At 30.7% G+C, this 72,089-nt stretch overlaps 5 protein-coding genes across 5 annotated transcripts in view; 2 read left to right on the forward strand and 3 right to left on the reverse strand.

Annotated features, from left to right (window-relative positions):
* Positions 1–15,392: 15,392 nt before the first annotated feature.
* On the reverse strand, positions 15,393–20,546 carry LOC100810722 (uncharacterized). The gene is made up of 9 exons (NM_001254546.3): positions 20,331–20,546; positions 20,178–20,240; positions 20,015–20,070; positions 18,899–18,992; positions 18,711–18,771; positions 17,943–18,024; positions 17,054–17,109; positions 15,918–15,981; positions 15,393–15,830 (listed from the first exon to the last, which is right to left on the reverse strand). Exons 1-9 carry the CDS (start codon positions 20,463–20,465, stop codon positions 15,767–15,769), a joined length of 675 nt encoding a protein of 224 aa, NP_001241475.1. The 5' UTR covers positions 20,466–20,546; the 3' UTR covers positions 15,393–15,766.
* Positions 20,547–25,586: 5,040 nt separating this feature from the next.
* Positions 25,587–30,966, forward strand: WNK11 (with no lysine kinase 11). Its single transcript, XM_041011733.1, has 7 exons — positions 25,587–26,441; positions 26,994–27,259; positions 27,377–27,600; positions 28,228–28,385; positions 28,494–28,815; positions 29,251–29,607; positions 30,296–30,966. Exons 1-7 carry the CDS (start codon positions 26,325–26,327, stop codon positions 30,709–30,711), a joined length of 1,860 nt encoding a protein of 619 aa, XP_040867667.1. The 5' UTR covers positions 25,587–26,324; the 3' UTR covers positions 30,712–30,966.
* A 1,906-nt stretch (positions 30,967–32,872) lies between these two features.
* LOC100811269 (uncharacterized) lies at positions 32,873–36,362 on the forward strand. Its single transcript, XM_003552272.5, has 3 exons — positions 32,873–33,755; positions 34,792–35,116; positions 35,817–36,362. Exons 1-3 carry the CDS (start codon positions 33,304–33,306, stop codon positions 36,051–36,053), a joined length of 1,014 nt encoding a protein of 337 aa, XP_003552320.2. The 5' UTR covers positions 32,873–33,303; the 3' UTR covers positions 36,054–36,362.
* A 23,440-nt stretch (positions 36,363–59,802) lies between these two features.
* LOC100794572 (transcription repressor OFP2) lies at positions 59,803–61,412 on the reverse strand. The gene has a single exon (XM_003551566.5). The coding sequence runs from the start codon at positions 61,284–61,286 to the stop codon at positions 60,153–60,155; it is 1,134 nt and encodes a 377-aa protein (XP_003551614.1). The 5' UTR covers positions 61,287–61,412; the 3' UTR covers positions 59,803–60,152.
* A 7,487-nt stretch (positions 61,413–68,899) lies between these two features.
* Positions 68,900–72,089, reverse strand: part of LOC100795092 (ataxin-10) — a 4,765-nt gene continuing 1,575 nt past the window's right edge. Inside the window, exons 3-4 of the mRNA XM_003551567.5 lie at positions 70,667–71,296; positions 68,900–70,246 (exon numbers count right to left, since the gene is read on the reverse strand). Coding sequence (XP_003551615.1) covers positions 69,378–70,246; positions 70,667–71,294 — 1,497 coding nt within the window. The 5' untranslated portion in view covers positions 71,295–71,296 and the 3' untranslated portion in view covers positions 68,900–69,377. The remainder of the gene's footprint in view (positions 70,247–70,666; positions 71,297–72,089) is intronic.

The following is a 72,089-nucleotide window of genomic DNA, read 5'->3' on the forward strand; positions in this document are numbered from 1 at the left end:
TTTAATATATATTAAATTTTTTAATAATAAAAAAATTTTAATACATAAATAAATAATTTAACATATTAATAAGTAAATTATTAAAGAAAAAAATTTTAAAAATGCAAAAATACTAAATAAACCAGCAATACTACTGGATGCACCTAGTAAAACCTTCCTTTTTTTCACCAAACCTCCTTTTAAAAAAAAATGTTGATATATATAAAACAGTGTACTATCATACTTTATTCAAACACATTAGTGCCATACTTCTCAATACAATATGTTTATGAACACAGGCTATGAGGGGACAATGTCACTGTCTAATTATTAAGTTGGTCGTGAGAAACTTTTAGCAAGAAGAGGGTGGCGCGCGTAATTATTAGTAAATCTAGTTGATGTAATATCCCATATGCTGTGTTAATTAAGATCATTCTTTCTGTTTAGAAATTCACGTCAAACTGATAAGACCACAAAACACTAAACTAATTTATCTGCGGGGATGCCTTGTGGATGCAACAAGTATGCAAATTTATTCAAATAATGGTACTTTCGTACAACATGCGTGGTGGGTATAGATAAGAATATTTATACCACCATCACCTTAGCATTTTGTTGGGGCCAGTTAATGGATACTACTAAGTAACACAAACCGGTGCTTCAGCATATATGCTAGCTCATTAAGTATATATGTGTGCATGACAATTGAACGATTCTAGTATTTAGATACATCCTCTTGGTTCAGTACGTATCATATTTAACGTGTTTCTATGCTTCTAATTAAACCACTGCTTTAATTTGGACAAAGATTGATTTTGGTTTTCGTGGTTCTTAAAACAAATACAAACAAGAAAAAGCCAGCTAGACTAAAGAAAGATTGAAGGCCTAAGTGACAGCTATAAAATTATTATATAAACCTAAACTGTAAGTAATTTTAATTAGTTGCAACTATACTCAACTAGTTTTTTGGTGTTACAAGATTTTTTTAGAAAAAATTACCTATCAAACAGCATGAGGATGAAAATTAACTCGCGATCCTTGATCATTTGTTTCAAACCTAAGTGACAGCTTTGGACAATTTATTTTTTCATAGTTTCTATGTCCAACTCGACGTACTTTTATCTAACTTTAATCTTGACCCTTTTGTGCCTCAACTCATAAAAAGCTAATTAAGTAAAGCTCAATGGCCTGTAGGTTCGTTCTTGCGAAAGGTGGCAAACACGTTCAAAAGTTGAAATTTATTACAAAAGAATAATTTGTTTAACTCTTTCATGCTAGTCTTACTCAATGCTGAGGAGGATATGATATAATATTAATAAGGACATATGATAATTTATTTTAATTATTGCACCATTTGGGGAACCCAAAAATAATATAAACTATGCCCTACCAGTTCTATGTCTCAAAATCCTCGCATGTCCACATGTATGAGCTTTATGACATGATTAGATTTTTCAAAAGTATTCTATAAACGAATGATCTTAAGAAATTAAATTGCCAAAAACTAAACAAAATTAATAAAAATAGTAAAATATATATATATATATATATATATATATATATATATATATATGCTAGAAACTTATAAATTCAAACAATTTTCTATTTTCTAAATTATTAACAAGTGTCTCAATAACACCCCTTAATTAATATTCGTACGTCTCTTTAAAAAAAAATACGAAAATTTCAAATAATTAATGTATGCGTGTGATTGATTCTTCCACAATATTTTTTACACAAACAAACATGTACATTTAATTGTACACTTTTAGTTCCTCTATGATAATTAATATATAATTTTACCCTCCAATATTTTTTTCTAAGTGAGTTTATCTTTCAATTTTTTTTGAAAAATTTATTACATTATCCCTCCAATCACTTTCAATGCACTTTAAACTATTCATTTTTCATTTTTTTTTCAATTTTTTTGCACATTTGAATATAGTAATTTTTCAAGCATTCTTTCACTCAAAACTCACCAACCAAAATATCAAATTCCACCCAAAATGAAAAAAAAAATCTCAAATTTTCATCCTCTTGAAACCTTAATATACCTCACATCCTACTAGATTTTTCAAATTTTTTAAAATTCTAACCAAATTTTTTTATTCTAACTAATTTTCAATTATTTGATTTTCATCATAAATCCTCAACTATTTTTAAAAAATTGATGTTTTTTGGTAAAAGAAAAATGACAATAGAATCATATTTGTTTAACCTTAAAAATAAAGGGATATTTTATTTGTTTGAAAATTTTAGGAAACCAAAAGGTCTAATTAATTCAAACTTTTAATAAGTGTGTATATTTTTTTGTGTTAACCCTTCACTTTATTAAAGAAAAAAGATGATGATTAATTCAGAATTTGACTGAAAAAAATAAAAAAAATTGACCTATAATTATTTTCATAAAAAATAATATATATATATATATATATATATATATATATATATATATTAGTGAAATAAAGGAGGTAACACAGGAGATAAAAGCTACGAAAAAGTAAGAAAAAGGATAAAGAGATTGATGTGATTAAATATCTTTATGATGTTTTACTCAAATAAACAAAAAAAAATCACTTCAACAATTTTTTTTTTGTTTTGAGAGAAATTTTTTGCTAATTATTAGTTTAGTAAAAATTTAAATATATATATAGATAAATAATTAATTTTATAATGATTTTAAAAAAATTATATGCAATAGAATTTATAATTAATGGATTATATAATGTTGAAATATATTGAATTAAAATTAATTAAAAATAAAATATTATATTGACTCAAGCAATACTTTAACAAGCATAATATTTTAAGTATAACTCAATTAAAGTATTCTAGAGCATAGGCAGAACATTTTTTTTTCTACAGAGTATAGGCAGAACATTAATAATTGAAGGATCCTGTAATAGTATTTAATTATAGGCTTAATAATTTTGTCTATAACTATTATTTTATATGAATATTTGATGCTATGTTTCTCTCCCATTCTTTCTTATAGCATGTGAAATGAATCTAAGAAAAAAGAGAAGGAAAAAAAAAAAAAAAATATATATATATATATATATATATATATATATATATATATAAACATGGTGTAAGCAAATTATTATTTTATTTAACTTTAAATTATTCTTAAAAATTCACTGTTGTTGTCAGAGGGCTTGAACTTTGATTGAAGCCGAGGGTCATGATCACGTTGAAACTCATCATAAGAAAAGAAAGAAAAAGAAAAATTTGTTGGAATATTTTATGTACAGGGATCAAGTGATGACAATATTGTTGGAAGGAGTGGTACCCAGTTTGCCTAAAGATCACGCAGCAACTTCTCCATGCTTAAATTTTTTGTGGCAACTGGCAAGTAACTGTCACTTGATTTTCTTCACCTTTCCTCTCTCTCTCTTCACAGGAAAAAGTCGAGCCCCTTGGTTTTGTGCACTGAGTGTTCACACAAATATATGGCTAATGTTTAGATGATCTAATGACACTTATTTCGTTATCTTACATTGTTATTTTGTTTTAGTATATTAAATTTACGTAAAATTGTATTTTTGTCGTGGTTTCCAATTTTAATTTTAGTATTTTTTAAATTTATTTACGAATTTGATCATTCAATTATATTCAATCCTTTAAATACGATTTCCAAATTTAGATTTAAACATTGACTGTTACGAACGTTGATTGTATCATGTTCTGTTTATTTTGAATTAATTATTTAAAATTACTTATCACAACATTAGCATTTCCATAAAAATATAGGGCCGGGTGTTTTAATTTTGATAATTAAATTCTATTTTATTTTTTATAGTTTTTATTTTTAAAATAGTTACTTATCTTACATTGCTAATAGAACATCAAATTATCGAGTTCAAGTGATTTAAAAACTACCAACTTAACAGCTAAATCATTTTACAGCATATACTTTTTCACAAAATAAAAAATTATAAAGTACAAAAAATAATAATAAAGATTAGATATCAAAATCAAAATACTCATCTTATCGGTGTAAAAAGTTATTTAAATCTATGAAAAATATCATCATCATTGCACACATGAAATCTTTGTTCCCTTCTCTCTCTTTTTTGGTCGTGATTGTTAATATATAAAAGTATTTTTAGTGGTGGATCTCATTTTGAAATTTTATACCACTTTTTGAGTAGTTCCATAATGTCACATATGTCAAGATCTCTTTTCTTTTTTGCTCCAATAGTACATCTCAACTTGAGATCTTGAGTCATTTATGTGGATCCTATATTGGATATCACTTAAATATATTTTATTAATTATTTTTAAATTTAAGTAATTAGTTATAAATATTTTAATTATTAAATAACTAATATTAAAAAATAAATATTTTGATAATTAAAATTTTTATTTATGACTTCAAGTTAAACCGATGAAAAATACATGCATAAGCAACAAAATACAAAACATTGACATTAAACAAGAAAAATTATATTTTATTATTGTTGTGACCGAAATGTGCTCAAATAAGTTCCACCAAGTCTGCTTGAAGTTGTTGATAAATTTCTCTTATATGCATATAAAGTCTTATTTGTAGGTACATAACAAAGTTATGGAGAAAACCATGAGATATGCCAATTTTTGAAATCTCAAAATGAGGATATTTTGTTGAAGCCTCTTCCTCCAAGCTAGAGATCCTAGGTCTCTCTTTCTAGTAGAAGGTCTCTGTCTAGTAGAAGATATATGGGCAAGAGCAGATCTTGAGCTCAAATATTAGCTCAAAATCTTCCCCTGAAAATACTCTAAGGATGGATCTAGAAATCTAGTGAAGAAGGAGTTGCTTTTTTTTGCAATTATTTAAATATATAATTTCTAAAAAATAATTCCTTAATAAATAATTAGTTCTTCTAGAAAGATGCTTTTTAGTTTTACACGTAAAATTAAATTAATTTATATTTCAAACAATAAAAAAAAAGGAACACAATAAAAAATTCTATTTCAAATGATAAAAAATTCTATAATGCACAAGATATCAATTGTTTAAACTAATGAAGAAATTGAATTAATTATTTCTTAACAATTATGTTTAGTAAAGTAATAACAGACCGCTCAATATAGATGCACTAGATTTTTTAGTTGCTTGTATGGATAATTGTATAAGCTGATGAGTTTAATTAGATGTTATAATGTTAATTTTAAATGAATCAACTCATAAAAAATTGAAAAATGATTAAGCTTTAGGGACTTAACAGCATTTATTTACAAGAGATAGGTAAATTTTAAAAAAAATATTTTAGAGATCAAAATGAGATTTGACTCTTATTACTTAGAGGTGCATCCCAATCTACGCAGTACAAGGTACTGGATTCTTTGCACAAGTAATTCTAGTTAAGTAACCATTTTTATTTTTATTTTATTTTTCAAATACCTACTACTAGACTTCTCAAATATTTTATTTTTCATTGCACGATTTGTAAGTAATTTCAAGTTGTCTTGTTGACAAGCTTATGCATCAGCAATTCAGCCTTGGCCCAAAACTCACTATGCTCATAGCCCATACGCAAAGCGCCAATTATCAACCCATAAACATATTAAATATACACCCTTCCATTATCACATGAGAATCATTTGTACTATAATATACTCACATTCTTTTATTTTAAGTATGAGCATATTAACCATTTGTACTATAATGTTTGGAGAAAAAGAAAAAAGCCCCTTTGTTTTAATGAGTTTAACGTGAGAATATTATATTAATAAACCAAGGAGAATTATTCGCTCCCTTCGTCTCCCAAGTATATATATCAATTTGATTTTTGATAGAATTGATTTGGTATATGGAACTTTTATCTTCATATTTTATGGGTTGTAGCGTTATGTGAAAGAGTATTTTTTTTTATCTGGATATTTATGCATGATTGAAAATAAATAAATAGTCGATTTGTCATTGGTAAAAGAAAAATAGTTGATTTGTCACGAGGCGTTACAACTTACAATGAGCATGATGATATAATTGAAAAAATCAATTAATGATATCTTAAAATTTTAACATAAAAAATAAATAGAATTTTTTTCTATTTAAGTAGACTAATAAAAAAGAAATGAAGGGAATAATATTATTAAGGCTTAAATGCAATCGTGATTTTCCTATTTGTTCAATCCGTAATTATGATTCCTTTATTTTATTTGATCCATAATTTTGATTTTTCCATTTTAAAATATTAGATCCTTTTATTTTAAAAAATTCACTATTTTTATTCTTTTATTTCAAAATACAGACATTTAATTTTTCTATATTAAAAAATTCTTAATTTTGGTCAAAATCTTAATTTTATCTATGTTTTTATTTTTTTTCTTCTAGCCCAGTTATACTCAAATCTAACATATTTATTTAAGGTACTATTTAGAAATGATTTAATTAATTGAAAAGTAAAAAATAAAAGAAGTAAAATGAAGACAAAATTAGAGATTAAACCAAAATTATAAATTTTCTAAAATGTGGGACCAAAATTGTAGATTTTTTAAAATATGGAGAGCAAATGTTTCTATTTTGAAATAGGAAAACTGAAATTATGAATTTTTAAAATATGGAGACCAAATGTTTTTTTTTTAATGTTTAAGTTATTTTTTTTCAAATTTATAATTTTTTATGGTATTTTTTTAAAAATTTATTTAAATATATGATAAATAATATTAATTTGACTTATTATTAGTATATTTTTTATGGTTTTATTTTATATGTTATTAATTTATTTTAATGTTTTATTATTTAAAATATGTTATATATTTTAAATATTGTTTTATTTAAATGTTTTTGTTTATTTAAAATTTAGATAATCTATTAAGAAAAACACATAATAAAATTAAAAACAACATAAGGAATACATTAATATAAAACGCACAATACAAATGAAAGAAAAACATAAAAAGTATAAGTTATATTAGTTATGTACTTGTTTGTATAGACAGTTAGTGCGATTATGTCCTTCACTTCTACATAATGAGCATTTTTTAGGCCTCTTTGGAATTAGTTCGTCCATCTCATTATGTATTCGAGTAGGGGCCGACCTGTCTAATATCTGTCTTCATTTCGAAGGATCAAACATAAAATGTGGACCTAAATATTGAGGTCATGTGTCTTCACTTTCAATGGAATAAAAACGATGTTGATAAACTTTGGAAATGTTTTCCAACTTGTATACAGGGTCAACAAAGTCATCATAATTTAAATTGCAAAAAGCACACACTGCAATTGCATGCGAGTAAAGTAGTCAAAGTGCTTGAAATTGTCCACAATCACACGACCATGCATTCAATTTGATAGTGCATGTCATTGCTCGTCGACCAAGTCGTGTATTTACAATTTCTTAACCTCAAACTCCCTTGTTTCTCGAACATACATGCAAATATAATGCGAGGTAGCAATGTGTTGATTTTCTTGCATCATGACATATACGTCTTCAGAGTACATATGTCATGCCTTTATCATATTCATGATTTTGATGCCATTAGTAACAAATGAATAATTTATTTGATTAAATGTTTCATTGACTAAGACAGTAATAGGTAATGCTCAGGCTCCTTTCAAAACAGAATTCATACATTCAGCAAGGTTGGTAGTCATATGGCCATACCATTTTCCTTCATTATAGGCCTGAGTCCATTTACTCTTAGAAATTTGATCCAACTAATCTGCTGCTTGTGGAAACTTTGCTCGCATTACGAGCAACTTTACTTCAAATCATGTTTTCCTCATCTCATATCCTATGTCAAAAGATAAAACAATGAGTAATAGATATAGTGAAGATGTAATAAAGCAAGGATACGATGCATGAAATAGGAAGAAACATGCCCATATTGATGACTTGTTTTTTTAAGTCAAGTTTTTTAAACTGTTTGTTGAAATTTGATGCAATGTGACGAATGCAATACATAGACGAAACATTAGATCCATTCCACCCAACGCGTTCCGATTGTAAAGCTGCTAGCAAACTGGTTCCTCTGTCTGATATAATACACAAATTTGGTTGCGGTGTAACATGTCTCCGCAAATAATGCAAGAACCACATCCAAGCTTCTCTAGTCTCGCTCTCAACAATTGCAAAAGCAAGTGGAAAATTGTTCCTACTACCATTTTGTCTGATGGCAGTCAACAAAGTACTACAATATTTGCTAGTTAAAAATGTCCCATCTACTTGCACAAGTGGCTTGCAATATTTGAAACCTTCAATGCATAAGTTAAACGCTCAAAATACACGATTAAAAATCACCCTAAGAGGGTCATTGTCACCTTCCTCCATTAAAGATGAAGTTTTGTATTTTACTATGGTACCTGGTACAAAATGTTGAGCAGTTGTCAACCATTCAGGCAGGTAACTTTATGATTGTTCCCAATTTCCAAATGTCATTTCAAGGGCTTTTTGTTTAGTTGTCCATGCTTTTTTGTATGAAACAGTGTAACCAAACCGTTGATGCATGCCTGCAATCAAGGTTTTGATTTCAATACCAGGATTTGTTTTCACTAAATGAACAATATTATGGGCAATTACAAAAGAGTCTAACCTAACATGACCTTGTGATATGAAATAATTTGTGCAGGTGTGAATACCATTTAATTTCTTCAACTCCTACCTCTTGCGTATTTTTCTGAATGATACTCTCGCCCTCCAATAACATCATTACCATATTGACTACACATGACAACGTACTTGTCACTCTTGTTCTCGACCACATCAAAATTAAATAAATGCATAAAATGAAATTGTTTAATGACACTCACAACTGCTTGTTTTGATTCAAATGTCAACTCTTCGTAAATGTCATTTGTACTAGCACTCCCTTTCCTTTGATAAGGATTTGAGTACTCTTGATTTTCTGAAAGTTGACTACTAATAGTTTCAAAATATGAAGATGACTTACTTTGATTGCTTGGTTCACCATGTTCATGAAAATCGCATTGTTGCTCGTCATCACTGAAGTCGCTAACATTATCTCTTATTATGGGTTCTTCGCTAACCATCTGTAAAAAAAAAAAGTAATTTATTAATGAAATGGAATCAATTTTGTGTATCTATCGTAAAAAAAAACCTTTTTAAAAATTGTTACATAAATACGAAAGTGCATAAAAAGTTTATAATTATGTGTATGTAACGCTAAAAAAATATACCAATAACACACTCTAAGTAACACGTCAAAATGAGAGGACCAACTAGTTGTTTAGATGCAACAGATGCAAGATTGTGTAAACATGAATTATAAGTGTCAATGACCCCTCCTTTTATAAGTTACACCAAAGTGAATAGTGTTTTTAAAAGTGAATACTAACTATTGCATCCACCATCAATAAAAATAATAATAGCTAACATAAAATAATTAATTCTTTAGCTAATTTAATATTTTAAAAATTAATTTATGTAACTAAACCCTAAATTAATAATAAGTAAACACTAATATATTAAAACATAAAATAGTAATTGTTCGCATCCTGGTACTACTTGTTTTTGTGGATGTGAAATCTAACTGGCAAGTGCACTGAGTCGTCAAGTAAATAATTAAAACGGTGTGAACTGAGTATCAAACTCAGGGAACTTGTTTTACTTGGCAAAGCATCATTCAACAAATAGGCATTTGCGTAAAGAACTGATTATCATGAAGTAAAAACAGAAGTAATTTTATTCTAAGTAAAAGCAGTAACTACGAGCAAGTGAGTGTGAAAACAGATATGTAAAAGCGTTGGGTCCTTCTACTGAGATACTTGATGTAATTAGGATTTTTCTCTTCTTGAAATTATTTTTGTGTTCTATGCTGAAGGCACAAATACCAAACACCGATGTCTCGCGAGTTTGGCCTAATTCAAATTAAACTTCGTTCCCAGATGTCTCTTGTTGAACTTAGCCTAACCGAACAACATTACAATTATAGCATGATAAAAACTAAATTACCGCACTCCGTATGCGGCAGTTCGATAACCTAGCCCTGCCCTATCCAGTTCTAAGGATGCAGTACATTTTCCAATGCTAAAGCTCCTAACCTTACACACAAATGGGTGATCAAGCCACAAGCATGCATAACATAAGCACAAATAGAAACATTCGACACATAAAAACAACTTCAAATACATAGTAATAATATTTACATCAAGTACTTAGCGGAATTTCTCAACAAAGGGTTCTAGCCTTCCATTACAAGCGAATACCTTTCACAAATAGGAGAAGGGTTTCAGCAAAAATACCAGATTACAAAGCAGTGGGGATGTCTCCTCCACCTCTAGGAACCTAGGAATAACTCTTAAACCTAAAATCTACCTAAAAGTTAGGGTCTTTTTCTTCCTTGCTCAGATTTTCCTCTATTTTTCGTTCAGCACTAGACTCACGTAGTCTATTCAGACCTCCTTCTTCTCATTCTCTGCAATTCAGGCTTAAAAAGGGCTTTTTGTCTGTGAAGGCACGCTTAGCGCCATCTTCGTGCTTAGCACGAGTAAGTGAAATTTGGCTTAGTGTCATTCTCGCGCTAAGCGCAGAAGAGACAATCTTCTCGTTGAACGAGCTGATGACGCGTTGAGCGCGTGATGACATGACAGATTCTCTTCAATATTCATCTCACTTGCTAAGCGGCTGATGTCTCGCTTAGCGGCTGAGTCTTGTTAAGCGCACGGTCCAGGCTTAGTGAGACAACAACTTTTGCACCTTCAAATTTTTCTCCTTTTTACCTGGAATTGAAGTGAAATTTACATTAAATTCATACGGAAAGCTTCTACTGAGCAAATATATAAACTAAATAAGAAATATTTACAATCCTACCAAAAAGAACCATAAATTGGGAGAAATATATACATTTTTGAAAAAATTTCTATATAAAAGTTAGTCGTAAAAGACGACTAACAGTAACTAAACAAAATCAATTTAACATGTATAATAATTTATCCAACTAAGCCCTAAATTAATAATAACTAAACACTAATATACTAAAACATAAAATAGTATACTAAAACATAAAATAGTAACTAAACAAAATTAATTTAAGATGTATAATAATTTATCTAACTAAACCCTAAATTAATAAGAATTAAACACTAATATACTAAAGCATAATTAATTCAACACGTATAAACCAAACTTACCATGCAATCAACGTAAAATATATGGATATATATAAAATAATAAAATGAATAGTGAAGTCGTGTGATCTTCCATGACTTCATCAATTCACATGCACCCTCCATTTTCGTTGATGCTTCAATCTTCACCATTCATCCGAATAGTGAAGTCGTAGGAAGGAGTATGACTTCAAAGTCATTTGTTTCTTCTCGACTTCTTTGCTCGTCAATCTATATCTGCTTGGTCTGCTGTTTTTGCGTGTTTTCATTGCAGAATGCAATGATCTTTTCGGGCATTTATTGCAGCAGCATTAGGTATTAGCATGCAATTAAAGTGCTGCAAAATGTTGAATAAAACTGCACCATTTTGGTTTTATATGAAGCTTGTTTAATGCAGTGTGTTGTTCAGTCAATGTGCGGCAATGAAAAAGCCGAAAACAACATTGTTAAGCACTCGTGAGCTACCACATGACTTTCATTTATGATTTTCGTGAAGCTAGTAATGAAAAAGCTAGGACTGAAAAAGCTAAAAACTACAGTGTTTTGATGTTTGCACATGGTAGCTTCAGAAGAGGATGCTGAAAACAAGCTTTGTACGCTTCAATAAATTGCACCCGTGAAGCTTGCACATGCATGAATAGTATAAAAGCAAAGTGGTGTGTAAGAAGCATGCACATGCTACTCAGAGTTGGTATATCGTGAAGCATGCTTATAGGTACATGAAATGATGTATGAGACCGTGGAAGTGTGCATCAATAACTTATGTTGCCAGCAATAAAGCTACTCAATAATAACTTGAATCACGGACCACTTAAACATGCTTTAAGTTATGTATATTGGACTCCAGTAAGTGTGCATCACTATTATATAAGTTAAGATATCAGAAGGTTATACTTTGGCAAAAAATCATTGTGTCAACCATTACCTTACACCACCCTCCTTTCATTCTTCTCCATTCTTATTTTCATCCTTATATCCATTTGTTTTGTTCTTCATTGTCAACCAATGGCACATGCACAACCCGAACCAGTTGATGGCTCCTTGTTGCGCTTACAAGACAACCATTTTTCAAATCAAGTGTGGGAAGACCAAGAGAGAATGATTTGTCCGAGGTATGATTCTGTTTGGGTTTTTACGTACTTGGATCGAATACATAATCAGGTAAAAAATCTAATCACTTTAGCTGGTTTCGGTCATATTATAAATGTCGGAAAAGTTGATATTAACTAGCATTTGGTTAGTGCGTTGGTTGAACGTTGGAGAACCAAGACGCACACATTTCATTTTCCACATGGAGATTTTCGGTAACTGGTATCATCACCGGTGATGTACATGTTGCTTGTCAAGCATTACTAGGGGAAACTCTACCTGATAAGTATGTAAAGGGTAAAATGATTTATCTAAGTTTGTTGCAGCAAAATTTCCAGCAACTTCCCGTTGATGCTGATGATGTTTTGTCATTGCACAACATGCTAGAGCTCATATCATGATACTCATAGGTGGCTATTTGATGCCAGATACATAAGGTGCAATAGTTCATTTGATGCGTCTCCTTTTATTATCAAATTTAATTGAGGCAAGTCATTACAGTTGAGGTGCAACATTATTAGCATCCCTTCTCTGAGCTCTAGATCGGGCTGTGAAGCCGGACCAAACAAAAATCGGTGGATGTTTATTGTTGCTACAGTCATGGACGTGGGACTACATTAAATGTATTACCCCAAAGATAGATCATCTATCTATGGAAGAAGTACAAGAATGACTAAGATTTCCTCTTTCACAAAGGTGGTCTCATCCAAGGACCAAAATAAATATTCCCACCAATTCAATGAGATTGATACACATCATATTTGATAAACTACATATTAATGAAGTTCATTTTTTAATTTTTATGACTTAACTATTTTTTCCGATTTCCTATTCGATTGTAAACATGTGACAACAATAATGTATGTGTTGCAGTTCTTGTGGATTCCTTATGACACACCAGAAATAAGGTCATTAATTAATGATGTTGAGTTATCAATGGTTGTTTGGACAAAAGTCTCTCTCATATGTTTTGCAATTGTGGAATGGCATCCAATAGACAGAGTCATGAGACAATTTTGACTGCGACAAATTATTCTAGATGCCCACCAAACCTAGATCAACTCTACAACATAGATATGAGAGGGAGAACAAATATTTTTTTGTCTCACCATCATCATTACTGGATTGCCAAATGGAATCATTGGTATGATTATATTGTTCATGGTGAAATGGACCAAGGTCTTTTGCATAAAAATTCAGAATACATGCAATGGTATATACGTTGAACTAGACGATATATATCACGTGAAGGAGCACTATCTATTGAGGTTGTAAATCTATTTTACAATTTTAAAAAATTATTGATATTATTATTCATTATTATTTCTAACTTTGTAAATTTGAATCACAATATTATCTTGGTCATCATCAACATCAATCATATGCATGCGCAGAACCCAATGTACCTCTAGTGCATGTTCCTGGATTTATTTTCCAACATCATCCATCACAAGCACAATATCAATATGCAAGCTTCTCAGGATACACGTCTCAAGGATGTCAACGAAGTTTTCAACTAGGGTTCTCATCATATATTCCTCAATACTCATCTCAAGTCTCTCCTACCTCAAATATTTTTTATGGCCCCTCACAAATGTTTGGCACCACTTTCAACACTCCATCATCTGCATATAATCTACCACCATCGACTTCTTGTTATTGTCCATCATTACCTACTCAAATGTGTGACATGGGTCATGAAGATGAGGATCATGATGATGATAACAACAATAAAGATGATGATGGTGTTGATGATGAAAATGGTGGTGATCATGTTACTCAACAACAACACACAATTACACGTGAACATTCTAGAATAAGAGGAGATAGAGGTCGTAAACCAAGAGAACAACAAACACAAGTAAATTCACCCAATAAAATGAGAGACCGAGACACATATCTAAAAGAACTTGTTGTGGGACATCATCTCATTATTAGTTTAACAAATGTGTAATTTTTATTTAAATATAATCAGTTTTTAAATTAAAATATTTCAAATTTTTAATCTCATTTTAATTTTATTATGTATTTTATTAATAGATTATCTAAATTTTAAATAAACAAAAACATTTAAATAAAACAATATTAAAAATATATAACATATTTTAAATAATAAAACATTAAAATAAATTAATAATATATAAAATAAAACCATAAAAAATATACTAATAATAAGTCAAATTAATATTATTTAACATTTAAATAATTTTTTTAAAATTAAAAAAAAAATAAGAAAAAGAATCATAAAAAACATAAATTAAAAAAATAACTTAAACATTAAAAAAAGTGATTAACGACATCAAAGTAATAAAAAAAAGTTTTAGGACTTTAAAGTTCTAAAACAAAAAAACAACAAAAAAATTTTCCTACTTCAAAGTTGTAAAAACAAAATTTAACTGAAGTCGTGACTTATCCCTTTTAAGTATTTTTTTAAAAACTAACCCCAATCGAAAAATAACGAAAAAATAAAAATACTCCACAAAAGGAAATTCACACCAAACGAATTAAATATTTATAATAGTTAATTGGTCTGGATACAAAAGAAGTGATAGAGGTTCGTACACTTGGTGTAAAGTACGCAACTAACAAATCATTTACAAACTAGTAATTTATACTAAAATATATAACTAGCAAAACATTTACCGTCTCAAAATTATTATCATCTTTACTTTACACAAACCAAAAAAAGATAATAAATTTAAAACAATAAATAAACAAAAATAATATAAAATTAATATTATATTATAATTAATTCATTTATAAATTTTATTGTCCACCATTAATATAAATAAAAAAATAACTAATGTTACCTTAAAAAATTAAAATGATAATTATTTTAAAACATTCTTTTTACGTGGCAATTATATAATAAGAGAATAGCAATTTATACTAGTGTACTTTTTTATATTGAAGTATTTTTTTTTTAAAACTTGAACAGGCCAAGCGGATTCCATAAACACATTAATAAAAAAAACCTTTAACCAAAGCAAAGACACATAATACATTTTCTAACACTTTCTTTTTAATACTCATTAAACAAAAATATTATTTAAACATTATTGAAAACTACAAAACTATTAATAAAAATCATTAATTACAAAATGAGAACCACAAAATTTTATAATTTCTAATAAATTTTAACTAACTACAGTGTTCGAAAAAATGTATTACTAGAATCTCTCAAGTTACAGAACAAATAAATGACGAGTCTTTAGGGGCAAAATCAGAAGTTATTAAATTTCATCTACTAGACAGGGAGGGATATTATCTTCGAGTGTTGATTCAAATTTATTAATAAGATTCAAATGATTGCGAAATTAATACCCTACATTTTGATTTATTCTTTTATAGCTTTTCAAGTATTTAACCTCATGTATTGTTACAAAGCCAGCCTTCCCTATGAATTAATACACCCAATCTCTCAACTTTTACTGCCTCTCACTCCACAGTTCGTCCTGATAAAATTAATCCAATCCAACTCACTCACCTGAGTCACCTCCTTCATCAAGAAAAGAAACAACTGGTTCATAGCTTTGTATATGCAAGAACAACATTCCCTTCTCCCCCTCCTCCAAAATTGATCTTGTCAATTCACGAATACAATATTACAATGTTATACATTGCATCATTGACACCAGGGATGCATCATTCAACCTTTGCTACCACCTCACCAGGCACGCTGCTTTCTACAACCGTTTCCCTTACAAATCTGGGAATTCAAAGAGCATGAAAATTACTGGAGTAAATAAACAAAACAAGAATTTTGTTTTACAAGTTTGAACCAAGAAATAAGTACCTTTCCAATTTGTCACGTGATGATTGCAATACGTAGATTGAAAGGATGAAAGACAACATGAGACCTGGATATTTTAAACAGTAACAACAAAAGTGCACTCTCTTAGTAAAATACAACGCTATCTACAAATTCATCATGCCCATGTTTTAAAAAGAATATTTCAAGTAATTTCAATCCTCAGCTAACGAACATACATTCTTGATATCTTACCAATCAAATCACTAATACTTCTATAAACAAAATTATGGTGCAGCCAGGTATTTTGTCTCCACCAAATTGACAGATAAGGGGTGCCAAAATATTTACTCTAGTCAATAGGTTGGTGTAACAGAATGAAAGTTAATATTGCAACTCGCAAGGAAAAAATACTGACATAAAAGCTGACAAGAGATCTTGTCTTATACATAGGTAAAAATTAAAGGACAGGATTACTTTTAATTTAAAAATAATAATCACATGAAAGATGACAGAAGACACTTCCCTCCTACGTTTCCCTCATCTTAGTTGCTCCATGTTTCAGAAAGATGACAACTCTTGCACATACAGGACCCACCGAAGGATGTGACTTTGACGGCATTAATGGGGAGAGTGGAAGAAAAGATTTTGTTCAAAGAGCAAGTAATAAGCTTATGGAACGATGTCATGTCAATGATCTACACGCAAGTGACAAATTACATTCTAAACGAGAAATGGCTTAGCAAAAAGTGTGGTCATGACAAATTCATTGAGGCAAGGAGTCACATTTTGCTTCCTTATAAAATGATTGAGTAACATGTGGACCAAAAGCATATAAAATTTATTGATGAAACAGGGCACCCCATAATTTATTAATAAGATTTAGGGGGGAACCAAAATGAGAACAAAAATTTTAGGCGATATGGGCAGAATGAATTTCAGACAGAAGCTGTTACAGGTGTTATAAACTAGAAGCAATTTCAGAAACCTCCTGAAACATGGAACCAGAACATGGGGGAGCGGAGACAGTCACGAGAGCATTTCTATTTAAAATTAATCCAATCCCCATCCCTTAATTTTTATCTAAAGGCGATTACAGAATGTTCTCATTTCTCACAATCCTGAAGTATTCTCACTTGATACCATTTATGTAAAGAATCAAGGGAAAGGTATTTATTTACCTGAACCAAACAGAACAAAAAATCCTGAAGTTACATCTATCTCTGAATGTTCCTTCCTGAAATATTTCAGAGAGCACACTGAGCCATTTTTCCCCCAATCTAAAATATTTATTATTATTTAAAATGATGAATATGACTAAAGCATATCTTTCAAAGTTCAAACAGTAATAAACACAGAAAGTTCATATATCTATCACCAACTGATCCAAAACATTGATGTGTTCATTCAAGTGTTTAATAAATACTGCAACTATAGGAATTAAGAACACAAATTATGTTTGAAGGGAAAAAGTTGTTGAAGATTTAGATGCATCGAATGCCCGCACTACAGGTATATAAATAGAAGATGTTTATTGTCAAGTTTGTGAACTGCAAATCAGAAAGAAATAACAAAATAAAGGATCATGTAGTGACAGCAACTGTCAGCATAAACACTACCATTTAAATTACAACTTTGCTATTTCATTAACAAAAAGAATGGGTGTTAAGACATATTGTTGAGAATCTCGAGGAACTGGAAAACCTCAAAAAATCAATATTGTTATACAATGTGTGCAGATGCTAATTAATACTCCTTTTCAGATTGATATTATAGGTCAAATACTACAGTAACTAGTAAATGTCCTCCCAAATAACACTACTAGCATAACAAGATTTCAAAAACAATGAATCCCAACATTATAGCCCACCCCCTCAAATGCCATAAAATTGGATCACTTCAATAACAATAAATTAGTTCAAACTTCAAAATTAATATTGATTAACTACACAGAAAATTGGATCAAGGGCTTCAATAGCAATAATTTAGTTCAAACTTCAAAATTAATATTGATTAACTACATAAATATGTATATATATAGCTACAACTAAAATAACACAAATGACAAACCATGTATATCGGACAAGTATATGCTTTGGCCAATGCTGAGAATCCCAGAATTGTTTACGAATCTCAGGATGAACTTCAACATCTGTAAAGAAAAAACAAAATCTGTAAGCACAATTATAGGCTCAAGGCCCTCAGAAATAAGTTACAAAGGCATCACTTAAGAAATCATATTGCCCATTGTTTCTCTTATACCAGAAATGGCACATGAGAATTCATCAATGTGTAAGGTATCAACATATTTATAATTCAATATGAAAATAAATGTCTACAGAATATACAGGCTCCACAGAATCAGTTTATTGTAAGTATATTCATCAACACTAAGTCACTAAATGCTTATTTCTCAACATTAATCAATTACAAAGAATGGAATGCCTTCAGACATCAGTACGAAAAAGAAAAGAAAAAAGTCTTCACTAATAAAATTTGAATACTATCATGTTGAATAAGAGAATCTACATTACAGAGACGGATACATTTGTACATGAATATGCCAAATAACAGCTGAAATTGTACAGGCTAGGTAAAATTTCTAAGTAGAATGGTCACCTCATAAAAAGAAAAAGAAAACTTTAGGAAAATCAAAATAAAAAACCTTTTGGATCGACAAACAGTTTACAAGCACAGTCCTTGACATTTCTGACATATTTCAGAAGAGTCTTGACAAAAGGTCACATGCATAAGCTAAGAATAATTCTTTCATTTTCAAAAGGTCACATGTATAGAACTTAATGTTTTTAAAAATATAATTAGAGAAGAACAACATACAGTGATGAGGCATATCCACAACTTTAGCTGTGACACCATGCAAATCACTTCCTGAATACCTCTGCATGACATTAAAATTCCAATCAATTCATGGACTAGCAACAACTTCGGAACTCGCATAATCCAGTACAATAATTGAATAAATTGAACAAGATCATGTCCATGACCTATCTTCAGCACAGTATTACCAGATCTACTTCAATCATTGGGACCTCCGTGCTTTTTCGATTCACCACAAGAAGCCACGGGATTAAAAACTTTTCCCTGCCAACTTGAAACGATCTGCAGATAAATAAAAAATAAAGAAAATTATAACCACATTTTCTCCTGCAGTTTAAGAGCCAGGGTCAACCAGATAGAATCAGATAACAACAATGCAATCACCCCATATGGTATAACCAGTACAGTAGTACAAAGTTTCATCTCATTGTGTTCAGAATACAATACATTATTCCTTTAATTTCCTGTACCAAGCATTCCAACTTCACTTCTCTCACCAATGCACTATAAGAAGATTACCATCTTTTGCCAGCACACTGCTCATTTTAATTATTTGGTAAAAATGCACAGCCCTATTCACTGTGTCTGTCAAGGGGATCTAATTCAATTGATTGAGCAAGTTTGCATGAGTTGTTGTAAATCCCCTGACACTGTTTTTAATTCCCACCAATTAAAAGAAAGAAGAAAGATTCACTGTGTCTTCAGATTTTCATTGAATCCATTTTTTCAGATTTTCATTTTATCTATTTTCCGGCCTTATTATTCCCAGAATAGACAAACCAATCAGTCAAGCACCATTCACAGATTCACTCTGCAGAGATTAACTATTATTATAGAATCAAGGTTTTAAAAACAGTCTGCAATCACAATTTCAGCCGTAACGTCAAGGTTTTTGGGCGCCGACTACAACCACATCAGTCACATTTTCCCACATTTCCCACAATGTCAAAAATCACGACAAAACCACAACCCCAAGTGCAATCTAAAACCTTCAAAAATCTTCAGTTCACAGAGTCACAGCAAGTACAAATACACCCCCCCCCCCCCCCCAGTATATATAATTAGCATCCGAAACTAATGGATTTGAATCAAATACCTTTCCCTCAAATTACTTCTTGCCAAGTAAGTGTTTGCATTAATTTAAGCTAAAGCTTAAACTGAAAATCATTCTGAAAGTTTTTCGGGAGTTAAAAACGAAAAAATAAAACAAATAGAGCTTTTTTTTCCTAATAAATTAAGCAAATTCAAAAGTGAATTAAGAATCATATCAACGCAAAAGGCAGGGGGGGGGGGGGGGAGCTCACATTTTATAAGCATCCGCACCAGTGTAACCCGTGGGCTTGGGTATGGGCATCAACACCTACAAAGTCAATTCCCAGAAAGAACCAATTAAAAATAGCAATAATAATAATAAAGAAAGAAAGAAATTAAGAAAACCCTAATTTAACAAATTCAAAAGATGCGTACCTCGCGATTCACTGCGAAGATGGGGCAGTGACGGCCAATGAGGTCCTGCCACACGGTTCGCGACTGCAATCACAAAAGGAAGAAAGTAACTTAGAGATGAAAACGGCGTCGTCTGGAAGGAAGAGAAAATTGCAGAGTGAAAAGGGAACGAACGGAGTGGTATTGACCCATGCGGCTCATGGGAACGATGTCGCCGGGTCTGTAAGCGACGGCGATCGGAAGAAAAGACGGTAGCAAAAGCAAAAACGACAGTGACAGAAGCGGTTTCGCCGTAGCTACTGCATCCATGGCTACCAACAACAACTGTGACTCCAACTCAGCTTCAGCGTTTCAGGTTTCAGGTTTCAGACTCTGACACACGATGTCGTATTGGCATAACGCTCCGTTTTGGAGCTCCAAGCACTTCGTTAAAGGAGCCCGTATTGTCGTTTTGCTTTGCGGGCTACTTGTTTGGACCGAGCCACCGTCACGGCCCAACTGGTTTAGTATGTAAAGCTGGACTTTGCTATTGGCACCGCAATTGTAAATGGCACCCTCAGACAACATAATGGAATGTGTATGACTGTGTCCACCACTTACACAACGGTAACACTTTCGTTGTGTATTTTTACTCAACTGCGCAACGGAAAATTATTTATGTTGTGAAAGTGATGGTCATACAGAACGGAAACTTGTTTTAAATTGTTTTAGTTTTATACATAAATGACAAGAGGAAAAGAAATAAAAGATCGATGTATTAAATATGATAGTAACTACATTAATAACAGATTTAAAAACTAGATGATTGTTGACATTACACTGGTCATTTAAGATGAAGTTATTTAACTTGAGATATATAAGATTGACAAAACCATTTTTAAACTTAGACGGTATTTCACATTGATCATTAGTTGAATTGTTTAACCCATTATCACGTTGAACTATTAATCCAGTAATCAAGCATCCGTTGCGTTGAGAGTTGAGATTTTTTTTATGAAAATAGGAAAAAAAATAAAAACTATTTACATGAAAATTGTAGTATGAAAACTATACACAAGAAATAGATGATTTTATTATTTTACATATAAAAGCAAAATTACCCATGTCATATAAAAAATTTTCATACTACATATTTTACGTAAATAATTTTTTATTTTTATCTATTTTTCTCAAAAAGTCTTGAGTTCATAACCAGAAAATGTTTCATAATACTGTTTTTAAATCTCTGAATGAATGGCTATGATTTTTCAACAGAAGCTGCGCTGTTTTGAGTTACTCTCTGTGTATGATTTTGCACTCGAATCTGCATGGTGCAGCAGCAGCTACCGTTGTCGCCGCTTTTGAAAGCAATGCAAAGGCAAAGAGCTATCCAACGTATACGTCTTTGTGACACCGATCGACAACTACAATGCAAAGGCTTGCATGGCCAATAATTGTTGTCGCTGTGATCACATTGGCATTATTAATGTTAGCTCTATTATTGCCATCGGTGATGAGCAAGTTAAGCAAAAAGCCTGAATCCAGTTGGGGACAAGTTGGTGATGATCACGGATATCAATCCATTTTATCTGGTCAAGAAAAAGTAAGCAAATCCTAATCAGTAAAATGCTTCATTCAATTATTGAAATTTACATTTTTATTGTGATTTTTAATGTGATTTTCACTGAAAATATTAATTCCCTATCCAATATCCAAGAGATATTAACAAGACTCAGGAAACAAACAAACAAAAAAACTTTTAAAAGCCAGATCATAGACCTATAACAAGAAAACATATCAAGCTAAACTTTTAGAAGTAGATCAATTACAAAAGTTCAGTTTGGTCTATTTAATTTTCTTATTATAAATTAATTTTTAAGGTCTAGTTTGTCATGTTTGAAGGTTTAGCATATTTTAAAAGATTTTACTATAACACATTTTATAGAATCATAATGTTGAGTCACAATTGCAGTAATTTATTATTTCTCCAAATTCTCATTGTGGAACTAATCCAGCGTGTAATCCTAACCACCATCACCTATGACTATCATACAAAAAATCATAGCATGAAGGCCATGTTGTCCTTCTCCGAGCCACACTTGGCTTAAATAAATTTGACTTGTTTAAAAAATTTAAGGTTGAAGACTATCTAGTATGTTTCATGGGCTACTTTTTAGGTTTGATATGATCATTTTCAAAACCTACCTTAATTTATCAGACACACTACCAAGGCTAAAACATGCAAATTAGACAAGCCATATAAGCAAGGTTTCAAGCTAGTTAGACCTTTAAACATGTTAAGCAAGTCTTATTGTAAGACTTAAATTCCTTTAATTGTCATTAAATTAAAGTTAAATTAGTAAGGGTTTATCTAACATTTAATATATTAGTGCTAGAATTTCAATTTTTAATTCCTTGCCTCTATTGCTTTATTTATTATAATAAAATTTAGTATTGTACTATATTTTATTTATTACTATTTATTTTAGTTTAATAAAACATTTAATTTTAAAAAATAATAGTTTAAAATTAAAATTTTAATTACCCAAAAGTATATTTTTGTCTACAAAAGAATATAGAAAATCATATTATTTTTATATTTCTCAATTAGGTCAATATATGATATTAGAAACACATTTTTTATTTAATAAATTAGTTTAATATCTTTTTATATTTTAACTAAGCATATCCTCAAGGGTAACGAAGCTTTAAAATAATTGTTAATGATCCTTATCCATATGATACTGAAACCAAATGCTTAATTAAATGCCTCCTAAGTATCACAATTATGTGATTTTAGTCACTTAGGTTCTAATTACACAAATTAGTGGGTATTCTAAGTAACACAATTAATATTATACAAGTTTGGTCCCTCCAACAATCTCTGATTAAATATTTAATAGATTTTTTTAATGTGATACTAGATGATGGCATGACATAATATTGTTTGATGTATATAATGTCTTGATTTAATTACACTTTTGGATCCCAACCTATATGATGACATCATTGAAGCATGTCAAACACGCCTTTAATGTCTCCTCAAGTAATTGTTTAATGTTGAATAGATTGACCAAGGTAGTTAGTTGACTTGCTCTTATTCACCACAAACTAGACTACAAAGGAAGTTTGATAAATCACATTAATGTATTATCTTTTAAACTGCAAACAAATATCTTATAACACACAATGTCACTTCCTTTGTTGATTAGCATCTGAGTCTAAATAGCCATTGAATGCTTGTGAGGATCCTTTATGCCATCATAGGGATTAATGGTGAGAACTAAAAAAATTTGCCAAAATGATTTCGTCTTGAACACTATCTAAGAACGTTTGGAAACTCCTTGACACGTCTTTGGAAACTTCATTGCCACTTATACTTTATCTCAACGCCACAACTTGGCTTTGCAACTTTGAGTTTTCTTCTTCGACTTCCTTACTCATTTGCTCTATCTCCACAATCTTCTTTTGCATTTCATTATTTTGATGCTTTAACTCCTTCACTACCTTCAACAATTGTTGTATCAATGGTTTCTAGTAAAATGATTCTTGGAACTTGTTACTCTATTCCAAGTGGTCACCATTTTATCATGATTTTGTTTGTTTGAGAAGAAAAAAAATCAGGACATTGAAAGTTTTTCATAAGTCCGACGATGGGTGTCAAAATGTTTTGGTCACAAAAGACCTCATATTAGTCTTTAATATCTATTATGGCAAGTTCATTTGAGTTATGTTATGTCTTCTCCATTCAAATAGGTGGGTTGATACCCAAATGCAAGACAATTGCCTCAATGTTGTGGGGTACCCTTATATGATGATGTGCATACCCTTTAGTTATGTGAAAGCCCGAAAGTTATGACTTTCTCAACTACATGGTTGTCCATAAACTAAACATGGTATCCAAGCACCATGTGGGATAAAAGTTGGTCCAAGCAAAAGAAGCATTTATTACTCATGTACATATGACTTTATTATTCTCATGATAGTTTGAAGTTATAAAATTATTTTGTGTACCAAAAATAGTTTATAAAATTGTGTTTCCTTTTTAAGTAAATAATATACATTTTAATATCAATACATGATTCAAAATATCAATGAAAGCATAAATCAATTGATATAAGATTGTTTTAGTTTAATAATTAATCTTGAGTTTAAGTTGTGGTATATAATTACATTAAATATTTGAATGAGTTTATCATCTATAATAATGTTACCTAACTTAATATCAGTAATCGACCTATGCATATGAGTGTGGGGGCAATTGCCCCACAAGATTTTATTTTTTATTTGTATAGGGATAATAAAAGAAAATTTTGTCCCCATAAAAAAATAGGTATTGTTCTCATAAGATATTTTTTTCTTAAAATGAATGCAAAATAAATATAAGAAATAAAAAAAGAATAATTGTTACTAATTTTACTATTCTGTATTTTTTTATTTAGTTCTTTTTTTAGTATTTGGATTTTTTTTCATGACATTATGTATTTTTTTAAAAGCATGTGATATTTTTATTTTGTGAAAATATCATATAAATGATTATTTTGATCTCTAAATGTGTAAACTAATAATAATTTAATCCTTGAAAGAAAGAAAATTTTGATTTAATCCATAAAGAAGTAAAATGAGTGACAATTACTTTTGATATCCACTTAATATCAAATTGATCATCGAAAATACAACTTAATATTAAAATAGTATTTGAATATTATATCTTAAATGACAAAATAATTTCATAAAACTTAACTACAAGACATAGTTATCACACTTTTTCATATTTAAAAATTAAATTAGAATTTTTATTCTTTTAAGACTAAATTATTACCGATTTATTTACATAAAAAAAATTATTATCAGTTTACAAATTTAAGGATCAAAATGATAATTTATAAAGAAAAATGTTACAAACTATGTCTTACTCCCACTAATTAAATTTTCTGGATCTGGTGCTATTGCTTAATATGATTGTGTCATACAAATGATATGTATAGTTTATACAACACAAATATAGTCTAAAATAATGTAGGGATATAGTTGAGTTACATTTGATAATTTAAAATCGATTTCATTAAATTAATGTTATTAAACTTTAAATAAATAAATAGTTTATTTGAGTAAAATTGAGTTAAATAAAATGTTAGGTTTCACATTTTACTTTAAAATGGATACTTTTTGTTTGGTTTTGCTACCTATCTTAGGCAACATCAATGAAGAGAAACAAAGCAGAAGTGTTATAAATTGTAACATGTGCTATGACACGTGTTCCAATTGCAAACCCTTTTTTGTAAAATAATCTAGATAACTACATTCCTTAACCAAATAGTCCTCTTCAATCAGGACCACGACAATGAACTAATTAAGGAAAACACCTTGAAAGAGACACGACCAAATTTTCCACCCGTGTAGTCTACACGGTCGAATATTTACACCAACCACCACCCTTCTCCTAAATCCTACACAGTTCACACATCCAAATTTGGGACTTTCTCTCCTGTTCCTTTCTCCAACAACATCACAAATCTTCAACACTCAACACTTGCACACTCACATTCTCTCTAATCCGATTTTTTTCACACCCCAACAACACTCATATCCACAAATGTTTATATCAAAATTCTCCAAATATAGCAGCCATGTTTCCTTCTCATATCTCTTATTTGGTCTTTTCATTTTCTCAGCGACTCTTCAAAACAGTCTTTGTCTTCCATTATCTTTAACACCAAGGCACCAGCTACGAATTAATCAAACACCCCTTTGGCTCAGAATCCACACTCTCTGGTGTGGTCTCATTCCGGGTTTCAAGTCACAGCATTATTAGCTTTATTATTCGTGTCTGGTTTACACACAATGGTTTCTTTGTCCTCTTATCTTCCAAAAAAAATCTTAAAGTGTGTTATCTCTCTTTGTCCCTCTGTCTCTGGTGTTTTCTCCCTCTTGGCACTGTTAAACCAGTGGTGAGCATGCCCTTATATGGGTTTTCACGTGAAGCTGTTGAAGTAATGACGTGTTTAATGCTTAGTGTTGACTACTCGAGGCTCTTGTGGCTATCATTTGGTGTCTTCTATGAGAGCCATGAGTGGAACTCAGCTTGAGGTTATATATAACTGTATTGTTTTGTTGCTATATTATTAGTAGCACTCGTGTCTATACACAACAAGAATAGCACGGGTTTGAGTTAGAAAAGTTGTGAAGATGGAATTGCCTGATACAATCAGTACAGCCATGTACAAAGGGAGATTCTGCACTAGTGGTGGAGTTAAGTCTCAGCTTGGTTATGTTGAAACAGATCCATCTGGTCGATATGGTCGTGTAAGTGTTTCTGATTGATTCTCATTTCTCATATCTTACAAATTGTTGTGTTATGTAGCATAAGTTTATAGAACGTTGTTAATTAAGAGATGAGTTGATGATGAATTAGTTTCTATTTACCATATAATGTCTGATGGATGTTTAATTTGAATTGAGAACTAAAACTGTCTTCTAAATTACATAGGAAACTCACATACTTAGTTGTTTATACCAGGGAGCAATTTAATGACAGAACAGTAATTTGAATTTGTTAGTTTTATTATTCTATTATTAGCCAATTTGAGCAATGAAGTAGAGTTTTTGTGACTTTCATTTATGAAATTGATAATTGATTGAAAGGCTTGACGATGAGAGAACTTGCCTTACATGTTAAAAAGTGGTTGGTTCTAGGCTCTGGTTGATTCTAGAGTGACTCTTTAAGGATGCAAACTGAATCGCTTGTGCTCAATTCATAGTTATGTTTAAGTATTAATGTAATCTGTTATATGTTAAATGTTGATTAATCTAGTTGACTAATTCACTTGCACTACTGTGATTTGTTGGTGCTTGCAGTTCAGGGATGTTCTGGGGAAAGGAGCAATGAAGACTGTGTATAGGGCATTTGATGAGTTACTAGGGATTGAAGTGGCTTGGAACCAAGTCAAGCTTGGTGATGTCTTTCACTCACCAGAGCAACTCCAGCGCCTTTATTCAGAGGTTCATCTCCTTAAGCACCTCAACCATGACTCTATGATGATCTTCTATGGTTCTTGGATCGATGTCAACAACAAAACCTTTAACTTTGTCACTGAATTGTTCACCTCCGGCACCCTTAGAGAGTAATCAATCAGTCCTTAAACCTTGTTTACTAATCCATGCATGTAGCTTAAATTAACCATCTATATTTGTAAATTATATTATATTTGTGTTAACATACTATGTATTTATGTCTATAGGTATAGGCAGAAGTACAAGAGAGTTGATATCACAGCAGTTAAGAATTGGGCTCGCCAGATTCTAAGTGGTTTGGAGTATTTACACAGCCATAATCCTCCTGTGATACATAGAGATCTCAAATGTGACAACATCTTTGTCAATGGCCATCAGGGGAGGGTCAAGATTGGTGATTTAGGCCTGGCAGCTATACTTAAAAGCTCCCAACATGCACACAGTGTCATAGGTAATGCCTCTTGCTCTATTTTAGCAGTTAAAATAAGTAAGAATCAATATATAATTCAATATATGAAAGTGTGGTAACTTGTATTGCTTTGGTTCTTGAAAGTGCACATTTTTTTTCAAAATTACTTCTCCAATTTGTCAACTTGGATAGAAGTTAGACATGTTTGAGTGAGTATTTTGTAAAATTGGTTTTGATTAAAACTGATTTTGAAGTGAAATTATTTATGTTTAAATGTTTTTATTCTAAAAGCAAGTTAGTAATAAAACTTAGTATAGTCATTATTTTTTTATCTTATGTTAAAGTTATTTAAAGTTGTTTCAATTTAAAATTGATTTTGTATCCAAAATCAAATTCTTCAGCGTTGGACCAAACGTCTCAATATTTACCTACAATAAAGTTAATTAGTATTTCATTGCAATTTTGGATGATTCAATATGAATCCAAACATGCACATCAACTTATAAACAATTTCATCTATCAAAGGATTTATTTGTACAAAATGAAAACTTTCGAGAACTATATGAACACAAGTTTTAACTGTCAAGGACCAAATTGTACATGATCAGAATCAGTAATCTAGACCTTGTTTCTATAAACTGAAATTTTGTGTTTGGTGTGAACCACCAGGCACACCAGAATTCATGGCACCAGAACTGTATGAAGAGAAATACAACGAGCTGGTAGATATATACTCCTTCGGTATGTGTATGATAGAGATGCTTACTTTTGAGTTCCCATACAGTGAGTGTGCCAACCCAGCTCAAATATACAAGAAAGTTACTTCGGTAAGCATAATTAAACATTGGACAGTGGGCACTTCCCTTATTCTAAATTTCCCTTCATTTAACATGAGTTCATTAATTTATCAAACTTTGGTTAATTTGATGTACCAGGGAAAGATACCTGAAGCTTTTTACAGAATCGAAAATTTGGAAGCCCAGAAGTTTGTGGGAAAATGTTTGGCAAATGTCTCAGAGAGACCATCAGCGAAGGAGCTCTTGTTGGACCCTTTCTTAGCCATGGAACAACTTGAAATTCAATTGCCACCAAGCATACCAGCATTATTTACAAATAAATCTTTCAAGCTTAGTTGCCCTGCACCATTTCCCAGTGAGCATCGCGATCAAACAAAGAGCGCGGATATGACAATCACCGGGTCAATAAACGAAGAGGACAACACTGTTTTCCTTAAAGTTCGGATATCTGACATAATGGGTATGCACAATTTCATCCCACATTTTGCAGTAATCTTACAATAAATTATTTCATGGTTTAAACCACGTAGTTATGTTCCGGTCAATCTCCACATGATGCATAATTAAGTTTTTTAGTTTACGGAGAAGAGTTGATAAAAATTGATTATGTATCACCTCAAAATTGACCGAAACCACGGTGATCCAAAACCATATAATAGTCGAGTTTAATGATTATGTATTATATTGTCATTCTGTCAATCAATAAAAAATCATTGTTAATATAATTTTTAAGATACTTATTTTGTTAAAATCAATAAATTTACTCTACATAAAGATGTGTAATTAGATGATACTGAAAACTGTCTTATGGAGTTAATGCATAAGCTATTTTCTTGTAATAATTTCTCCTTTCAACATTTCAAGTCTCTTACTAAAAATTTTATTTCCTATACAGGGCACACAAGACATGTGTTCTTCCCATTCGACACATTAAAGGACACGGCTATTCAGGTGGCAATGGAGATGGTGCAAGAACTTGAGATTAGCCACTTGGAACCATTTGAGATTGGTGCAATGATAGATCATGAGGTATCAGCTCTAGTTCCAACTTGGAGGGACAGGGTGAAGTGTCACCACCAACGACAGTACAGCTTTAATTACGAAGAAGATGAAGATGTCAATAACCATCACCCTTTCTTCTTATCATCTTCTCCATCATCCCCTCGTGGTTCTGGCCACATGTCTGCTTCCAACTCCTTCAAGACCCATTTTCGTGGAAACCATTGCCCTTTTACTCAAGAATGGCCTCAAGGTACCTACTCCTTTTACCTTACATCTTAAGACTATATTTTGTATGCATGAACTATCTTTATCTCTCTTTTCTTTTATAACTTTCATACATATATAAGAAAATATACCTAAAAATCATAAAAAAAAATAAAAAATTTAATGTCACACTATCATCCAATCACAAATTATCATTTGAATTATTTAAAATAATTATTTTAAAAATAAATAAACTTATCACATGAATTAAAATTGAATGATTATACAAAAAAAAATTATCCTGTAAATACATAACTTTTTTTCCCAAAAAAAAATGATTTACCATCTTAATTTGAATAATTGCATTAAATTCTAAGTCTAAACCCTGTTATTGTAAAAAAAAAAAATGTGTTCAATCATTCACAAAAAATATGTATATCCATGAATCTGGATGTAATAGTACCATTTAAGTATTTGTATATCTTTTTAGTTGTTTTTAAACTTATTTGTATTTTTTTACTTCAAACCTTTTTTTTTCACAAATTTTACTCAACAAATTAATCTGACCTAATTTGTCCTAACTTTTGAGAAAGTTACAAATTTTATCTTTTGTTAAGCTAACGTGACATGCTAGCATAATTGTTAATTCTACATCAACTTTTTAAAACTTTTGCTCTAAACTAGTAACTTCTCTTTGAGAATGATAACTCACTTCCAACACTCACTCTTGGCAGATGATCCATTCATGAACGACGACGCAAGCTCTCAAGCCTCAATGAACTCCTTCAAGTGTTCGAGTTTCCAGTTCTGCGACCCGGGCCACGAAGATGAGCACGCCACCCCAACAGACGGACCCGAACGCAAAAAGTGCACACCATTATTATCGTACCGTATCGAAGAACCAGAACCCAATTTCACGAAACCGTTTAACTACTACCCTCCTCGTATGAACTCTTCGTGCGGCTGCAGCAGGTTCGGGTCGAGCCACGCGTGTCCGAGGCTTACGAGGATCCGGTCGTGCCCGCACGAGCGGAGGAGCCAGCAGCAGCGGTCGATGATGTTGGAGGAGATGTACAAGTATAAGAGACGCTTTTTCAACACCGTTGGCGCTGTTGAGAACATCGGTTTTCAGCATCCAGATCGCGTGTAGATTAAGAAAGAAGCTCTTCTTCAGTGTCTCAAGGTTATTGTTGTTGTTGATGATACTTGTGTGCAATGCAAATATGCGTATACTTAATGAATCTAATTACGTGTGTTGTATAAGTTTAATAAGTTATTTGAATTGTGATTGTAATTGTGTTAAAAAATGAAAGATTTGTCTCCTATAGCCGTTCTGTCTAATTTCGAACAACATTATCTTCTACTGTTAAATTACGAAGAAAAAACAAATTAGTTATTAATCAGATATTAGTTATATGATTATTGTTTACTCAAACAAATTTTACACAAAATAAAATTACATTCATGATTCATTTTATAATATTTTAAGAGAAGGGCTCCGTTTTGTACATTATGTGATAAAAATATTTAATATTTCTGTCACAACATGACTCTTAATTCATTCCTTTTGGATATCTTACGGGTATTATAATTTATGATGTTTGTATTGATTTGAATAAAATATTTAATGTTACTCTTTTAACCCATATTTTTATAACTTACAGAATTTTAGCATAAAGATACTTCCTGAGTTTATTGAGAACAGTACTTACAAAATGAGAGTATTTTACTAACAATGTAAGATTTTTTAATACCCAATTTTTACACTCACATTACATTTTTATCTGCTTATATCTTTTTTATCTATTGTATCATTAAACATTTTTGTTATTTTCTCTCTTATTTTTTACCTTTTTCTCTCTAAGGTTGTATACATTCTGTAACGGTATCAACCAATCTTTATCCTATTAACAACCCGTCAATCACAGAAATATGTCAACAATGAGAAATTTCGTTACAATTCATACAGTCATATTACAAAAAATTAAATAAATAAATAAACATACACAAATCATTTTTAATTTTAAACATCCCATCGATATTTCTTTATCTTTTTTCTTCTTATAAAATCATAAATTTTATTATATATATAATTTTCTCTTTTTTCATTCTCTTTAGATGTTAGATAACACATTGGGTATCAAATATTTTCCAAAAATACTACAAAACACTTCACAATTCACACTAGTCATACAATTACATATCATCTCTAAAATACAACAGGGTGACGTTATTCCATAGCTATTTTCAATTGAAAAATAAAATCTGTCCTTTGCTTTATTGGTTTTCTATTTTTCTTTATGCTCCAAAGGAAAAGGTATATATACATTGTTTATAAGCTATCTTTTTCCTTTGGGTTCACATTATTATTCGTTTTTCTGACTGCATAAAGCTTGCTTTTTGGTGGCCCAAGCCAAACGGAACCTACACAAAAGCAGAAACAAGCTAAGCCCTTTAGCCAATAAATAGAATGGAGAAAAAGCATAACAGATCAACAGCACAAAACAGCATCTGCAGCCTTTCTTATTTTATGGGTGTAGCTAACCGGTCCTTTCTATCATTAATTAAGAAATTAAAAAAGAAAATATTTATTATAAAAAATATAATAGAGCTTAAAATAAAACTCAAATAAAGTATAATTTTATGTATTTTATTGAATACAAAATTCTTTTTATTTTTTAACTAATATTTCAAAGAGATTGGTTAACATTTAATTTAATTTAATTTATTTTATTTTATTTCATTTTAACTTTACGTTCCTCAAAGTCAGAGACCATGACAATCCGATAGCAGTTAAAGCTCACATACAGCAACCTCCACTTAAAACCCGCTACGAGGCCCCACACAACCAACCCAATTTTTGTGACAAAATTGTAAATTTGATTCTATAAATTGTCTTAGATTTTGATTCTTCTATACTTTAATTTATCAATTTAATCTCTAATTTTTTAATTTCTTTATGTCAGTTTTCAAAAATTAAATATTAATTATTAAATCCTTACCTAGATGATCACATACTCACATGTGACATTTTGAATGATACATGTCTTTAATTTTATTAGAGATTGATATTAATTAAATATACGAATCAATGTCTAATTAACATATAATGGTCAATATATAATAAAAGCTTAATGTGTAAACATCAACGTCAAATCTCAGACTAAAAAATTAAAATAACCAGATTATAAAAGATTAAAAAATTAAATTTATGAATTAAATTATAAAAAAATGATAAATAAGGAATGAAATTTGTAATTTTGTCAAATTTTTGTCCTCAAATACACACTTGGCGCTATAACAGGTGCACGTCGATGATACACACCATAGACCTCGATTGCAGGAAAGCACGTAACTCGAAAAGTCGTGCTCCCCACGCGAAATGGAGTGCACCCATCAAGGGTCCCTCGCGTTCCAATTTCAGCCTTCGAAAAAACCTCCTTTCTAACTCCAACCACCATTGCAATCTTCATCTTCATCTTTATCGTTTTTCCTCCAACGACGTCGTTTCCATCGCAACGCTCCATCATCCTCATCGAAGATTTTATGATTCATCCAACACACTCTCACGGCATAAATAAACGACGTCGTTATCGCAATAATTCTTCGTCATCGGCGATTTATTAAAATCAAACGCCTACTGAAACGACATCGTCACCATTGCGATTCTCATCGGTGATTCTGATTCATCTAATTCACGCGTGGAACGTAACTTTTTCGAAACGACGTCGTTGTCGTAGCAATGCCGTTCGCGCGATGCAACAGCCAGATTCCGGCGCCGCTGCCGTCGCCGATTCCGACCGGGAGAGGCACGCGGTCCGCCGCGAACGAGATCTTCAGCCAGTTTCTCGAGAAGACGCTGCAGATCCCGGAGCTGACGCTGCCGGGACCGCACCTCCCGCCCGCGCCGGCGGAGATCGACTTCCGGTCGCTGACTCTTGTCTCCACCGATCTGATGCTGCGCTCTGCCAGGGAGTTCGGCGCGTTCCGAATCCGGTGCCACGGGATCTCCGGCAGCGAACTCGGAACCATGGCGGACGAAGCCGAACGCGTCTTCCAGAAATCGCGAAACGTCGTCGTCGTGGAGCGCAACGGAACTGGCGGAGAGATGATTCCCTGTGTTCGCTCCAGCAAAGGTGCACTGGAATTCGCCGCTCAGACGATTACCGGCGACCAAACGCATCGGAACTTTTGGTATACATACACATACATACACACGCTCTTTGATTTCGAATGTTTTGTTTTGTGACTTTCGGATTCTAATGAACATTTTAACGTACGGTATATGTACGTATATTCTACTTGCTTTAACCGTATAAGTTTAGTGGCTTCCCTTGGTGACCACCACCATCTTTGCATGCATATTACTTTGTTTTTTGCATTGAAACTACTTAGGAAAAATCCTTGATCATTGTTACACTTACACTCTCCACTTTTACATGGATTCTATTCATTTTCTGTAGGTATATATTAAAACGAATAAACTATATTACTTATTTCTTAGTGATTTAGTTTAAAGAAAAATGCTGCAAGGACATCCATTGTGCTTTTTAACACCTAAAGAAGAAGAAAGATAAATATAGATATGATAGGATTTATAATGTGAGAAAAAAAAGAAATAAAAACAAATGAAAAGTGTTAGAAGAATGTCTAAAATGATAAGATATTTGTACATAATTAATGTTTTAGTTTAAAAACACTTTATTAGGTTTATGAATTATGAAACTTTGATACTTATGTTTTAGAATATTAAGATTTATTTGGATAAATTTTTCTAAAAACACTTGTAGGAAAAGAAAATAAAAAAAATAAAATGAATTTTTTTATAAGTTAAAATGAATTTTTTTATTAGTTAACTATTAGTTAATTTATAAGTGCTCTCATCTTTTAATTTAAATAAATTATATAAGAGAGTTTCTATAAATTAACTCATGAATAATTTATTTTAACTTATAAAAAAAACTCATTTCATTATTTTTTTTGTTTTAGAAGTGTTTTTAAAGAAACTTATCTAAATTAACAAACACTAATGCATCAAAATTCAACCCTGAAAAAAACAATTAATTTTGATAGAGCGGAATCGCCTTGTTCTTTTCCTACTTTTAATTCAAGTTTCATTGTTATTAACTGGTGTAGAGAAAGGCAACTTGTCAACGACATTGTCAATTGTCACTAATGGAGTTGTACAAGGTGCTAATTTATTTATTTTATATACCAATATATGATGCAGGGTTCACATGGGGAACGTTGCAAGTAGATTGGATACTATAGTTGAGCAAGTGACTATGGTTCTACAACACAAAACATCTAAAGAGTTTAAGGAGCGGATTCAAGATACAGAGTCTTGGATTTGCTTGTGCAGGTATCCGCATGATAATGTTCCCAAACAAAACGAAGACACCTCGGTTAAGAAAAAAGACAAATTATGTGATCATGCTTTGCGCTTCTACCTTCCTATGGAGCAATGTATATTTTACGTCCAAACTGAAAGAGGTCCCCTGTCATTTGACGCAGGTCCAGAGAACATAGTTGTCACCGTTGGCAAACAACTAGAGGTAATTAATTTCATCTTTTGTTTCATAGTTTACTCAAATGGGTGTTTTCATATTTCAAGATCAAGTTTAAATTTCACGTAACTGTGACGTTTTTTATGCTATTACTTGAACAATTATTAAAAATGTTAGACTGGTAGCAATTGTGATGGTCAATTTTTTTTTTTAATGATTTGATCATACATGATAGAATTGATAGTGTAAAACGCTTTGCAGTAACCAATGCATGGAAATTAAAGCCTTATATTTGATGAGATTAAGATAGAGATATTACCCCTTTCAAAAAAACTAGAGATATTACCCTATAGGAGCTATTTTCAACGAGTCACTCAACTTAAGAAGATATGGTAATTGGTAGGAATAAAACACAGAAAATAGGTAATTCAGTTACTATTAATTTTTATAATAATTTTTTTAAAAGTCATATCTATTATAATTTAAGATTGATTAATATTAAAACTATTTTATATTATGGGTGTAAAACTATTAAACTCATTGCAAAAATTGATTTCCTATTTCTAAGTAGCATGTAATAATTAATAGACGCAAAAAAATAGAGGCTAAACTGCGGGAGGAAGTAAGAATTAGACATTAACTTAAAAAATTCAACTATTTTATTTGATCATTAGTCAGCTGCATATATAGTATCAAATATGTTCTGCACTGAGCAGAAACTAACCAAAATTTCACTTTATGAATGTAGGAGTGGAGCCACGGTGTATTCAAATGTGTTCCTGGGGAAATGATCTTCATGCCGAGTTTCCAGAGTAGCCCTGCCTCTTTCTCCATAGAGCTTGTGTGCTTGGCCTCTTCAAATGATCTAAGTCACAGTTTAGACAATTCTGACAACTGTGACAAGATAATATCCTTGGCTGATCAAATCCTTATTGTATTTTGTCTGGTATTTTTATACAATTTTTTATACTTCGTTTTTTCCTGATTCTCAGGACATGATTGCACCGTTTTCATTTATTTGGATGCCTGTTGCGTGGTCATGATGTAGCTCTCACCCAGTTACACGATTTTTTTTCCCTGTATTTTATTTATAAAAGCCATTCTGGTGTACAGTTTGAGTGTAAAGATTATGGGTAAAACACCAGTTACGACATGTTGACATGATGTTGTGGGTTGAAAGTAGTGAAAATGCTGTCTTCTTACATATTGAATAGTGTAAAAACACAGGAAGCAAAGATTTGTAGATTGACAATTTAATTAATTTTATCAATCATGGTTTGTATTATTATTATTATTATTATTGTATGATAATTGTTGTATCAGTCATACTGTGAGTAGCTCTGGGTGTTCTGTTCAGGTTAAGAACAATTCTCATTTCTTCAATCTAACGGAAGTATACACCTTCAGTAAAGAGAAAGATGCGAAAGGAAGAAAGAAAAGGAGTATAAATGTACTAAGTGAAATAATGAGAATAAAAAGTATAAATGCCAAACAGGTCAACTTGAAAGTAGACATGCCAAACGGATCAACTTGGCTTGTTGGATCCGATTCATTTTGACTCATCTTATAAGCGGATTAATGTAATTTGACTCATCTCTTGGTGAGTCCTAAAAAGTTGGCCTAGATTGGTCCACCATGGGTTAGTTCACCTAAATTAAAAAAAAAAAAAATCAAATTTTTTTTCTAAAATTCAATTTTTTTTAAAAAAAAATCAATAAAAAATCATTTAAAAAAAAATCCACCAAAATAAAATATATTAATGGTTGCATTTTTCTCATAATTTGTTCTTAATTTGGAAATTCCAATTTCAAAGAAATCAATTTTTTTAAAGTTAAAAATGAACCATTACAAGTTTAACAATTCAAATAATTCTATCACACAATAATTTTACGGTAAATACCCATTTAGTCCTTGAATTTGTAATGCGTTGACGCTTGGATCCCTAAATTATGGGGAAAAATTATCTCTCAATTGGTAAAAAGTGCGACAAATTCATCTCATCATTTATTTTCTCTATTAAACGAAATGGTCATACCTACGTGGCATTGTTGGACGTATTTGATAGTGAAAACTTTGTTGTTTCTATTGCTGACTCGGAAGAACTAAATTGCTATTAAAAACTTTGATAACTAATTTGACAGGAAACTGTCTATTTTTTTTTTATAGAAATCTAACCATTGAACTCCAACGGTTACTTCCTCTCCCCTAACTAAGTTTTATACCTTCATTTTTTTTTTTGCACAACTCCTTCTCCCCCAAATCAAGCTTTATTTGTTCTTTTCTCCCAAAGAGTCGTTGTGTAACCCAAATCTCTCATTCTCAACGCCCACTAACTTATTTTCTTCTCTGGTTGTTACCTTCTTCTTTTGTTGTACAAATCAAGTGAGAGCAAATAGGTGGTGATGGTGAGTCGTCCAACAACGGTGTTGACAACCATGGTTGTGGAAGTCATGATTGTTATGTTGAATGTCATTGTTGGATGAAAGTTGAAATTAGAACTTCAAAACCCTTAAAAAATTCAAAGAGGTTGTTTTACACTTGCCATTGCCAAAGGTTGTTTCCAACTTCTCCTAATACTTTAACTATCCCATTTTTTTATTAATTGATAAACTGACTATTTTTTGTTGATTTGCAGGATGCTAGAAAATGTAATTTTTTTATTGAATGAACAGGAGCGGCTCAAGGATTTGAGAGGCCTAAAGCAAATTTAAGAATGAGACCTTTTATTTACTCATAAAATAGTTTATTAAAATTATCATTATTTTATTTAAAATTTATTTTCAAATATAATTTTACAATAAATATTTTATGTATATCAGTACTAAAAAAAGTTGGGGCCTTTTTTTTGGGGGGCCTAAAGCCCTTGCTTGGACTTTAAGCTGACCCTATGAATGAATACTATTGAAGAAAGGTGGATGAGAAGTTGAAGGAGAGGATTGATGACTTGCAGTTAAAGATTACAAAATACTCAATTTTTCTTTGTCATGTATTATGATGGTTTCTTTATGGTTAATTTAGGGGTGATGTCTAAGTTCTTAGAAAGCACAAAAATGGAAATGTAATACTAGATCCAAGGTGTATTTTTCATGGTGAACTAATTTGGCATTTAGTTGTTAAATTGAGGAATTTAAATGACATTAAGCAATATTATTTAAAGACTGGTTTGTTAGTTTTTTTAATAAAAAATGAGACATTAAAATTTTATTTCTTTTGCATCTTGCAACCTTGTTAAGTTTCTTTAATGGAAAATGAAAGATCATTGAACTTAAGGAGTTTAACATTAATATTAATCAAACATAACATGGATAATGTCATTCTTAAACTATTAAAGATAGTAAAAAATTTCCACTCTGACAATACCAAAAAACATCAAAATTCTAGACAATGACAACCATAACACCTCCCAAAATGACAATAACGGAGATGTCATGGTGAAAATTCTCCAAAAAACAAACATATTACTACTTGTTGTTCCAATCAACATATATATCCCAAAAAAAACGTGAACAATAAAATATTATCACTTCTTCATGTCTTCCCTTTGTAGCAGCCCAAGTGTAGGAATGAAGCTCATGAAGTTAGGTTGTATCATCCTTGGTGATGATTCAGTTGGGAATGGTATCATCATAGGTGTAGGAGGCCTAAATGCAGGGGTTAGTTGTACAGGCATGAAGTTTATTTCGTGCAACGGATGAATTTAATGAAAATGATTAGTGTAGGTCATACATGCTGCAATAACAATTTCAAGTGTAACTCATAGGTTGTGGTGGAAGACTTGGTGATTGTGGTATTTGCATCGTTAATGGCTGAGGTTAACCTTTAGTGTCAATCATTGTTGGTGATTGTTCTATAGTGGATGCATATTGAGAGTTTTCAATCTCATCCTACATGAGTTAAAAACTAATATAAGTAAAGCTCCAACATGTATAATACAACATAAACAAAAAAAAAAAAGAACACAAGCTATTTTTATAGCTTGTTGCGATTGGGTGCTATCAAATTCCTATGGTGGTAGTGGTTGCCAATTTTTGGGTCTTGGTGGAACACCACCATTTGTGCATCCACTATTGTTATGACCAAAAACACCACATCATGTGCAAGTGGTTTCCTTGTAAGTTTTTTTGGGTCTACTATTGTCAACTTAACCTTTATTTTGATTCCTTCTTCTAGTTTTCTTTGGACGCTTAGGTCTTCTTTTCAGTAGGGGTGGTGTTGGCTTCTCAAAAGGAGTTTCTTTCCAATATTGTTGGCTCTTTCTTGGGTTGATGTAATACTCATAAGATGTATTGTAGAATTCTATAGTCAACATATCATCATAGTAATCTTCAAGTATGTGATTATTGAATTTGATGGCAGCAATTGCATGTCTACAAGGCACATTTTATAAAAGAACACATGATTGCCACATTCTACAAGTGTAACTATCTGTTGCCACACTCTACAGGTACATGTTAACTAAGCAAGTCCATATCTAGTTTGTTGTCATAAAAATGAACTTCAAACTTATTGCCTTCTGAATCACCAACCTAATATGGAGTCCATTTGTTTCTTTTCAACCCTCGCTTGCATGCATCAAGACACACATAAATTCTATGAAAATGTGGCGGTTCTTAGGGTATGGGAATGCAATTAATTTGAACTAGAGTCTCCCTATTACTTCTTTGCAACTCATGTAGTAGTCCCATATATTTTCATATTGACGCTTAATGCTACCCTCGACCATATTCCTAGCTTATTTAAATGCCCGAAACATCTTCCTCCCATCAATGTGAATACCATTGTCCACCTTCATGTGTTCATGTGCCTTAACATGAGACAAAGTAGGGTGAACCCTTAATTTGTCAACCAACTTTTTAGGAACCTAATTCATGGTTGCTTGGTTGTTTTTAAACATTATAACGCAACTGCGTTACTCCACAAAAGGTTTAAACTGAAAACTTTTTTATTTGTCTGCCCATGCACAATAAATCTCCCAAGGACACTCATTCACTTTGTAAACAAATGTAGCTCTAATTAAATCCCTTTTCTTCCAATTAATATCCCTTCCATGATAAATTGTGTAATCTCTAACAACCTCAACAAAAACTTTGACAATGTCAAATTTCATCCCAATCTCCAACTGCACATTATCAAAACGACTTGTTGCATTAAATTGAGAGTAGACAACTTTGTTGTTACGATCTCCCTCATCTTCATTGTTGAGTAGAGAGTGGAGTTACTTAGAATGATAATTATAATAACTACTGTCAGTTGAATGTTAATCATCATCAGATAGAGAAACATACACATAATCAGGGTCACTTTCTTCAAATTCATTTGCAGCATCAGCCTGGTTTTAACCTTCAAAAACCTCCTCCATTAATTTGTTATCGTGTTGATGTGCAACATGTATTTCAGCTTGTTTAGACACAATTCTACCCAAATATCAATACTTTGCTCATTTAAATAAGTTGTTGCATCATTTAAATAAGCTTCTGATTCATTTAAATGTACCTTATTACCAGACACAACTTCTACCCTATGACCAAACACAACATCTACCCTAGGCAAACCATTAACTTGATTACCATCTTTTCCATCAACATTATTCAAATCATCAGACATTTGTACACAGTTCCTCCACCAAAGGCTCTTCTCCATTTTGTGTATCATCAATCACAAAGTCATTAACTTGATTCCAGATTTGGTTAGCATCTCATTAATGGATAGGATGACATAGTAAAGTGATTAAATCTCATAAGGTAGTTGAATAAAAGCATTTTACTTTCACATGGTAAGAATTTATTTCATCATCACATCATATTATGATAACACATGCAAGACAACCATTATAATTCTAACAAGGCAACAAATAATTCTGACAAAAGTATTTCAAAATTACAAAATAATAGTTATTTTTAGGTTGGTCAGTTCGACCCACCACAGGTTCAACTCGGATAGACAAGACCGTAGGTGAGTCAGATTCAATTTCCTAATCAATTGTGATTTTGATTTTTTTTTTATTGGCATGACTAGCCTAAACCCGTGGTGGGCCAGATTGACCCATGGGTTTTGGTTAGTTTTGAGGAGTATAATAAAAAGAACCATAAAAGAGTTATATATATATATATATATTTTATACAACTATCTAATGAAATTTAATCACTTTACCATGTCATCCTATTCATTAATATGATGCGGTGATGAAATAAATTCCTATTGGATATATGTAGAATTATTTTATATTCATAAAATACATAAATTAAACTCATTATAAAAACATAAATGGTGAAAAAATGGGATATAAAACAAGTTTTTGTTGAACAACTTTTTTTCATTTATTGTTCTCACAATTTTTTAAGTAACAAAACAAGATAAAATAATCAAAATATTTTTTTTCTCAAACAAAGTAGGTGGAAGAAAACGTGCAAAAAAAGTTGTGTAAGACAATTCTTCCTTTCATAAAATTAACTAAGCTAAGTAAATTACAAAATAAAAAAATGCTGAGCATTGGGCCGAGAATATTTTGTAGATCTAAGATCTCCTGTTTGGGCTTTGCTAGGTGCACTAGGCATATTGCTTGTGCATCCAGCATTAAAACAAAATTCCAAAAATGCCCTTAAATATTTTTTGTTTTTAGGTATTACATAATCTATATAACTCATACGGATTATGTAATCTGTATGAATCACACACGTATTACGTAATCTATATGAAAGTGATCCATAAGTATTTTTTTTATTTTTTTTTCAATTAGCTAATCTGTATGTTTTTTTAATTTATTAATAAATTAATTTTTTTAATAGTAAATATTTTTTTTATTTATAAAAAAATATACGGATTAAATAATTCATATGAGTTATATCAAAATTAATTATTTAAATTTAAATACTTATTAAATATATATTAAAAATTTTAGTGTTATATATAATAACATTATTTATTTTATAATATAATTGGTCTATTAGCTCAAATAGGTAGAGTGTTGTGTTAATAACCTGAAAATCATAGGGTCAACTCCTGCTTGGACCATTAATTTTAAATTACGGCTTACGGAATAGTTTATCCGTATCCCTTTTATAGAAAGGCAAAATTGGAAAATCCAAGGGTACACGTAGCAATGCCCCTCCTCTTTTCATTCGAAGAGGAATGAATGATGGACCCTGGATTCGGCCCATAATATCAGGTCTTCAGTGCTTAGGATGAGGTTTAAAAAGGTATTATTTTTCAAAATCTCTTTTCTTGTTATGCTTTGTTTTTTTTTTTAGACAAACAACATTAAAAACATTATGTAGTTGACAACTTGACACGCTTATGCAATAAGTAGGTATAACTCATTTAGAGTAAAATGTGTGAATTGATATAAATCTTTTAATATTTTTTTGTCTTTTATTCTTACAAATAATTATATATAAAAAAAGATATGGTTATCTCTGTTGTTTATTGGAGTTGTTACCGAAAATAAAAACTTCTGTATCGATGTGTAAATATTTCCATCTCATATTAATTGTGAAGTACCACTACCACCACTCTTAAATATATTTTATATTCATAAATGATTGTACATATACTTGAGGAGACTTTGTTTGCTTTTATAAAGCACAAGATTTGAGTAGTGTGAATTAGTGTAAATCTTCTAATATTTGTTTGTCTTCAATTCTTATAAATAATTATTATAAAAAAAATACATGCTTATCTCCCATTGTTTATTGGAGCCTGTTTGACAATCAGAAACTAAAACCTTCTGTATTGACATGTAAATCTTTCCATCTCATATAATTGAGAAGTACCACTGCCACCACTCTTAAATTTATTTTATATTCATAAATGGTTGTGCATGTACTTGAGGAGACTTTGTTTGCTTTTATAAAGCATAGGGTTTAGAGGGGCTTAGAGAGGGAGGGACACTGGGGTTATTAGTGGGGGGACCTTCATAGTTCATAGTTTAAAAGCAGAACTGGAAATCAAAATATATAGGAAAGTAGAGCAAAAAACTGGAGGACAGGGCTACGTTATTATCTCTTAGAGACCATGGCCCCAAAATTTCTTATTTTTATTTATATATGTAAGACAGAAAGTTTTATTAAAATTTTATTTATTTATATGTAAAATTCATGATTTATGAATTAGTATTTTTTTTTAACACATACATGTATTGTAGCATGACTGGTAGATCTTTTTGAGTTGGGTTGATATCAGTGTGTTCATAATTACTTTTCTAAATTAAGCAAATTTGTTTTAGTGTGTGAAATTTGTGTGTAAATATTTACAATTTTTTCAAGTTTAATTTACTTGTTTTTTAATTAACCGCACATATCAAATTGTTCTATACGTGACCCTAGTTATTAATATCAAAATTCTGAATTTATAAAATAATTATTATTCATAATATAAAATTTTAAAATAATAAAAGATCGAAAAATCTCTTGTTATTGCATTCGGTCATTCCAACAAAAATATTCTAGTTTTTCCATTGCCAACAAAAGCATGTGGAGATTATTATTTTTCTTCCCGTTTTGGGTAAGGGCTGACATTCTACTCTAAAGATTGGACAAATATTCCTCACATTAACAAGGATCTCAGTGGTGGGTGAAAGCCTTGTTATTATGCTGGAGACGTTTTGAATTTTTATAGAGTAAACTGGCTAGTTTATAATCTTTTTAATACTTTATTTTTATATTTACTTTACTATTTTTTATCCATCTCTTTCTTAAATACATCATATCATTTATTATTTAAAGATTGCTTTCTTTTTTCCATCTTTTATATATATATATATATATATATATATATATATATATATATATTTCTCTTCCCACTTGAGGTACATATATTATACTTTCGATAAGTGTGAAATTAATTAATTATTCTAAAACTAATTACGATGAATAGTAGTTTGCCGTAAGCATACAGTACTATATTCACACTTAACATGAAATGACATTTTCTGAAAAGGAGAATGTTATATCACTAAAAAAAATCAATGAATTATCGATTAAATTCAATTATCAAAATTATTTTTTTCTCACAAATTTTAGTTACGAATTTTAAAAAAAAATATACATCACTAATTTGAATTTTTCCTTCTAGTGTAAAAATATCTTTAAGATATTAATTAAAGAGGGTACACAAAAAAAATATATTAATTAGAGAGCTATAAGTGATCGAGTAATTTTTACAACAAAAATATTAGGTTAAACAGGTTTCAGTCTTTTTTTTTTTAACAACAGGTTTCAGTCTTTATGAATAGAAAAATATTCATTTGTAATACTTCAAAGTAAAATTGTCTCGTTTTATTCTTTCATTTATAGAAATATTTGTGGTCCTTGTCTTTCATAAAAAAATCTTTTTGTCTCTTATTTACAAAAATAAGAATTTATATCATACATTTTCATAAATAAGAGACTAAACACGAGAATTTAATTTTAACTAACTAAAAGTGAATATTATCCTATTTGTATAAGAACTAAATAAGTTTAATTTAAATATATTTCAATATTTTTTTTTTTAGAAATGATACAACTCTTACTTGAGCTAAGTAGAATTACTATATAAAAGACAAAGTTGTTGACTTATATATTTAGAATCCGAATTTGAAATTACTATAGTTAATTTAGAACAACATTATGTCATTTAATTCATGTGCTTAATTTATTTTTTCTAATATTTCTAATATACTCTACTATAATTTTTAATACATTATATCATAATTTTCAATCAAAATATTATATATTCCTCTTAAAATAGTTGCTTATGTGGGTGTTCAAATCCAAATTGATCAAAAATAAAAATAAAAAAACAGCTAAGAAAAACCCAAAAACAAACTGTTTGGATGATTTAATAATTGATTTGTTGGATGATTTTGTGTTCGAACTAGTTCGGTTTGCGGTATATGTTTCTATAAGTGTATCAAATTGAATTAAATCGAAATATTTATATTCTACTTTAGTTATATTTTTTTTATGTGTATATCACTTGAGTTTCACGATGTTTTATAATATAATATTATATATATGAAACTTATATCATGTATATGGCTTATTTTTGCAAAGGACTTTGTTAAAATATGTTTAATTTAAAATGAATGAAAATTTAATAGATTTTTATTATTGAATGTTTAGCCTATTAATAAGTTTTGTAGATTGTCATTAATAATTTTTTAATTGTAATTTGATTTAAAAGATGAAAAGAAAATATATAAATTTTAATGAAATATTATTTACGTAAAAATTGCAAAAGAGTGAATTTGATTTGATTTTGATTTATTAATAAATAGAAATTGAATCAAATGAAATCCTATATAATTTTTATGTTTAATTTGGAATGATTTTTGTTTAAAATCAGAATCAAATCACACCCATAACAGCCTGACACCTCTAGCAGCTTACTAGTTGGATCCTTCTTCTGAAAAATAGTAGTAATGTAATTTAATTTTTCTATGGGGAGACAGAAAGTTTCATTAATCGTGCAAATAATTAAGAAAACGATACACTTTTAGCTGTTACGATGTCATAGTTAGAGGCCCCATGAGAATCTAACATGAAATAACTGTAGTTTCTTGCAGCACCTTATATTACGGGGAAATTTAGAAAATCACACCATTATCGTCCTATGAGATTATGGTATCAACATCTTGAAAATTGCCTAATCGATGATAACTTACTCAGCAAAACGTCATCACATCAGACAAAGATGATAAGTCTTGATCGAAATAAGAAAACAAAAACTCCACTATTATGATCTAATTTCACTATTAGGATTTTTTATATTCACGCATGTGATGTGTACTGTGTATATGTGATGCAACTTAAGAATCAAACCTTAATGAAAATCAGCTAGATGCCTAGATAGATGTTCTTGTATCTTCTGGTGCTTTTGGATTTACTAAATAGCCCGTTGTGTAAAACATAAAATTGAACTTAAAGAGTAAGATTTAAGAACGGGTGCTTGAAAATTAGTATTTTATAAATTTTTAAGAAAACTGATTTGTAGAAAACAAGAACAAATGAAGAAGATAAGATAATATAAAAAAAAAAGAATATAAATAATAGAAAATAAGAAATAAGAGATAAGAAACCAAAATAAGGTTGAAATATTTTTAAAAAATAAAAATAAAACGAGGCATTATTATTTTTTAAATAATATTAAAAAAATAATATCATTAAATGAATTATTTTAATTTTTTTTTAAAACAGAAAATAATTTAAAAAAAATAAGAAATAGAGATGCCCAAAATCTCGAATTTTGTTACATGTTTAATACGTAATATAAGAAATAGAGATGCCCAAAATTTAATATGTCGAGGAATTGATTTTATATTCATAATTAATTCTAAGTTAAAATACTACACGTAGCTTTTGTGATAAGATAAAAAATATATCTTATATTTTACTACTAATTTAATTTTATAATAAATTTTTTCAAACAAAATTATTTTAATTAAAAGAAATGTGTGTTTGGTTTCTCCTCTGGCAATCATGATTTGTGGTAAAACAAAAGAACAACCAGATTAACTTAAGTGTAATTTTATAAGCAGATGTGAATTTTAGATGAATTTAGATGAATTGATGTGTATTTAAACACAATATCAATTTTATAAAATTAATGCTTAAATATTTTTTTATTCTTAATAATTTTTTTTATATTTGTTCTCTAATAAATTTTTGTTCTGTGTTGAGTTTTTAATTAAATAAAGAAAAATTAATCCTTAATATTTGTTTTAGTCCCTAATAAATTTTATTTTAATCCTGATTAATTATAAATGAAAAAAATTATGAAAAAATAATTACAAAATTCATTAATTTATCATGAACTAAAATATTTTTTAAGAACTAAAAATAAAATTATTATTTTATTAACAACCCAACTCAACAAAAAATTATTAAAAAAAAATAAACACAAAAGTTTTATATTTATTAAGAATAAAAATATATATTAAACCTAAAATTAATTTCATTAAAGATTAATTTTACAAATATTCGTCCATACACAAACAATATATGAGGAGGAAAAAAATGACGGGTGGGCAGTGAAGGTTGAAGCCATCTTGTGAGCTGGATATGACATTGATACAAGGCAAAGATACTGACAGTGGCTTTGGTTACTGATTTCAGCAAAGCATGAATGAGATTCTGAAAGCAGAGTACAAAAGCATGTGGCAAAGTGAAAAAAAGGAAAAGGTTATCTACAACAGTAAGGTCAATGCTATTGGATGAAGTATAGACATATCCATTATCCAATATAAAAAAAGTTCAAAAATGTATTACAATAACAATCATGAAATTAAAGTATTTGAATTAACTTAATATTGCCTTAATTTTTCATTAATTGTGTTTATAAACATATATATAGTGCTTTGTACAAGATTTGTGTATCTTTGAAATAAACCTCAATGTCGTTTTTGTCAATGTTATGAAAAGGGTTATTAATTTGGAAATTTTGGACTAGTGATTACGAGTGTAAATTTGAGTTGACTAATTTTTGTGTTTGGATCAGACTAGAATCAAACTAATTAAGTCCATTAAATTTTAAGTTGGATTACGAGTTTTAATATTTGAACCCACTGATATATTAATTTGTATTAAATTATTTTTATTATCATATGTAATGTATAATATATATTTTTAAAATTTTAAAAAATCAAATACTATTGACTATTAATTATATAGACTTATTGACTGAATTGAATAATGATCAACGCATCTTTAACCTTCAGGATCAAAGCGACAATGATTTTATTGATTGAAGCCACTTCAGATGGACTTTTAAAAATATTTTGAATCTATTTACAAAGAATTGGTCTCGTAATGTTCTATTGATTTTGGTAGTAAAAAGTGTTTGAAACTCATCCTTACTTTGTTTATTGAAATTCCTTATACCGAATATGATATGTTTAGTTTTTCATCCCCCATGAATAAATAGATAAATAGAAGTCACTAGACTGGAATGAAGTATGACGACTGTATCACAAAATATATTTTTTTTTGATAAAAAATCTAATAAGAAACAGCTGTGTTTGATTCATTCAATGAAAAAATTAACTTATAAAAAATATTGCGTTTTAAAAAATATGAAATTAAATGTTTTGACCTGTTGACCAACTCAAACCAAACCGTTTACGAATGAATTGATTTGGGTTGAGTTTCATTTTTTTTTCTTAGAAATCTAACTCAAACCAACTCGTTTAAATTTAATTGGATTGAGTCATGAGTTTGATCAAATCTAATCCAAACTGACTTGCTTACACCTCTAATAGTGATGCATATAAGTACAATTAATTAAAAACAAAGATAATATTAAAAAAAAACAATATGAACTGTTAGACAAATGACCTCAGTTATCTTAAGAAGGGGTGAATTAATTTTCACTGACAAAATTTTAACCTCCTCCTAAATGATAGGCTCGGACTGTCGAAGAAGTAACAATCAATTTAATAATGTTCTTTAAACATGCAAGACAAAATTGATTGCAATAATAAATGAGACAAGGGAAGAGAGAAATGCAAACTCAATTTATACTGGTTCGGCCACTTCCCGTGCCTACGTCCAGTCCTTAACATGCACTCTGTCACATATAACCAAGATTTGGTGAACTCAACTCTACTTGCTGGATGGACGAAACTTAGAGAATTCTATGAGCTCACTGGAAATTGTCAGGTCACCTTGACCCATTATGGACAGAGTGTTTTTCTCCTCACCATCTTCGAAAGCAACTCTAAACCAAAAACTTTCCCTAAATGACACTCCTTGTACCACCAAGTTCCTAACTCTATCACTTTTAAAGTCCTACTCATTGAGTACAAAGTGACTAGCAGCAGTTTGGTGAGTAATTAAACACTCCTATTTGTATGTCAAATTTTGATATCATATAGTAATCTAATGTGAATTTCTTTTGCATTTCAAGATGTGTCGAGTACCATGTACTCATTTATGAAAGTTGCAAGATTCACTCATCTGAACTTGGAAGGGACGGAGTGTAGAATAGTTTATAATCATCATAGAAAAACTGTAAAAATTGAAAATGGATGGAGGACTTTTGCACAAACACAGAATTTGCTTCTTGGAACTCAAATTATATTTGAGTTCCCAGATGTAGCTTCTAACTTTGTTTTATTTTGGCTTTGTTTGTAATTAAAGTACATTACTACTCTAATAGATTATCAATTTGTAAATTTTTGTTTATAATATGTTATTTTGTTTAGAAATGTTTATAACTAGCCTTGGTGTATGATATATTGATATACTATGTTTATAACTTTTGGTGCATGGTTGATTTATGCGTTTTTATACAACTTTGAACGATAAGTTGATCTAAACTAATTACTACATGTTGCTAATTAAAAAAATAAATATGATATTTAAAATTAAATCATAAAACAACATCGATTTTTAGGAAAATCGATGTTGTTTTCTACTTACCAACATCGGTTTTAGAAAAACTGATGTTGTTGTTTACTGACAACATCAATTTTTCAAAAAAACCGATGTTGGTAAGTAGAAAACAACACCGATTATTCAAAAAAATCGATGTTATTTTTTGCTACAATAACATCGATTTTTAAACAATTGATGTTAATGTTGATAAATTAACGTCGGTAGTTTCAACATCGGTTAATAACCGATGTTGAAAATTCTTAATAACCGATGTTAAAAGCGTATTTTTTAGTAGTGCATTTACCATTTTTTGTGAAAAAAAAGTGACACCCAATTTTTTTTACATAATATAATTATATGAAAAATTAGACATGCAACCCATTCTACGAATCTCCATTATGTAGAGATAATATTGAAGGTGCGTGAGAGCCAAAAGTCCATTTAGGTTCAAAACAAATTATTGATATTTATGTCCAAAATAAATTATTGACATTTTTCTTCAATAAAAAATATTAACATTTTTGTCCAACAAAAAATTACTGATTTTTACGTCCAAAAATAGTATCTTACTGATATTTTCATCCAATATAGTCAGCATGATCACGTTGACAATCATTTTAGTGACAAATTTATTCCTCTGTACTACATAAGTTATTTTATTAATGATAACGGACGGAAGTTAACGGTCGGATATATTAATCGCACTTTTTACACTTTTGGAGACTAAATTTTATATTTTTATTTTTCAATGATACATTTATCATTAAATTACACATTTATGAACAAACATAACTAGTTAGCATTAATACTATCACCACTCCTCCCATTACTATCTCCAAGATTTTGCCTCTGCATGCAGTTAACCCCACATTTTTTTCTCCATTTTGTCCCTAGTTTACTTTTTTAATGTACATGGATAGACGATAGCAACTTATACCCAAAATTAAATGGGATTTTTATATTATTTTTTATTGGTAAACGATAAACGTTAGTTTATTAATTTTTGTTAGAAATATTAATAAAAAAAAATTTAAACTCACGACTCTCTCCTCCTTCATTCTTTCCTCAACTAATGAATTAACCTTATATCTACAATTAAGTAGGATTCTAAGGGAAAGAAAACTCTTTCATGACCTCCTCAACATTGTATTTATCTGTGTTTCTCCCCTGATTTATTATTTAAGTACTGAACTTCAAGCCGATGATAATGATGTATTCGTGCTTGTGGCTCACAAATTGGCTTTTGAGAAACTCATCAAAGATTTGCATTAGTTTTCCTGTATTATTTATAAAATACATCTTATTCAAATGGAAATGTTAATACTACTATATTTCTAAAATTTGACCAACGAGTATGTGAATAAATTGATAAGAAATTGTTTCATCTTAGCTAATGACGTCCAATTTAATTGTGTTAGTAAAATCGGTTCAATGGTAAGTTATACCTAAAATAAACTGAAACAAACTTTTATACTTTAAATAAGAGAATTATATGTTGAACTTTTTTTTCCTCAATATATAGTCTTTTTACTTTATAAAGTACCAACTGATTTTTTTTATTAATAAGCTTAAAGCTTAATTTTTAATAGCCTTACTCTTGCATCAATCCTGCCGAATTGAATAGGCTGGATTACTTCTTTTGAATGATACATGTCACCTCTCAAAAAAATACTACTAAAAATTGTTTCATCCAAAGTAGAAGGAAAAGAGATTGGAAAAAAGAAAAAAGAAAAATCTTAATTTTGTCTTGATAGCTATGTGGCCAAACCCTAGGAAATGTGAATTGTGAAGCGTGCTGTGCAACAAAATTGATAGCGATAAAGCAGCAGCCGCACACACACATGCAGGAGTTTGGTAGTGGCATGTTCCACAATAATTGAAAGCATTAATATTTTTATAGGGTAGTAGATATAGCTACGAGGAGCCTATGCCCTAGCTACATTTGCATGGATATGTCTGTTTCTTTTCTATTCTTCTTTTCTTTTATGGTTTTTTGTTTCTTTGTGAGTGCTGTCTAGATTTGCTAGCTACAGTATTTGCCTATTTGGTGTGGGGTGGTGTGGTTCACTTTCAAGTTTTCACCATTACAGTAATAAATTTCTGAAACAGAACTAGAAGAGCGACAAGACAATATACCCTTAGCGAAATTTAAGCAAAATCCAGAATCTTGCAGATTTTTCATGGCACAGTACTGTGCATGTTAGGGTTACTCTATAGGTAGGTGTTATGTTGGATCTGACACTACTTTGTCCTTTGACAAATGAGATTTTTTGGGGATCATATATATATGTCTGCCAACAAATTACAACTATTTTGCTTCTGACATTAGTTAAACAGACTCACCTGGGAACAGTATCAAACATTAATCCTTCGTCATTGTTACATTATGAAACGTAACTGTTCTAATTTTATTTTGATTTGTTTGAACTTTTAAAAGTGTAAAAACAAAGTCAACGTCTACAGTAGATAATGTAAGTCATACGTTCTTAAAATGTTTTGTTTCATTAGAAAATAGTGAAATAAAATAAAAAGAAAGTAAGGAAAAAGAATATAAGGTGAAATGATTTTCAAGTTGTTCTGATATGAAAAAAATGAAAACAATGAAAGATATTTTTTCTTGTTTTATTGTATAAAAAGTAAAATAAAAGAAATGATATGCATATATATTTAATTACATAAATATTTCTAATAAAAAAGAAGTATTAAAAATAAGGATAGTACTATAATTTAGTATTTTAATTACATAAAATGTAATTTTCTTTCTCTTTCTGCCCAAAATGGACAGATCAAATTAGTTATTGATCCCCATTTAATTTTTTACACTTCTTTTCTTCCTAAAATGTTACGAAACAATGGAACGATTGTTTTTTGTTTTTTGCTTTCCGTCACTCCATGAATTGATTGTTCTAAGCATATGCTAAAGGTTAGACATTTTCAAATTCATAGTGGTTATTGATTACTTCCTCCTTCTCATGCATATCTTTTGATGTTTAAAATTATTATATATAGATTAAAAAATATTTAATGAGATTAAAAATTATTATGTTTAGACTAAAATATTCTTATTTAATATCTTGGTTATTGATACTTGTATGACTAGTAGTAAGTATTAAATAAAGGTATATTTGAAAAAAAAATGTATTATTTAGATTTTGAAAAATTCTGAAACATTGATTGTTTTGAAGAAAAAAAAAGCTAAAATAAAAAGAAGATAGTAATTTGATAATCATTATTCAATTTTCTTTTTTTTAAGTCGATCGCCATTGATTAATTCTTGTTCTTTATTTAACATCGATTTTATCTTCATGTGATATGTGGTTAAAAGTAACTCCTTTATTTGTTAGTCTCTTTTACATATTACTTTTTAATTGAGACAAAGAAGACTCGGAGACAAATGATTTGGTTCCCATGCATCTCACCATCATTATTGTTTCGTTTGAGATTATAGTAGCACATTAGAGCCAATGTTGCACCATGTTCTAGAGTTTGCGTCTTGAATGTCAACTGTTTCAGGTTTTGAGTAATTTTTCACATTTTGGATGTGATTTGTAAAATCTAATAGTTATATATTTCACGTCTTAAAACATGATTATTTCATTCTCAACGAGTTTTTAAACACATTAGTAAATTGTTCACGTTTCTATTGAGTGTAAGAAGCATAAATTAATTTCTTCTATGGTCCTGCTACTGATAACCAGTGCATTAATGATACTAGTTAAAAACTATAAGCAGCAAGTTTTATTAAAATTTATGTTACGGTTGCATTAAAAATCATGAAGAGTGCATTTTTTTTCCAATAAAGGCTCACTTTTGAATCCTTAACCATAGAATACTTAATAATTTCTCTTTAAAGATACTAATTAACATTTCTTCTTCTGACTCAATTGTATTGAGGGAATAAACCGTGTTATATCAATAAATTACAAAGCAAATCATATAAATGATTTTGACATGATACCTTAATTTAAAATCTTAAAACTCAAATTTGTGTATTTTTTTCACACTTATATAATATTCAATTTTCTCATTATTATTTAATATGAAATTTTATGCGACAGTATTTCAACATTAATTTTAAATGTAAACACCTATTTATTGTCTGTTAATCAAGAAAAACCCAAAATTTGAACATAAACTACTCTTAAGTTAAAGTTTGCACTGTTATCTAATTATCCGAGCAAGCTTATTTATTGAATTTTTGTACCTCTCAATCAACAATTATTGTCTAGATCAATCGTTAATATTCGAAGCAAAAAATTACATGCTTCTTACATTCTTGATTCTTGCAAGAAATACATGGAGTATAGGAAAAGATTAGAACAAAAAGAAGAAGAAAGCAACATGGGACCCGTACGTACAAAAACAAAGGTACGTAAAGACCTTTTGTCTTTATCTATTTGCTTAATTGTTCCTTTGCGGTTATTATATTATATTATATAGTATACATGTATGGTCAAAATAATAGGAACGCAGTCGAGGATGTTCAATAATGTCAATTGGTCACTACCTTATAACCCTAGTTATTGTATAGGTTCGCAGTGCATTTCCCTAGCTAGGGTTGTTGCTATCCTTGAACAATCTGTCTTTTGTTGACCCATCACTGAAATCTTATTTTATAAAGAAAAGAAGACAAAAATTAAAAAGATGTGTGTGTGAATCATTTCCACCGTTGAGATGTGGACACAATACATACTATGTGTGGACTATATTTATTAATTCCACGTACTCCATTTTTTCTCCAATATTTTTCATTGAATCTTCTACATAGTAAACAAATGAATGTTTTGCACGAAAATATCCATCGGTATCAATTAAAAGTGTTCCATTTTATTTTCCTTTTAAACCATTGAAACCAAAACTCTCGCCAGGTAATGTCTATTAATACTATTATAGCATTATTGTATGTTAGAATCCTAGCTACAACGTAATGCAGCCAAATTGTGCTATAGTTACGTTCTGCGCGCGCGTCTTGCTTGAATTAAAGGATACGTGATACGTCATTCTCCCTACACCACATAACACCTTGAAAACTTCAATTCACTACTTCAAAATGGAATCATACACCATGATAATAAATGAGAGATGCCATGCCTTATTATTTTTCAGAAAACTGATGAGGAACATATATATATGATTTGTCACCACCAATAATGAAAATGTCTTTTCTTGGCCCTACTTCCTCCTTTCATATACACACACATTCATACTTAACCATTTTAATATATAAAATTTCTCTTAAATAAATCATATAAAATAAATACATGAGTTATGACTTTTTTATTTTAGGAAATGCTTTTGCCATAAATCTTGCCTCTCCCAAGTGGTGATACTCCCCTACAATTAAGATTGAAGTTGCATTTTAAATTTTCCCGCAAAGACAAAGGAAAAAGCCTTAATCACAATATTGCATCATCTAATACTCCATTATTATAAATGGTTGAACAAACCTCTAAGAAGTTAGAGACGTGGAAATCATATGTTCGACCTCATTTCTTGAATTGATTCCACTTCACTATATTCAGCGAAACCAATTGGATTTCAATTTTTTTTTTTTTTTATCAATAATAGGGAGTTGAACAAAGCTAAACACGTGTTGGTTGGGGTATGACACTATGACTGACATAGTCACCTAGGGTACACGTGGCTTGATTCCCTTGATTTTTCATGATTATTAATTAAGGAGTTTTATGGAGTAGGAGCGTAGCCTTTTTTTTTTTCTTATGAATTTTCTCGTTATTGTACTTCTTCTCTTTAGTCTTCTACCCAGATGTTCTTTCAATCTCTAGTCTAAATAGCATATAAACTCTTATACCATCTCACTTACACAAGGAAAGAAGGAAGAGGATTATAAGAATCCAAAACAAAGTAATTGAAATAAAAAGAAAATCAGTGGTGAATCTAGCAGTCTTAATATGATATTGTCAACAATCCCTAGAAATGACATTAAAAATTTGATGAGAATTTTGTTTTAACCATGTTAAGTATACCAATCATGCATATTGAGTAATAAAAGAGTAAGTAGAATATCCTTTTCAGATTGATTAAAGTATCAACTACTTTCTCAAAACAATACTTTCGAGTAAATAAAAGATAATTAGAAAGATTACGAATTATTAAAAACCAAACAAAGAAAATAAATTAAAATAGGAACTACAGAATTTTTTATTTTAATTTGAATTATACTCTAGTTCTATTAATTTGAATTTTCATGAAAAAAAGTTCCATTGTTATTATTTTAATTTCTTTTTCAGTTTAACTTTTTTCACCTGTATTCCTTTAGATGCAATTCTATTTAAGGTATGGTCAGAGTCAGATACTAATATGAGCATTTAGTCCTGTAATATTTTTCATTTTAGTTCTTAATTTTCATTTTTTTTCAAAAAATAAATTATTTATTAACTCTTTTTATATATTATTTTTACTGTCGAATACCATTGCCAACAGTGTACTTATAAAAAAGGTTAAAATATAATTTAGTCTCTTTCTCATATTTTAAGTTTTAGTTTGATTTTTTATGTTTCAAAATTTTCACTTTGGTCTCTTAAAGTTCTCTATCACATTAATTTGATAATTCTTTTTTAGTTTATGATACCAATTTAGTCAATTTAGTGGTATATGATAAAATGTAAAAGATGTCGCGTTATGTAAATTGGCATCATTAGTGTAAAAATCTGATTGAACGATGAATTTGGTGTAACAGAGACATTACAAGAGAGAAAAAAAATCCATTGGTGTACTTGACACGATGAAAAAAAAATGCCATTAGTTATACCAATCAAGGCGTACTGATCCAATATGACAATTTTTTAGTGTATGGACCAAAAGATCACTCACGTTTTAACAATAATTAGGGGACTATAGTTTAATTGTCGACTGTGTATTCTAGCTTGTTAAAAAAAAAATATGTTGGGGGTAGCAAGTTTTAAAATTAAATAATACCAGTATACTATGACAATAGGTTGAGGCTTCGAAAAAACATTATGAGGTCTTTAAATATTTGGGAGAGCCTCCTTTCTCTGGTATGCGGCAATTGAATTCTCCGATCCAGTTCTCTTATTGCATCCGCTATCTCAGTTTTCTAAAAACTCCTATCTGTTTCTTTTATTTTCTTCCAATCCTCTACTTCCCTTCCCTTTTGTTCCTTTTTTCTCCCGTGGTCAGCACAACTCAACTCTTTTTCTTAAAATTGGTGTTCCTATAGATTTATTTCCGAAACAGATATTCCATAAGTGTGTAAATATGTTTACCAAATGATCCTTTTGAAAGGAAAAATCTTACCGAACATCTTTTCTGTAAGCAAAAATAGTATTTTTAAAACGACCATTCTATAACATACAAAATGCTTTTTTGAAAAGACTATTTTAGATTGTAATTTTTTCTTTTAGAATGTCCTTTCCGAAAGATACAAAATACATTTTCGGGAAGATTACTCCAAACTACAGTTGTTACTTTCGGAATGGGCTTCCCGTAAGCACAATAATAATTTCCGGAACTCCCTTTTCTAAATATACAAAATATATTTCTAGAAAAGACTACTTTGGATTTAAAAAATATGTTTACGGAATATTCTTTCTGTAAGTAAAAATACTTCTAGAACAACCATTCAAAAAGTATTTTTTGTTTATGAAAAAATCATTTTGAAAGCGTTTTTGCTTATAAAAAGCTCATTCCAAATTTTTTTTAATAGTTAATTAAATTTGATAAAAGAAAAAAGAGAAGAAAAAAAAAAGAAAAAGATGAAAGAGCCACATACCTTCACGGAAGAAGGATGAAGGAGTGCGAGAATGGGAGAACAGGGGGAAGGAGGAGTCACTGTGGGAAGGGAGGGGTATCGTTGTTGTGGGTGTACCGTCACGAAGGTGTGTCATATTGTGTTGAGAGAAGGGAAAAGGAAGTGTTAGAGTTAAAAGATGAGAGATGAAAATCTTATTAAGGATATAATTATATTTTACTAAAGAATGAGAGATACACAATACACATAGAAAGGTGGAGGATTCAAGTCCCGTGGTATGCCTATGTCTCGATATGTAACCACACTTTTTAAAATTAATTAAAATAATTATCTAAAAAATTAATTAAAATAATAAAAAGGATCAAGGTTAATACAAAGATATAATAAATTATTTAGTTTAATAGAAAGGAGTTAATTCTAAAAAAATTTACATCAACAAGTGAGATCTTAAACTCAGTTGCAAGTTGGAACTGCCAGAATCACAGGCAGTGTCCTTAGAAAAATAAATATCCATTTTTAGTTTTTAAATAAATCTTTTGGTCTGATTGTCAAGCCAGAACCTCCTTTTGTCGTAAAAAGAGACAACATTATCAATTGTGGCTTTCTTTCAACTGTGGGATTATACCTTTATGTCCTCATAAAATGGGTAATGTAATTCAATTGTGGCATATGTTTAGTTTCATCTATCATTAATATTAATCTTTTATAATTGTATTCACATGTTACGATGCACAAAACGATTAAATGATAAAAATGAGTATTCAAAATATGAATTTTGTAACAATTATAAGGTTTGATAGTAAAATTAAAAAAGAAAAAAAATAATGGATTTTATTTTTTATTAAAAAAATTAATAATTAACAACTAATATTTATCGATAAAAAAAATGAAATTTTTAACATGAAATATCCTCAAATGAGAAATCAAACTTCTAATCGCACGCTTCATATACTTAATAACCTTGTCTCTTAACCACACTATGTTAATGTTTATGAATATATTTTTAAAGAGTACATGATATGTTACCAAACATATATTAATTTTGATTGAATTATTTTCAGAATATTAAATATTTTTAAATTTAAGATATCAATTATTTATAGATTTTATTTGAATTTTTAACAAATATTGTGCTGCTGCAATAACAAAATTACAAAAATTTATTAAACAATATAACGATTATAATTAAACCTCTAAGCTTTATCTGATAGTTTAACCCAAAAGGAAAAAAAAAAACTTTAGCAAAATGACTTATAGACATGTTTATTTGACCCAAAAATTAATTTTTGCATTATGTAAGTATTTTATTATAAATTTAAATTATTTAGAATATCCACTTTAATTATGTTTAATCAGAGGTTTAAAATCAGTTTTATTAAAATTAATTATACTTGATTTAAAACAACCCCCACACCATATGTTATAGCACACTGAAACTATTCATATAATAAGCCTAGGGCACACAAGGTCCCGTCACTAGTCACCAGATGAGCCTATGCCTCTAGTAAAACTGTTCAAGTCTTGGTACAACTTTTGTAATAAACGAAGTAGCTTTAGCTTTTGAAAATCAAACTTTCACCTTTGGACAAGCTTCGGGATATTAGAGAGCTTTTTTGTATTTTTTTTTTCTTATTTCCTCCACAGTTCATAGGGTTTAACGCAAAAAATAAAAAAAAAATAAAAATCTGTAGCAATTTGAATTCTCAAGTTCATGATTAGGGGGGAAATATCTTCTATTTATAAAAGCATACAGTGTTGCTTGCGGAGAGGACAGTGACATCTAGTTATCTACATATTAATTTAACTTCAAAAATAAGAAAAGAAATTTAATGAGAAAATGACAAACTATTATATATAATAAATTTATTAATTTTTATAATAATCATCTTAAAAGTCATATAAATATTAATTTCTGATTGGTTAATACTTAATAATAACATAAAAAAATTACACTAAAAAGTATATAACGATTAAACTCAATTTATATTTTAATTAATATTCACTTCGATGTTGTTTGTATTACAAGGTGGGGTTAAAAAAAAGGTGTAAAATAATATGCAATAATAACTTCTTGTGAATACATATAGCTTTCTTGTCGGTAGTTGTGTGTTGTTGAGGGAGAACTAGCATACAAGATCTTAAAAGCTGCATGCTCAGGCTAGGAAAGAAGCCCCTTTAAATTTTGGGATGAAAAACGTGAAATCAAGGGGTTGTACTTAAAGGGCAATTTCTTTTAGATTAAAAGAAATAATAATAATAATAAAATCCAAAGTTTAATGGAAGAAGCTGTCAGTTTTTGCACCTGGTTCTGTCTCTTACAATATGAACAATTTATACAACTTTGTGCCAGTTATGTCTTGTTCCCAAACAACTCTGGGTCCATGAAGGTACTAAAATTCAGAAGCAAATTTTATGCTCCAAGTTTTTTTTTTTTCTTCTTGAGGAAGATGACAGATAGCTAACAATACAATGCCCCGTTTGTGGCAAACTTTTCTGCCTTTCTAAATACACAGAAAAATGGTCCAAAATTCCAAATAAAGCTTGTGTTTAAAAACCATTTTACACGTTTGCATGCCAAATGACACTATTGTAGAGTCATGCGTAATCTGAACTCTGCAGCTCATAAAAAAATTAATTGAGCTATTCCCTAATTAACAAAAATTCCTCAAACCCATTTTATTTTCCTATGGACCAAGGCCTTAACAGAGTAAATTTCATTCTATTGTGGTCCAATTCCACCACAAAACCTCTGAGATGATGTGTGCAATTGCTGCTCTTGGTTGCTTCATTCAATTTCGTTTATCCATTTGAAAAAAAAAAATGGAAACATCTTGGACACTGTCATGCTCAAATATTGGCTTAACACTAAGGTCTATGTATCAAACTAAAACCAAGATATTAATATTACTTACGTGTGAACATAAATTGTGTTGAGAAACAGAAACTAGAGAAACTCATTTAGAATGGTCTCAAATCTCAATTGGTTACTTAACTTGTTCTACTAGTTATTATCAGTTAAATCAAACCATATTTGCTTGAACACTTTGATAATGAGATCGTGATACTCATCTGAATTCAAAGAAAGGTAGCAAGCAAGAAGATCCTCCAAATCCTTTGATGTCCTTATGTTGTTCTGCACAATCATCTCCACCATTGATTCTCTGAAATCCCTCTGTGGATTCAGTGATGACTTCACAACTGCAAAGCTATCCGAGAGGCTTCTCCGGGGGGCCGAGGACACGCTTCTCCGGCCATGTGCCTGAATTCTCCGGCTCGCAATTCGCGGCGAGTTCATTCTAAGCCTCACTCCCGGAGAGCTCACAGAGAATCTCCTTCCGTAGGTGTTCTTATGTTCCTTCATTGATGAAGTGTCTTCCTTCACAATTTTAACTCTCAGAGGCCCCTTATTCAGGTTTGGCTCTTCATGTGCAGCCATTTTGCTTCTTGGTTTGGTTTCTTTCTTCTTGACATCACTGAGCAAGTCATTGAATATTGCAGGCTTGGTCACAATTGGTGGAAGCACAAGGTCTGAGAAGGAATCACATTCATACTCATACCCTTCTAGCTTACCATCTTTTCTGGCTATGGAATTGTTGTCAACATCAATGATGATGTCCTTGGCGTTGGAGTGTACCCTGCAGGCACAAGAGTTGGCCCAAGGAACCGTTTCATCGAATGATTCAGTTGGAAGAACACGGTCTGTTCTGAATTCTGGGTCAGGGTACTCTGATTCAGTGGAGCTATCATTTGGTGATGAGGAGTTGTTATTGTTAGAGACAACAACAAGCTTAGGAGAAGAAGTCCTTGAAGTTCTTTTCTTGAGTCTTTGTTTGGATGATTTTCTGGGGGGTTCAAGGGAATTGGTGTATTTGGCATTTTGGTTATTTGTTGGTGTTGGTGAGGAGTAGATTCTATCATTTGGGGTAAGCTCCCTTGTGAAATAGTAAGACTTTCTGAGATTGTATTGGTGTGGTTGCTTTGGTTTTGATGCTTTTTGGGTTGAGGCTGGTGAAGGTTGCTTTTTCTTCCTGGAATGAGTTGTTGGGGTTTGCTTTCTTGTTTTTCCCATGTCCTTGAGTTTGTAAAACCAGGCATTGGGGATCATATCTGATAATCTGAACCTGTAGTTACCCATACCCTCTTTGTATCTATGTTTCTCTTCTCTCTCTTTTTCTCTATGTGAAGGAGTTGTGAGGGAAATATTTTCTAGTTCTCTCTATGATGAATGAGGGATGAGACTTCAGGTAAGACCATCAGTGTGTTTTGGTTTGGCACTCATGGTAATGTGAGATAAATACAAGAGAAATGAGGCTTTTGGAATTGGAGGTAGTAGGGGCTGGGGTCCACAAGGGAGGAAAAAAGGTTGGCAAAAAATGAAAAAATTAGTGGGGCTGATGTGGTGATTGGTGAATGAATGACTATTACCTGATCCAAAAAAACAACAAAAATAACATGTTCTCTTCTTTTACCACTATTCAAAAGGATCACAAAGGTGAATTAAAGTTTAAACACCCTTCTATGTATGTGATTGATTCCCAAGTGGATTACATGCTTACATGTATCTTCATAGGAAAACAACAATTGATTGTGGCCCATTGATTTGGAGTGCTTACCCTACTACTGCTTTAGACCCGAGTGCAGGCTCTAACACTAATAGAGAAAAATATGAGCCAGACCAATTGGTTATGTTTTCAGATGTATAAAAGTAAAAGCACTATACTTTTGTGAGTGGAATAGGAGGATGCTATTTTGCAGAAAGTTCATTGGCTCATTGCAACCAACAAGCAATGTGGTTTTGGTTAAAAAATTGTTCTGACGAGAAAGGGAAAAGGAACACACTGAGATAACTGTGCTGAAAAGAATTTGAGGGGCAGGAAAAAAAAGAGAGAGAAGCTTTTGGAATTGGAAGCTTGTTGAGTGGGTCAGGCATACATGCAATCCAATCTAGAAAAATCCCAGTGGCCCATTTAATAGATAGATTTTGCAATTTTGGATTACTCAACTTTTTGGTTATATTCTTTTCTTATGATTGCTTGCTTCTCTATCTGGCTTAGGGAAACTAGAACATGGGTTTTGTTATATGGTCAAGAATCTTAGTTTAGCCCTGTGAGTCTATCCATCATTTTCTAGGTAAACTCTTGAAGTACCATGTCTCTTAAGGTAAGAAAAGAAATCAAATCTTTTTTTTGATACAAAACTAAATGTATTCTTTAATGAAAAAAATCTTATTTGATTTTGATAAAACTACTATAAGTGTCAAAATTCTCTATATGAATAATTGACATAATTACATATCTAAAACTTAAATTAAGATTATTGATTAAATTAGAATAACCTTATATTTCATGCATTTGATGATAAAGAATCAAATTCCTGTAACATATAATAGATTCCCATAATTAATGATGATAATAATGTAGAAAGAGAGGATATGAGCAAATGGATTGGTTGTGGGTTCAACTAGTGTGACCACGATCAGAATTTGAAATTGATATATACTTTAAATCCGTGGAGCTATTAATGATAGCATGATACATGATGTACATAAATCATGCCAGAGAAATTAATGTTGGTTACTAATCTTGTAAATTTGCATTGGGAACATAATTTGTACAATCATTGCAGTATTGAGCAGCATAAGAATATAATGGCATGGCACCACCATGTAATGGATGGGGTACATAATAACATTACATCCATTCTTTCTTCCCAAAAGCATATGCAGAGAAGGTGAGGCATTGTTGCTATGCCCTTCGGCTTTGGGAGTAAGGTTGAACCTGGTCAAATGGTCCCCTTCCATGATCCGTGCAAAGGTACAACCTCAATAGCCACCCTAACTTTGTGCACGTGTCTAAACTGTAGGCGATATAAAAAAAATTTATAAATTAGACAAATAATTTTTTTTTAGTTTAGGGGGTGACCCTAGAGTATTTTTGTCACGAGTGAAATATATATTATGGTGGTTGTATTTTTATGAAGGACAGCATAGTCTAATCTGATCCCCTTGTTTGCTATCTCTTTTGTGTATTAGACATCATCCACCTAATGTTGGACTAGCCATAATCATCATCTATGATGGTATTTGATTTGATTGACAAGAATGCTATTTTTTTAAAAGTTTTGGACTTTGGATGAGAATGGGGAAGACCAGTTTTTTCTCCTATTGGCCCATTATGATAATCACTGTTACCCATGTTGTCATTGTTTTGTGATCGGTTACACATTTGTATTTCTAGGCCCAAAATAGCTTTTTGGTACCAGTGTTAACTTGGTCTAATATCAGGATACACAGGGAGAGAAAAGAACAAGACATGTGTGGTAATCAAATTAATTGATCCAGGAATTTTCATCAGGTCCTGCTGCCACTTGCCATCATACTGGAGAGGGAAAGGGCACTTTGTAAGTTCAAAGTTTGGGTTTAAAGTGAAAGAATTTGAAATATCAGCTTATCTCGAGTTATCAAATACATGCAGGATAAAATGATCTTATATCACATCCTAAGCAAATCATCATTTATTTGAACATTAGCTTTGTGTGCGTGTTTTGTTTAATTTTCTTTTTTATTTTGTATATCTTTCGACGTATTTTGTTTGTGGGGCAAGAAACAAGTTGAAATGCTCTTTGATCCTAAAATAAAAAAAGACAGTCAAGACCAACAGGATACAAATCTGGAGAGAAACATAAAAAAAAGATAAAGAGATATAAAATGGGTTTGATGGTTAAGAAAAAAGAAAAAGAGAAAAAAGTTGTTGTTTGATCTCTCTTGTTGAAAAAAATTAACAAACTAATAATTAATATTTGCTGATAAAAAAATAGAAAAAGAAGAAACTTCATAATCATATAGTAAGATGAGCAGAAATGTTTCCAGAAAAATAAGACTACTTGTAGCTGCCAACAATTTTGAGAGATTAGTAATACAATTAAAATAAATGTGAAGTAATATATGATACTATACGTTTAGACTATTTCCATTTTCTCTGTGAGACAAATCAAAACGTGTCTAAAATCTCAACCCAAAGTATCATCACATGAAATGAATTAGAAAGCAAATGACTGAGCATCAAAAATTAGTGTCACACCTTATTTAAAATGTATAAAATCTATTTAAAGAATTAATCTTTTAATAAATATTTTGTCATACTGAAACATGATAAACATAGCATATTTTTTGGCCAGAAACAAAAATTAATTTATCAAAATACTGAAAATTATTTAAAAAATTCATCTCTTTTAAAAGATATTTTTTCATACATACATAAAGACTCGAATATCAAATCTCAATCACATACTTAAATCACAAAATTATTTGTCAACTAATATATCACACCAGATTGATTAAAAGGGTCCTCCTTGTGTAGTGCCAAATATAGTTCACTCACTGCCTCATGCTTTGCAATTCGCATCATCATAGTCCTATTCTATGTGTTTCAAGCTCCAAGAAACCAGTGTGCTGAAGGGCTCATTAATAAGGTGTTTGTTATTTGCAGTGTTCTGATGAGGTCAGAGGGTGCTTCTTCTGGCCCTGATCATGGGTTAGTTTGTTGGGATCTGTAGGTTCTGTCAAATGTTTCTTTGGCTAGGAAACAACATCAATGTATCGTTTCCTGGATGACCCATGGTAGACATTACTTTTACTTTATAGTTTACGTACACTTTGTGTGCATGTGTTTAACATTATTTCATGATTGCATAAAGGTTTGTGCCATCCAAATATTTTAGCACTAAAGTGACAATGCATATACACAGTAATGCTATGCTAAGTATATTCAAGAACACCTCTAACATTTTAATTGTAGATCTTAACTTGAAATTTTGAGACAGTTTTTGATGGATACCAAAATATCACATGTCATTTAATATATTTCTCAGTTTTTACTTTAATGATAATTTTATTTTAAGATCTTAAGTCATTTATTTTAGGTCACACATTAAATCTCACAATTGTTTTTTTTATAATTGAGCTTAAAATAAAAAATATGTAATTAATTTAATAGATTTTAATTATCAATAAATAATACTAAGAAATAAAAAATATAATAAGAATTGAAATATTTAATTACGATCATAATTTAAAATTGCAATTATTACAAGACATTGATCATAAAAAAAACACAAACATGGACAATGAGAAAAAAAAATTGAACATTATTGTAACCGAAACGTCCCAAATATATTCTAGCAAGTTTACTTCAAGTTGTTGATTAATTTATCTTGTATGCATATAGCATCTTGAATTAAAAAATAATAATAAATACTCAGTAAAAAAATTAACAACAGTGATCATGGCCTAGAGATTGAAAGACAACGGTAGTTTTTGTCGTGATTGAAAGACAATTGTTTAATTTTTTCTTCCTCGCAACGTTCATTTTTTTTTTTAAATTAATATTTTTAATTTTTTTTCCTTTCAACTCAACAGCCAACACTCACCCTCTCTACTTACCCGTCACCCTCTCAATGCTCACTTTTTTTTTCAATTTCCCCTTCACTCTAAGCCACACAATCCCTTCACTCAACACTGAGTCCCTCACCCTTCACAATCTATTAGGAAGAGAGAAACTAAAAAAAAACTTTTTTTTAGAATAATGAGGATTTTAAGAGGTCTTATAGAAGATTTCATCCTTCATGTTGGAGATCTCAAGTCTCTCTCTAATGGAAGATTTTGGTAAGATCAAATCATGAGCTCAAGATCTCACAATAAAAATACTCTAATAATCTCAATTACCCACTAAAGATGTTCTAATAATCTCAATTAAAAGGGTGTTGACTGTTGAAGGATCAAATTAAATCATTTCAAACGGTTAAACCAATTTTAAAATCATTTATTTATTCCATTGACATACCCTCCTCAGTTCTAGATCCACCATTATGATACCCGAACACCGGGTGCTAGCCGTCACCTGAATAGTGACGCCTGACGAGAGCAATATCACAACCAAATACACTTAATTAACTAGAGTAATTCTCATAGAGTAATGATGTAGGTTCTCTCATAAAACATGTAGGGCATTCACAATTTTCTTCTCCCTCTAATTTCAAGTTTTTTATTCTCAATCAATTGTTTTAATTATGTCCCAAATATTTCTAAAGATTTACTGATTTTGGATTAGAAATAAAATAAAGAGAGAAAGACTTGATAAGGGTAGAATTAAAAAAAAAAGAAGAAATAGAGCAGATACATTATTTGAATACATAGAAATAAGAAGCCAGAAAAAAAAAGTATTTACTTTTAATTAAATATGAATATAAATTATTTGCAATTTTTTAAGCTATAAAAACTATTTATTTCTGTAAAAAAGTAAAACAAAAAAAGGTAAATGCAACAAACATTGTCCCCCAATTTTAGGAGGAATTTTGTTTATAAGTAGGACCCAACATAACTTGTTTTCTAATCTCTCCTACTCAAACATACAAAAGGTTAGTGTCTGAGAACTTGCAAAAGACAATGGTGTATTTTTCATATTTTTCTCTTATCATTGAAATGTTAAGCATCAGGAAACAAAGAAGTCCTTCTCAACAGGACACTTTAAGATGAACTTTATGTCTTTCCTCAGTTCAAGTCTACTCAGCTTTCCTCAGTTCGATGTTGGGAGCAAAAATAGTGGTGTTACCGTGAATTTTTAGAAGCGCAGTGTGTTGCTTTAGCTCCACCATGGGATTGGCCACGATTTTGCTTCATAGCCTCCCCAAACATACACTAAATATTATTAACTAACTTGTTCCCTTAACTTTTTTAATTTTTAATTTCTAACACTTGTTCACAAGCTAAAGCTTACCAAACTTTTAGCTTGCTGCAAGAAAATAATTCATTTGCCCGCAAATAAAAATTAATTAAAAATATAAATATTGAGCTCCAAGAGAAACAATTGGTGGGAAAGACATGACCACTAATATGGTTCACTTGTATGAAAAGAGTCAAGATCAAAGTGATGGTCAGTGAGAAAAGAATTACTACTAATGTTTTTATCAAAATTCAAAATCGTGACACGTTAGGATGGACGTGATTGAGTGGCTCCTGAACTTCATACGTCAGCTTGGAGATGTGTCTTTGATAAGAGGGAGTAAGAATATGAGTTAGAAAAGAAAAATAAGTATATGCTTAATAAGACTTGTATGAACAAAGGAGAAAAAGAGAGGGGCACAGACTTGTTGTCGTGTGCTGAGTGTGTTGGTCGTATGAGATGGTCATGCCAAAGAGTTCAATAGAACCTATATTTACATTAATTGAGCATGATTGTTGGTCCTCGTTTGTAGGGGCTTTTGTAGCCTTGTAGATAATTTCTGGCTTGTAGATAATAGCTGAGAGCTTATAGATAATGTTAGAGATAAATATTTGCTTATAGATAAAGGTGGAAGATAATCATACCTTATAGATAATGTGTGGCGTTATAGATAATTTAATATCTGCCAATGGATAAGATATTCAAATACATTTGAATATAAGAAGGTTAGAGATAATATGTCTGTTGGGGAGCCCGACTGCTAAGGGCCAAGCGTCCACGCTCCTGTAATAGAACTGACGTGGAGGGTTGACACGTATCTCTGAGTGTCAAGTAGGATGTCACATAAATTTTGTGGGTCCTGAACAATACAACTAATATGATTCATTTGTGGGAGAAAAAGTCACTATCATAATATCATCTTAGATACCATATTGAAATTTGAACTTAAGGCCTAACTCAATCTCACAAAATTAATTTGTAAAGTGAGGACTGTCCAAATTTTGTAAGCCCTATCTAAGTCATATGTGTGTGTTTATTTGTTGAAGGTTTAATTACCCATTTAGTCCCTATAATTTTCAAACTTATCCATATCCTTATAATTTATAAGTGAACTTTTTAGTCCTGAAGTTTACATTTTAATTCTCAAAAGGTTCTTGCCGTTAATTTTTTTTAACTCTGTTAGTTGAAGAATTTTAATGGCAGAGACCTTGTGAGAATTAAAATGTGAAGTTTAGGGACTAAAAGAGATAAGTTTAAAAATTATAGGAACTAAATGGATAATTAAATCTTTGTTGAAACAGTTATTTGTTGAGCTGTTTCACGTTAATTGTTGTCTTATTAGGGGATTTATGTGAAGAGGAGTTGACATGGTTTTGTCAATTTTTGTCATTGATAGTAAATTTATTGAAAGGGTTGGTACTGAAATAGTTTTGCTTCAGGTTAAAAGATGGAAGTTGTTAATGAGAGATCCCTTTTTCACCAAATATGCCAGGTAACAATGATTTACTTAATTGCTGAGACGATCTCCAGGGTGATCATTACTGCATAAGATCATAGGTATTCTCAAGTTACCCCTTTGTATACCGCTGCTACATATAATACGAGAACAAAAAAAAAGGAGCTAGAATAGAAGGAATGTTTTTGAAACATTGGAAAACTTGGAATCTAAGGTGCAATGTCTTCCAAGCAAACCTGCTTCTACTTTGTGTGAGCTTTGTCACAAATTTTTTTTCTTAAATATTTTTCCCCATTTTCTCATCAAAATACATGATAATATTTGAAATAAGAGAAAGTCATGTAATTCTAAAACTCGAAAAAGTAGCCATAAGAAACCAAAATTTCACAAAACCTTCTCCTCCTTAGAGTCAAAACCGTTTAGGAAGAAGGCACATCAATCCCTGTTCACATTTTCAATCCCCAATAAGACAATTGACATAAAATAGCTCGACAAATAATAACTCCAAGTTTCATCAACACAAATCCCTTCATTGACTCATGAACCACAAAAAACAAACAGCAAAAAAAAATCTGTTGAAATTAAAACTTAAGAAGTCAATTGATTACATATTAACATATGCACATGGAATAGATAAAACTGGTAAGAGAAATCAAAAGATAGTATCTAATGATATTATACAACTAAAACCAAAATATAATAAACTACATAACCCCACTTCCTTACCCAATAATAAACACATTTCTCAATGTTTATATTTATATTGCCTTTGTTCTGCTGTTTGGCTTTTTCCTCCCCCATCTGACATTGCTTGATAAATTGTCATGGGTATTGATGGGGATTCTGCAAAATTGTTTGGACATCTACAATTTCTATTCAAAATATGAATTTTCTTCCGAGCTTCCATTGACAAAAGAAACAGCAGTTCCAATTTGAAAAGAAAAAGAAAACGGGAAAAGAGTCCCAACCTAAAATCCAACCAAGAGACCATATCACCGTACTAGTTAGTTAAGACTAATATGCATAGATTCAACCAAGTTATAGTGATCTTTCACGGGATGTTTACAAGCTTTGCACGTCTGGTTCTCTGATCAACTTCCACTCGGAGACCAAGTGAAGTAATTTCAGGCACATCAGCAGATCCTTGAATCTCCAATTCAGCAACTACCTTTTGGTTCTCATCGTTGCCCTCCAACATATTCCTTACAGACCATATGCCCCATTCTCTCAGGAAAGGATTATCTTCATCAGTAACACACTGCTGCAATAGAAGTAGAATTCCATTCCTGTGTCGGATTTCATCTTGTGCATGCTTCCTTCTATAAACACAGTTGCCAATAAGTGCAACTATGTCTCGCCTGAAGCCCTTATAAGGGCATGGTTTGAAGGAACAACTAGCACCATCTTGATTCTCACATTGTTTGAGTCCTTTCCTGATTATTGCTGGAGGTTCAAGGGCTTCAAGCAAATACAAAAGCAACTCTATGAGGCCATATGACAATAGCGCATCAACAACATCATTTGAATCCTCTGTATTACCTCTCACACCATCTTGAGCACAAATGTCCCTCAGTATGGTAAGAGAGTAGCCAAGAACATCAACCCCAACAAAGCCACTAGGAAGACCAGACTTCCCTCTCGTTGCATGTTCAAGAACCCCAATAGAATTCTTGAATATCCCAAAAACAAACAATGCAACATCCTTTGAAACAGTAACATCTTTATGCCGTTCATTCAAGATTTCTGATAGGATTCGCAGAAGAAATGCTTGTTCAAATGAAAAGTGATCATCTTTTGACTCAGCAACTTCAACCTTAGGAACATCCGCAAACTGCAATTTGGAAAACAACACGGGCAATTGAGACTCTTCGAGGCATATTCTTGAAAGAAGCAACTTCAACCAATCCTCACCAAAACTAGCTGGTTCAGTAGAAACCAATAAATAAGAAAAGCGCCAAAAAAAGAATGAAAAAGAAATAAAGTAATCAATGCCACAACCTAAAAATTATCATAATCCCATTTGCCACTCATGACAGCATACAAAAACGTCAAAGTATACAACCAACATGCTGCAGCAACAAATAAGCAGTGCCCCACTAGATGAAGTCAGCTAAATGGAGCACACAAAGTCATTGTGTATTGTATTAAAAAGAATCAAAATTTCAAAAAGACCATTTAAATCAAGGAAAAGAATTACAAGCAAAAAGGAATAAACAAATGAAAAAATATTATCATATGAATTAAATAAAATCAGTGATATAACTTAAAAAACCCCATGGCCCCAAATGACAGGACAGAATAGAGAAAAGAACAAAATACATAAAGCTACTACTAACTCACCAGAAGAGGCAGTTCTCACAATTTCTGCCATTACAAACCATCCATCCTCACTGGACAACCGTTTAAACCATTCCGGGTTTCCATCACAACATGTATAAATCACCATACACAACGGGTCACAAGTCTCCTTGGTGTGAAGTCTAGCAAGTGATACAAACCCATCCAGATAGAGCTCTTTCCAAATAGCACATTGATGCTGTTTTCCCGCCAAAGAAACATTTGCCAGAACCTGCAGACCCCACCGAACCAATCCATGATCAGGGCCTGAACAAGCAGCCTCTGACCTCAGAACACTACAAACAACCGCCACCCCATCAAGCTCAAGAAATGAGTCCTGGTTTGCAGCTTCTCCAGCACACAAGTTTCTGAGGAGCTTGAAAGACAAACAAAGAATATGATTATGCTGATGGTGATGGTGATGTGAAGCATGAGTGAGTGAGTGAACTATATTAAGTACTGCAGGGAGAATCCTTTTAGAAGCTAGTTCCAAACGCCCAGAATCAGATTTGGCATTCTGAATGAGAATCTCTAAGGACTTTTCCATGTTAGAAGAGTTGGAGGCTTCAAAGAGTAACTGAAGTGTATCTTCTGATATGGGGTGCTCCAAAAATGCTGTATCACCACCCATTGCTTGATTGAAAAAAGAGAAAAATGTGAAATTTCAAAATAAAAATTTGATTTTGATGAAAAATTCAAACACCCCACAATCTAATTGGTCAAAATTGTAGCAGAACAGTGAAAAATTCCAGAAAATGAAAAAAAAAAAATAATAGATGAAATATGGTTGAGATTGGCGGTGCCAATTACCATCTAGAGATCTATGAAAGTTTTGCCCATACTACAATCCAATACAAAAATAAAAGATCCAAGCAATTCAATTTAGAAATTAAAGAAAGTAATCTTACTCATGAATGAAAAAAATGTAACTGTTTACAAACATATTAAGACTATTAGCCAATTTGAAAATCTATTTCATATTAAATAGGCCAAGAGACCTATCTTTAAATAGGCCAATGGACCTCTAAACAAGCTAAGTTAGGCATATGAGCTAATAGGCTAAAGCATGTAAATAGGTCACTAGTGCATGAAACACTTTTGAAAAACATGTGGACCTGTTAACAGTGGCAATAATCCAAAAAGCTTAAAATAGAAATCAAAAGGGAGTGAAATGTAAAGGCTAAAATCATGGGATTTCAGCAATCAAGTTATTAGGACAGCAACAAAAGTGAGATTTACAGCCAGGAAAATATGAATGATAATACTTGATAAAAGGGACTGTCTATGTTTTGATAACCATAGGAAAATAAGAATGATAGCACTTGATTGATCCAAGAAAAGCTAAAAATAAAATGTTGTACTGAAGTGGAGAAGTTGTGATGATGTTTATGTAGAACAACAGAAAGGCAGATAAAGGTAGAGCTAT

The sequence above is a fragment of the Glycine max genome, chromosome 18, assembly GCF_000004515.6.
Source record: "Glycine max cultivar Williams 82 chromosome 18, Glycine_max_v4.0, whole genome shotgun sequence".
Classification (NCBI taxonomy): domain Eukaryota; kingdom Viridiplantae; phylum Streptophyta; class Magnoliopsida; order Fabales; family Fabaceae; genus Glycine; species Glycine max.

Bases quoted from the DNA above. Each gene is read 5' to 3' on its own strand.
- LOC100794572 (XM_003551566.5), bottom strand. From the start codon at position 61,286: ATGGGTAACTACAGGTTCAGATTATCAGATATGATCCCCAATGCCTGG.
- WNK11 (XM_041011733.1), top strand. From the start codon at position 26,325: ATGGAATTGCCTGATACAATCAGTACAGCCATGTACAAAGGGAGATTC. The intron at 26,442-26,993 runs GTAAGTGTTTCT...TGGTGCTTGCAG, and splicing joins CATCTGGTCGATATGGTCGT to TTCAGGGATGTTCTGGGGAA. The intron at 28,386-28,493 runs GTAAGCATAATT...TTGATGTACCAG, and splicing joins TATACAAGAAAGTTACTTCG to GGAAAGATACCTGAAGCTTT.
- LOC100810722 (NM_001254546.3), bottom strand. From the start codon at position 20,465: ATGGATGCAGTAGCTACGGCGAAACCGCTTCTGTCACTGTCGTTTTTG. The intron at 18,993-20,014 runs GTGAGCTCCCCC...ATTTATCTGCAG, and splicing joins GGTGCGGATGCTTATAAAAT to ATCGTTTCAAGTTGGCAGGG. The intron at 17,110-17,942 runs GTTTGTCATTTG...GAAATATTTCAG, and splicing joins ATACTTGTCCGATATACATG to GAAGGAACATTCAGAGATAG.
- LOC100811269 (XM_003552272.5), top strand. From the start codon at position 33,304: ATGCCGTTCGCGCGATGCAACAGCCAGATTCCGGCGCCGCTGCCGTCG. The intron at 33,756-34,791 runs GTATACATACAC...TATATGATGCAG, and splicing joins CAAACGCATCGGAACTTTTG to GGTTCACATGGGGAACGTTG. The intron at 35,117-35,816 runs GTAATTAATTTC...TTATGAATGTAG, and splicing joins CCGTTGGCAAACAACTAGAG to GAGTGGAGCCACGGTGTATT.